Here is a 72,089-nt window from a genome sequence, read left to right as displayed (position 1 = left end):
TTGGCGGGTAACTGTATGGCTTCCTTTTGTGACTGAACGCTGTTCTCAGATTATTGAATATTGTGCTTTTGCCATAAAGCTTTTTAAAATCTGACACAGCGGTTGCATTAAGAACAAGTGTATCTTTAATTCTATGTAAAACATGTATCTTTCATCAAAGTTTATGATGAGCATTTATGTTATTTGACGTGGCTCTCTGCAATTTCTCTGGATATTTTGGAGGCATTTCTGAACATGGTGACAATGTAAATTGAGGTTTTTGCATATAAATATGAGCTTTATCGAACAAAACATATATGTATTGTGTAACATGAAGTCCTATGAGTGTCATCTGATGAAGATCATCAAAGGTTAGTGATTAATTTTATCTCTATTTCTGCTTTTGTGACTCTTGTCTTTGGCTGGAAAAATGACTCTGTGTTTTTCTGTGATTTTGCACTGACCTAACATAATCGTTTGTGGTGCTTTCGCTGTAAAGCCTATTTGAAATCGGACACTTTGGTGGGATTAACAACAAGATTACCTTTAAAATGGCATAAGATACATGTATGTTTGAGGAATTTTAATTATGAGATTTCTGTTGTTTGAATTTGGCGCCCTGCACTTCCACTGGCTGTTGTCATATCATCCCGTTAACGGGATTGCAGCCATAAGAAGTTCTAAAAGGGGCGTAGAGGAACAAATATGAAGGAGAAATGTTCTAAAACCAACTCAGGGTCAGGAATATAGGAGCTAATGGCTAAATCAGAGTAGAACATGTAATGTAAAAACCCCTTTTAAAATGTATCTTCTTAATTAAACGAGGATTAGTATTTTTCTGTTTCGTATCTCTAATACATACTATGCAAATACTCCACTAGACAAATATTTATGGGGGTTATTTGTAAGAATTAAATCAATCAACAAGGTGTCAACAGGGTTTTCCACATTTAGCCGTGTGGGTTTTGAGAACAATTGAGTCAGATTAAAATCAATGCATATACTCTTAAATTGATCTGAGGCCGTGGATAGCCAATCCAGATTCAAATCCCCTTAAAATGACCAACTCTGAGGGGAAAAAAGGTGTTAAACACTCAGATATTGCACCAATAGCATCCACCATGGCAGCTGTGGGGCGGTAAAACCTAGCAACAAATAAACGTGCATGCTGGTTTATGGACACATCTACAACCAGGACCTCAAATTTCTTGGGAACAGAAATATTTAAAGATTGGGACGGCATGCAATTATATTTTACATACTGTATATGGCCACTCCTCCCCTTTTCTGTAATCTGTCACATCTAAACACATTCTAATCATCGACTTCAATTTCTTTATCAGATACAGAACCAGTTAACCATGTTTCAGAGAGAACCAGAATGTCAGGACACGAGTCCTGCACCCAATATAAATTGTGTTCATTGAATTCATACTTGGCACATATAGGTGCATTAGCCCAAGCCTCCTATGATATTTAAAGTCAGAGAGGGTATTCAGCTCAGTCCCATAAGAGCTAACAGGCATAGGGTCATCTGCAGCTATTTGTTGAGTGAGCTGAGACTTTGCCTTGGGTCCCTTGCCAACCACATGAGAGCAGAGTAGACTGAGCATTTGACAGACCTCCCTCAACTGGGAGAGCAGTGTGGCAGAGTTCAGTCCGCCCTGATGAAGCTCCCACCAAAGGAATGGGGCTGCTGGAGGGGATCGAAGTGGCTGCCAGTGCTCCATTCGGGATGTGCACAGGAGGTCTTGGTGTGGCTCCTGTTGCAGGGTTGGAGCTGCCATGGTGGGCAGCAGTGTTCCAGGCCTGTCCTGGGTAACCAAAACTAGACTGGGATGGAGGTTGTGGGGGGAATTGAGGAGGGTGGTGTGGAAAGCAGTGTGGCTGACAAAGCTCCAAACTCTCAGCATATGAGGGCTGATGATGAGAAAGATGTGGTGCACTACCCTCAACAGTATTTTGCCAGACTCTAGGGTAGTGGTTGGTGCTGTGTAGAGCTGGGCTGTACTGTGATTGGCCGGGTCTGGTTGAGCTGTGCTGTGATGGGCTGGGTCTGGTTGAGCTGTGATGGGTCGGGTCTGGTCTGGTTGAGCTGTGCTGTGATGGGTCGGGTCTGGTTGAGCTGTGCTGTGCTGTGATGGTTCGGGTCTGGTTGAGCTGTGCTGTGCTGGGTCGGGTCTGGTAGAGCTGTGCTGAGGAGGGCCTGGTCTGGAAGCATGGAAGGGAGGTTGTAGGGAGAATTGAAGAGAGTGGTGTGGAGGGCAGTGTGGCCGGCGATGCTCTGAACTCTGCACTCTTTGACTGCGTACGGCTTGGGCATAGCTCATTGTATCTGCATGCTGTTCCTGGTAGAGAAGTGGTGGAGGGTGGTGTGGGGGGCAGTGTTGCTGGCTGTTCTCCAGTCTCTGTGAGGCGCCACCAGATGCAGGTCTAAAGGAGCGTCTGATTTGTCTCAGGGTTCTGTTGCTACTGTGGGGCGAGGTGGACTGGCCACCCAGAGCAACATCCTTTAACGTCCTGGCAAAAGTGGGGACTGCCTCTTTGTACAGCTGTACATTGTCGTAAAAACAGGCTGAGGATGGGATGATGGGCCAGGTATGCGTTAAGCCATACTCCAGGTGTCACGTGTGAGAGAGTCATGCTCATGGCTGTGTCTGCTGCAGGCGAGGGAGGGAGAGGGACACTGGAGACTACATATTGGGGCACAGAGGGAGTGGAGACTGTTGTATGTAGTGACAGTGGAGAGGTTTTAAGTTCAGCAACAAATTGTTCCAGACTGGCCTCTGAACATTGAACCATCACAGTGTCGTTATTATAAATATAAATGTTACATTTGGGTGTGAAATCAATGTACAGCTGCCTAAAATGTCAGAAAACAAACGTTTTCTGACATTTTAAATTCATTGTTGGTCTTGTGGAGAGCTGTGTGCTAAGCATTAGGATCATCCGTGTAGAACACATTTCCTTGTTTGCTTTTAGGATGAAGTCAGCCCTCAGAGTCTCTGGGGAATCTCTTTGCAATTGATTTTTGAATTGATTTTTCCTGACTCACTTGTAACATTTTCAGGATACGTGACGGCAAGGTCTCTGAAACAATGCTTAGAGAATGCATCCATCTTCATCTCCATGGTGACCTCTAAACCATGCACTCCGCTCTAGAATGATGTTCATGTGTCTCTTGATGAAAGCACTTAGATAAATGCACCTATAGATAAATGCACTTTTTAAACAATGCACTTTTATAAATAATACAAATAAAAGGTATTAAATGTGTTAATGAAACAAAACATTACCATAAATTAAGATACTCTCAATGTTAAGAATGTTTCTACCTCCTTTCCACGTGCTCTTCTGCTTGTTTGTTCATCTAAATACTTGTTTCACTAGCAAGGCCTAAACTATCCTCCATAAATCCCTCCTCTTTCTCCCTCTGTTGGTTTATCTATGTCCTAATTGTTATTGTTGTCCTTGTTGGGTTTATAGTTTCCCTATCACATTCCTTCCTTGTGCTGCCTGATGATTTAGCAGATGAGTCTTGCAAGAATGTAAAGGTGGGCGCTGGGAGTCGGGAAGCAAGTTCAGGGAGTGAGTGTTTAAATAAAATAAACAGAACATCACACAAAAAACGAATATAGGGAAGGTAATCAGGGAAGTGATGGTGTTCAGGTGAGTCTGATGATGCGCAGGTGCGCGTAACGATGGTGACAGGTGCGCGCTATAATGAGCAGCCTGGTGACCTAGAGGCCGGAGAGAGAGCACATGTGACAGTAACCCGTCCCCAACGCGCAGCTCCAGCCGCAGGACGCCGACCAAAATGAGGATACCAGGGATCAGGAGTGGACCGGTCACCCCTGCTGATGCGCGGGAACCAGTCTCCGGCTTGGGCGCGGGAACCTGACAGACCAGCTGACGGGCATGAGTGCCTGACCAGCCGGTGGAAGCAGGGGAGCCTGGCGAGCAGGTGAAGGCATGAAAGCCTGACGAGCTGGCTGTAGCAGGAGAGCCTGGCGATCCGGCTGAGGCATGAGAGCCTGTAGCGGCTCCCGGACTCGACGTCATTACCACCAAAAAATAAATAATAAAACATTTTTTTTTTTAACACTACCTGATGCTTCCCTTAGGTGAGGTTAATCTTCTCCCAATTTATATATTAGTTTTAATTCAATTTTATGACAACCTGCTGTACTATCAACAAAATGTGACAAATGTAATTTTAGCGACCAACTCTTTTGTTTGCTATAGCTCCAATATATTTTTTCGAGTGATATGCACTGCAAATTGATATGTTTTGACTAAGGTTTATTTTACTAGGCAAATCAGTTAAGAACAAATTCTTATTTACAATGACGGCCTACCCCAGCCAAACCTGGACAATTGTACGCAGCCCTATGGGACGCCCAATCACGGCCGGATGTGATTCAGCCTGGATTTGAACCAGGGACACCTCTTACACTGAGATGCAGTGCCTTAGACTGCTGTGCCACTCGAGGTGTTCAGTTAAAAATACATTTCGGATTTCCCAGGGTAGATATTCTGATCCTGTTAGCAACTTTCACTCAGGGCAAATACTACTGAAACCAAGCCATAATAAATTACTTCATCCACAGAATGAATTGACTGAATAACCCAACCACAGACTCTGTGGCTCCACCAATCCTGAGACAACCCTCCTTCAGAAATATATGTATATTTTTTCACATTTCCAAATGTCTGTGCTGGCAAACAAAGTGTTCTCATTTAATGTCATGTCCGCCCTGAAGGTAGGTGTGTGTGTGTTTTGGTGTTTTATGTGACAGAGAGAATGTTTACATGAACACATGAATAGCGTTATGTAGATGACACATGATCAGACAAATGGCACTGACTGGTGAAAATGAAGATGGAACTTGAATTGGAAGGTCATAATGTCCATTTGTCATTTCTAAATTTCATTTCTCAATGCAGGAGGAGCAAAATGGCATTGTCCTCTACCAATTGTGTCATTTCCAGATTAAGTTTGAATCAAATTGTAAAGTTTGAGACCTGGTCAAGACCCCAATCGGTTACATAACCCATGTGAGTTACCATAGATTTAGGAGAAAAATGTATATCTCTGATCATTATACAGAAGGAGTCTCATTCTTAATCTCTCTCTCCTGGACTGAGAGGTCATGCTGAGGTTCAAGACTTGGTGTCTACCTCCTACGATTGTCTCCACTGAAGGCATTGTGAAGGCAAATCTCTGTCCCTTGTTAAGCCTCCACTATACATTTGTATCTCATATGGTGGTCCTTTGACATTCATTTCTGCCCATGGTTAAAAGGATACAATGTTAAGGCATTGCTGAATGGGTGTGTCATTTATGCAGGCTTCAATAGAGTCCAGATGGTTTTTGTAAGGATAACAGTGCTAATTGTATGTTTTAATTGGCAAGGCTGTCAGCGTTAGTGGTGTATAGGTGAGGACGGAGTCAAGCGCAGGAAACAGAACTGAGTAAAATAAACTTACTTTACTCTGGAAGAATAAACAGTACAATAATCCACGTAGGGATAACAAACACTAACACAAAACAGGAACAATACCGCACAAAACATAATGAGAACGAGAGGGTTAAATAGGGAAATAATAATAACGTAATGGGAACCAGGTGTGTACAATCAAGACATAACAAATGGAAACAAATGTGGATCGGTGGCAGCTAGAAAGCCGGTGACAATGACTGCCGAACGGCGCCCGAACAAGGAGAGGCACCAACTTCGGCGGAAGTCGTGACAGTACCCCCCCCCCCCCCCCCTTGACGCGCGGCTCCAGCAGCGCGCCGACACCGGCCATGGGGACGACCCGGAGGACGAGGCGCAGGGCGATCTGGGTGGAGATGATGAAATTCCTGTAGTAAGGAAGGGTCCAGTATGTCCTCCACCGGCACCCAGCATCTCTCCTCCGGACCGTACCCCTCCCACTCCACGAGGTACTGAAGGCCCCTCGCCCGACGCCTAGAGTTCATGATGGCCCGCACAGTATACGCCGGGGCCCCCTCGATGTCCAGAGGGGGTGGAGGCCTTCTGTCGCCTGATGGCCCGTTGCAGGCGTACATGCGCTGCGTCCCAGGTTTCCTCCGAGCGCCGAAACCAATCATCCACCGCAGGTGCCTCCATCTGGCTCTGATGCCATGGTGCCAGAACCGGCTGATAACCTAGTACACACTGAAACGGAGACAAGTTAGTGGAGGAGAGAGTTTTGGGCCATCTCTGCCCAGGGGATGTAAACCGACCACTCCCCCGGGCAATAAGACCGCAGAAACCTACACACATCCTGGTTAACTCTCTCCACCTGCCCATTACTTTCGGGGTGAAACCCTGAGGTAAGACTGACCGAGACCCCAGACGCTCCATGAACGCCCTCCAGACCCTTGATGTGAACTGGGGACCCCGATCAGACACTATATCCTCAGGCACCCCGTAGTGCCGGAAGACGTGAGTAAACAGGGCCTCCGCAGTCTGTAGGGCCGTAGGGAGACCGGGCAAAGGAATGAGACGGCAGGACTTAGAAAACCAATCCACAACAACCAGAATCGTGGTGTTCCCTTGTGACGGAGGAAGATCCGTCACGAAATCCACCGATAGGTGGGACCACGGCTGTTGTGGAACGGGTAGGGGTTGTAATTTCCCTTGGGGTAGGTGTCTAGGTGCCTTGCACTGAGTGCACACCGAGCAGGAGGAAACATACACCCTCACGTCCTTAGCTAAAGTGGGCCACCGGTACTTCCCACTAAGACAGCGCAGTGTCCGACCGATGCCAGGATGACCAGAGATTTGCCCAACAAATCAATCGATCACGAACATCAGACGGAACGTACTTACGTCCAACTGGACACTGGGTGGGAGTAGGCTCCGCATGTAACGCCCGCTCGATGTCCACGTCAACCTCCCATACCACCGGTGCCACCAGGCAAGAAGCCGGAAGTATGGGAGTAGGATCCGTGGACCGCTTCTCTGTGTCATACAGCCGAGACAGTGCGTCTGCCTTAGCGTTCTGGGAATCTGGTATGTATGATAGAGTGAACACAAAACAGGTGAAAAACATGGCCCACCTTGCCTGGCGAGGATTCATTCTCCTCGCCGCCCGGATGTACTCCAGATTGCGGTGGTCAATCAAAATGAGAAAAGGGTGTTGAGCCCCCTCAAGCCAATGCCTCCACGCTTTCAGAGCCCTGACAACAGCCAACAGCTACCGGTCCCCCACATCATAGTTTCGCTCTGCTGGGCTATGCTTCTTCGAAAAGAACACACGGGGGCTGAGTTTTGGTGGCGTACCCGAGCGCTGAGACAGCACAGCTCCTATCCCAGCCTCAGACGCGTCCACCTCAACTATGAACGCTAAAGAGGGATCAGGATGAGCCAACACAGGAGCCGAGGTAAACAGAGCCTTCAGTTGACAAAAAGCTCTGTTCGCCCCAGCTGACCACTGCAGTCGCACCGGTCCCCCCTTCAGCAAAGAGGAAATGGGAGCCGCTACCTGCCCAAAACCCCAGATAAACCTCCGGTAGTAGTTGGCAAACCCTAAGAACCGCTGCACCTCCTTTACCGTAGTTGGAGTCGGCCAATTACGCATGGCTGAAATGCGGTCACTCACCATCTCCACCCCTGACAGGCGGTACCCTAGGAAGGAGACGGACTGTTGGAAGAACATACATTTCTCAGCCTTAACGTACAGGTCATGCTCCAACAGTCGACCAAGCACCTTGCGCACCAGAGACACATGCTCGGCGCGTGTAGCGGAGTATATTAGAATGTCATCTATATACACCACTACACCCTGCAGGTCCCTGAAAATGTAATCTACAAACGATTGGAAGACAGATGGAGCATTCATCAACCCGTATGGCATGACGAGGTTCTCATAGTGCCCAGATGTTGTACTAAATGCCGTCTTCCACTCATCCCCCTACCGGATACGCACCAGGTTGTAAGCACTCCTGAGATCCAATTTTTGTGAAAAAGCGCGCCCCATGCAATGACTCGGTCACACTGGCTATGAGAGGCAGAGGGTAACTATACTTCACTGTGATCTGATTTAAACCCCTATAGTCAATGCACGGGCGTAAACCATCATCCTTCTTCTTCACAAAAAAGAAACTCGAGGAGGCAGGTGAAGGCCGAATGTATCCCTGTCCCAGAGATTCAGTGACATATGTTTCCATAGCCGCAGTCTCCTCCTGTGACAGAGGATACACGTGACTCCTGGGAAGTGCTGCGTCTACCTGGAGATTTATCGCACAATTCCCCCGTCGATGGGGTGGTAGTTGAGTAGCCTTCTTTTTACAGAAGGCGAGAGCCAAATCGGCATATTCAGGGGGAATGTGCATGGTGGAGACCTGGTTTGGCCTTTCCACCGTAGTTGCACCTATGGAAACACCTATAAACCTCCCTGAACACTGATGTGACCATCCCTTGAGAGCCCTCTGTTGCCACGAAATAGTGGGGTCATGATGGGCCAACCAGGAAAACCCCAACACCACAGGAAACACAGGAGAATCAATCAGGAATAGACTAATCCTTTCCTCATGACCCCCCTGCGTTATCATACATAGTGGAGCCGTGACCTCCCTAATCAGACCCGACCCTAAAGGACGACTATCTAAGGCATGTACAGGGAAGGGCACATCAACAGGAACAATAGGGATCCCTAATCTAAGTGCAAATGAACGGTCAATAAAGTTCCCAGCTGCACCTGAATCTACTAGCGCCTTATGCTGGGAATGCGGGGAAAACTCAGGAAATTCTATAGATATAAACATGTGCGCAACAGGAGGCTCTGGATGAGTTGGGTGCATACTCACCTGGGATGATCCACCAATGCCTGCTGTCTCGACTTCCTGGGAAACCTCTCCAGCACCGACTAGCAGTGTGTCCTCTGCGGCCACAGGTAGTGCAGGAGTCAGCCCCCCCTCCGGTCACCCTTAGAGCAGCATCTCCGAGCTCCATAGGTGTATCTACGGAGGTGCTGTGGGATGGAATGGACGGACCCCGATCCGGACGTCCGCGGGTGGCCAACGGGTTATCCAGCCGGATGGATAAATCCACCAGCTGGTCGAGAGTAAGGGTCGTATCCCTGCAGGCCAGCTCCCGATGAACGTCCTCACGTAGACTACATCTGTAATGGTCGATCAGTGCCCTCTCATTCCACCCCGCGCTGGCAGCCAGGGTCCTGAAGTCCAGTGAGAATTCCTGTGCGCTCCTCATCCCCTGTCTGAGATGGAAAAAGCGTTCCCCCGCCGCTCTCCCCCCAGGTGGATGATCGAAGACCGCTCGAAAGCGGCGGGTGAAATCCTCATAGCGGACCGACGCTGCATCAATACTTCCCCATTCAGCTTTGGCCCACTCAAGCGCCTTCCCAGACAGACAGGAGATGAGGGCGGACACGCTCTCGTATCCAGAGGCAGCCCGGGTGGACGGTTGCCAGGTAGAGTTCCAACTGGAGCAGGAACCCCTGGCACCCGGCAGCCGTCCCATCATATGCGCCCGGGAGCGAGAGACGAATCCCACTGGGTCCAGATGACGGAGGGGTGGACAGCGGTGTGGGTTGTGGTGTAGGTTGGAGTGAAGTTGATGAGGTTGTAGGAAAAACCCCTCTTTCCCATCGCTCCATGTTGAGCAGCACGCGATCCATGGCTGTGCCAAGATGTTGAAGCATCGTCGCGTGCTGCTGGACTTGTTCCTCCACTGGTACTGGAGGACTGGGTGTACCTGCTGACTCCATCCATCCATAGGTGCGTGATTCTGTCAGCGTTAGTGGTGTATAGGTTAGGGCGGAGTCAAGCGCAGGAAACTGAGTAAAATAAACGTACTTTACTCTGGAAAAATAAACAGTACAATAATCCACGTAGGGATAACAAACAAGACTAACAAAAATCAGGAACAATCACGCACAAAACATAATGAGAACCAGAGGGTTAAATAGGGAAATAATAATAACGTAATGGGAACCAGGTGTGTACAATCAAGACATAACAAATGGAAACAGAAATGTGGATCGGTGGCAGCTAGAAAGCCGGTGACGACGACCCCCGAACACCACCCGAACAAGGAGAGGCAACAACTTCGGCGGAAGTCGTGACAAAGGCATTTATTTAATGTCCATGTATTTAGCTGAGCAGAATAAATGCAAACATGTTCACCCTGTTAGTTCTGTCTCACCCCATGTCCGTAATTATTCTGCCACTGTATGCCTACTGATAAAATTGTATTTCCTGATTTTTATTTGTATTTTCTATTTATTTATTTTGTTTTGGGAGAGAGAGAGAGAGCGTGATGAAAATGAATAACACAAGAGTAATTGGCCCACCACTGTGCTGTTTCTCTTATGGGTGTTGAGACAGAATGCTGTGCAGGGAATATTAAAAGCACGGCAGAATCGTTTTCCCACAAGTTAATGTAATTACAATTAGTCTTGGATGAACTCAAACTGAGGCCAAGTAAGTGCCTACAGTAACAATTCGACAAATATTGAAGGACAACAATTGCTTGCCAATCCATCTAGAAACGTTATATCATAGACAAACTGTGTGACTCATTGGAGAAGGTCTTGGCAATGTCTACACAGATTAGTAGCCTTTCTCAAGTCAAAAGGCCACGACAATGTGCACATCTACTTGGTTACTTGTTGAATTTGATTCCAGTTAACCCCCTCTTCCCATTCAGTTTTAGCAAGTCATTTGATTCAAACACTGTTGTGTTCAAACAAACAACAGTATAAGAAAGGTTGAAATACAGCAACACATATCTATACAGATAAATGCAGGTGGGTAAGTCAGAATCAAAGCCCCAGGAGAAGCCTCTGGTGGTAGTCCTCAGCAGGCAGTGATTACCCTTTGCTACTGCTAAACTGGAGGCAGCCTCTCACAACTGAACTTTCCTAACATAGCACTTAAAACTTCAGACATTATAAACTGATTACGTTTGGGTAAAACTCAATCTCCATTGCCAGGCAAATGCAGACATCCTCTTCTCCTACCGCCACTCAGTGGTGGGAAATACAATTTCCTCTTATCAGCTCCAGGTGGATAATTGTTAAATTATTCATAGTGGGGTGAAGGCTGGGTGCTAAGAGATTACTGTGTCTAATTGTTCCGCGGGTTACTGTTAAAACGCAGGAAGAAGTTTGAGTGTGCACAGCAGTGGAGGCTTCTGAGGGGAGAACGGCTCATAATAATGGATGGAACGGACCAAATGGAATGAATGGAAACCATGGAAACCATGTGTTTGAAATTGTTGATACCTTTCCACCTATTCTGCTCCAGTCATTACCGTATGCCCATCCTCCCCAATTAAGGTGCCACCAACCTCCTGTAGTGCACAAGTACCCAGAATGGAACTAACAGGAAACAGAGACATGATGATGTTCATAAACCAAATAAAAGAAAATCTCATAAAACCATTCTCAATCTTCTATCTCAAAGTATGCAATATGGTGACTCATCAAGACCTGAGGGCTGTGGTATTTTGAGATGCCAGGAAATAAAAATTTAATAAGAGGAAAAAGTAATACATCACTTCTGTTTTTGCTATCCTGAGGATCTTGGAAGCAATTTGTAATTTCATTTTCATTCACCTCGTTCATTCCACTGTCAGCATCTTGTCTTGTCACAGACATTGTATCTCCCATGACATTGGCCCACATCATGGTTGCTGTCAATCATGTTCCCTCCTCACTAATTGATGCACTCACTTTCTTTCAATCACTCACAATCTTACACAAATACACATGCTCAGTTATACTTGCCGAAGCACTTAATGCCACATCAAGTCATTTAATTAACCACTCAGCAGCATTACTTACTTTCTGCAACAATTATAGTAAATACAAACTGAAACTACAATGAAAACTAATCATGGAAAAATTATGTAGTAAACTGAAATAAAACAATTAACAAAACTATACTGAAAATGTTATCTTTGACTCCCAAAATAAAATAAAAACTAATGAATAATGTTCAGTTTGGGGTTTTCAAGCTTCTGAATCTGGCAGGATTGACATCATAATTTAAAGGTAGACTCAGCGAGATGACGTTGCCACGAGCAGCACCGCAGATATTAGGTGCGTTTGAGTGGTAAGGCTAAAGCAACTGACTGTGGAGGAAAGTCGAAGTAGTGAAGTCGGGGGAGGTGCATCTGCGACAGCCAAAAGTCACACACTAATGTGGTTTTCCAACAGCAAAGCTCAGATCAACAGGGCAGTGTTGCAATTGTTTATTAAATGTTTTCTTTATAATGTCGAAATAAGCATGTAACTAACACCCATATCAAACAAAAACTGAAATCATAATTTAATATTATGTGTGCACATTGAACAATCATTAGTGAGATAGACCCTCAAATATCACATTTGTATGTATATATCCACTGTATACAAATCCTGTTTCAGTCATTTCTTTGGTCACGTTCACATGGGTCAAACAAAAACACCCTAATGATTGGTTGACAATAGAGCATCCTACAATACAGGCGATGGCTGCAGGATGAATTTGGTAAAGGCCAACTACAAAAACTTGCAGTAGACTGCAGGCAAAAGTTCATGACCTTCGATCACATCATTTTTGAGAGGAGCACAATGCAAGACTTTGCTCTCACACAGTGACACAGAGTATCTGTGCATGTGCACGGGTGCGCTTCACACTCCCACAACGTAGTAGCTATGGGACCAAAACAGCTGAGAAGTTTAGCCTCGCACTTCAACTCTCCTGGTTGTTTGTGCATCTACGTCATCTTGCGGAGTCTACCTTTAAACTTAACCTAACCTATTACCTGACCCATCACCATATGCACAGTGGCAAGAAGTGAATTCCCCAAAAACTATACAACAAATACAGTGCATTCAGAAAGTATTCAGACCCCTTGACTTTTTCCACATTTTGTTACGTAACAGCCTTATTCTAAAATTAATTAAATAGTATTTTTTCCTCATCAAATCTACACATAATACCCCGTAATGACAAAGCAAAAACTAGTTTTACAGGCAGCGATTACAGCATCGAGTCTTCTTGGATATGACGCTACAAGCTTGGCACATCTGTATTTGGGGAGTTTCTCCCATTCTTCTTTGCAGATCCTCTCAAGGTCTGTCAGATTGGATGGGGAGCATCGCTTTGGGTTCAGGTCCGGGCTCTGGCTGGGCCACTCAAGGACATTCAGAGACATGTCCCGAAGCCACTCCTGCGTTGTCTTCGCTGTGTGCTTAGGGTCGTTGTCCTGTTGGAAGGTGAACCTTCGCCCCAGAGTGCAGGTTTTAATTAAGGTTCTCACTGTACTTTGCTCCGTTCATCTTTCCCTCGATCCTGACTAGTCTCCCAGACCCTGCCTCTGAAAAACTTCCCCACAGCCTGATGCTGCCACCATCCTTCAATCTTGGTTTCATCAGACCAGAGAATCTTGTTTCTCATGGTCTGAGAGTCTTTAGGTGCCTTTTGGCAAACTCCAACTGGGCTGTCATGTGCCGTTTACTGAAGAGTAGCTTCCGTCTGGCCACTCTACCATAAAGGCCTGATTGGTGGAGTGCCGCAAAGACGGTTGTCCTCCTGGAAGGTTCTCCCATCTCCACAGAGGAACTCTGGAGCTCGGTCTGAGTGACCATCAGGTTCTTTGTCATCTCCCTGACCAAGGCCCTTCTCCCACGATTGCTCAGCTTGGCTTGGCAGCCAGCTCTAGGAAGAGTCTTTGGTGGTTCCAAACTTCTTCCATTTAAGAAGGATAGAGGCCACTGTGTTCTTAGGGACCTTCAATGCTACAGAAAATGTTTGGTACCCTTCCCCAGATCTGTGCCTCGACACAATCCTGTCTCAGAGCTCTATGGGCAATTCCTACGGCTTGGTTTTTGCTCTGAAATGCACTGTCAGCTTTGGGACCTTATATAGACATGTGTGTGCCTTTCCAAATCACGTCTAATCAATTAAATAAAGGGGTTTGAAAACTTTCTGAATGCATTGTACATGGCTCCTAGCCTCCCACGCATAGTCGACTTTCTGTCCCTAACAATAAAACTGAAACTAAAGCTAAGTAATATTTTTTAATTGATATAGAAATGTTTTTTTTTTTTTTTAAATTGAAGTAAATAAAAACGAGTCAAGTTTATCTGAAAACTAACAAACTAAACTGAATTTCAAATAAAAAACGAATATATAAACACAAGACTATAATAACCATGGTCTGCAACACACATCAACATAAAAAAAGCTTCAATCAACCATCATTCCATGCAGCCAGCTTAGTACTGAACCAGCCTTACGGTACACCCACACACTATGCAGGGCAGCAAAATGACGGCATCTAATAGCTTAGCTGTGAAATCAATTTTACCCCTCTTCTAACACTCACCACAGACTAAAACTGATTCCATCAGAAAAACAACAATATTATAAAGGGAGTAAATTATATGAACTGGCAAGACATAAATCCATCAACTGAATGGCATTGTTTTTTTATTTCTTAACTACAATAGCCAGGTTAGCGTTTCAAAGAAATTGTGTCGATTCTAATTGGATTCTGCATCTCATTAGAGTGGACTTGCAGACTAGTAGCCACTCATATGGCTTCTTGCGTCTCTACATGTGAGCTGACTGCTAATGTTATTGAATTGAAGCATCTACTGTACTATAGCATCAGGCAAAGCTAGGAGCCTGGGACTGAACCCCTCCCTCTGCAACTGGATCCTGGACTTTTTGTATTATTATTTTTTTTAAACTCTGCATCGTTTGGAAAGGTTTGTAAGCAAGCATTTCACTGTATAGTCTAAGCCAGTTGTATTTGCTGCATGTGACAAATAACATTTGATTTGATTTAGTTTAGTTTGCTATTATCAGAGATGGTTCATAAACCATATAGTAATACAACCAAATATAACTATTTATGCTATTATATTTGGTTTGTCTCCTAATCAATCAAAATATCCAGGTCTGATTTTAATTAGCATAAGAGGCCATGATTACTTATCATACTGTACATCATTTTCCGTGTTGTACGTTTTTGTAGGTGCAAAAAATATTTATTTCCATTTCTCAGGCAGGAAAGTTAAGGTGTCTGTATAGCATTTCAAACCAAATAATTGGTTTGGAGCTCACCAATGCATGTAGAGGTTTTCATAACAGCTACCATTTTAACAAGCTACAATGATAGCTGATAGTGAGTGAATACTTATTGTTTTATTCATATAATCACATATTAGAGTTAGGAAAAAACATGTAGGGCTAGTCACCCAAGTTATTACAAAAGTCATTCAGTTTTGTTTGCCATATTGCTTATTATACCACTAGTTGTATAAAGAGGAGCCAGGGGTAGCATGCCTACCAGTCTATTTACTGTGCCCTTACCAATATGGCCGCTCGAGACTGTCTGTGAACCGTAGAAGGCTGTACGTTGGTTACCAATTCTTGCGCGCGCAGCCACGAATACGGGGAAACAAGGACGCAGACAGAGGGCTTGGTGAAGTTCTGTAGATAGAAAACAAGTGAACAAAACACTGTAGCTATTTGAAAAGTCTATCACTACCGCGAAATGAGCATTTATTGGGGAAAATAGTATTACGTTGATGTCACTTATTATTTTGCGTCCAGCAGTAATACAGGTGAGAGGTAATGTTTATTTAGCTAGCAAGCTATGCCAGCTCATCAGGGGTGTATACCGCCGATTCGGTTACAAAACGTTTCTTAAACGGAAGCAAACGAAACGGGGAGGGGCCAACCTGAATTTTGTCGAATAGAAACAACCGTTTTGCTCTGTTTGCCTATTAATTGATAAACGGTTTCCGCGATGAATACACCCCCGTTGAATGTAACGTTAGCTAGCTAACGTGACTGTCAATAACACGGCCCAGTTTCCCAAAAACATTTTAAAGGCTAAATTCATCGTTATCATCTTAGTAGTAGCATCGTTAAATCTCCGAGCTGTTTCACAAAACCATCGTTATTAACGTTGTACTAGAAAATGCTCGTAATCTAGCGCCTGTCTCAGGCCATTCGTAGAACAGCTACATGCGTTAGATGTTATGTTTCACTATATTGGGATACATCCGAGGTGAGAATTTACAGATTTACAACAGCGTACACCTGTGTCACGGCTGGGTGCGACCCCATGGCCGCGACACAAGTTCTCTTTAATTTTCTCGGCGGACGTCCGTATGTTTTGAGGTAGCAACTTTCAGAATTTCGCTTGGTAAGTCACTGATAAGTGTAATATCTTGCGTTGAAGTATACTCACTGGCCACATGGCCAGCCCCTCTTGAGTGCTCGACTCGCTGCTCGCGTTTGATCTGTCGTGCTTGTGTTTCGTTAGTGTTACACTACGACTCCATGTGAATTAATATATTGGTGGAACTTGCTGCCACAAACTAATTTACCTTACACAACTTGCCGACTGGTTTGTTCTATATGTGTGTTGTGAATTGCTTTAACATGCTGCGCAGGTTCTCTGCTAATTATCCTGCAGGGTTTTTACTTGTTCTTTCCCTTGCAGTGTGTGATTGTCGTGGTGGGCTTTCCACTACATTGGGACATTAACTTTGGAGTTCCTTAACGGGCGTAACTCTATATGGTGCTGTTTTTACTGCATAGATATTAAACCGGCTAGGTAGTATTGCAGTTGTCATAAAACGAATAAAAAAATCTATTACCTGGTTGCTGTTTTTTTTTGTCTGCCTGTTTTTCCCACAGGGGTCTGCCCCTGTGTATGCAGAGGTACTGGATAATTTATTATTTCTCCAAGCGGGTCACGCCATAGCTCTCCCAGGGTGTCGGACCCCTGCTTCGTTGCCCTGTTGGCTTGGCTGAGCTTATGGCTTCCCTTTGTGACCGGTGTGATGGTGCCATCCCCCCTGGGGATCCGCATACCTTATGTATGCACTGCCTGGGTATGAGCCACACGGAGAGAGTGGTGGAGCTCCCTACTGGATGCCTGTTTTGTGTGGTGTTCTCAGAACGCCTGCACAATTGGAGGCCATGCGCGAGTGGGTCGGCCGGGCTCAGGCTGGGGACGAGCTTCATCCATCAGGAGTGGTGCGGTAGCGAGCTGTTAGTCCCTCTACTGGGCCCAGTACCCCTCCCAGGAAGCATGGCAGGAGCCACTGCAGGCAGAGCCCATCTGTTGCCAGTCCTGGACGGGGCATGAGTCGGACCGCTGGGACCACCTTGAATGGAGAGTGCATGCCCTGCGTCAGGAGGTTGATAGCTTCGATGGCGATGACAACTGTTCCATGTTGACCAGTAATAGGCTGTTCCTGGGGGACGGTGCTGGCACTGTTAGGCCATCAGAAGCCGCCAACGAGGCTTCATCGCCCCCAGTGGCTCGAGGCTATGAGGAGCCTACTCACTTGGGTAACCACTGCACTGGACATCAACTGGTGGATGGCGATGACTCCATCTGTCCCCATCTCTGCTGAGTTCTGCGAGACCTTGCAGGAGAGCTGGGCCTCTGCCAGGGCGGAACCCGCGACTGAAGGCGGGACCCCCCCAGAGTCTTTGATGCGGACTTGAAAGCCACATATGGGTCCCTCTGCTCTCTTGGCCGCCTTACCAACTGCTGCTGCAGATTCTGTTTTCCCGGCTGCAGGAGGGCACATAAGGAAGAGATTGAGGTGTCTTGCCTGCTTTCCCTGCTCCAGAGGGATGTGGCCCGTGCCAACGGACGGTGCAGGTGGTTACCTCCCTGCGCCATCTCTGGCTGGCCCAATCGCATCTGCCAGCTGCTCTCCAGAGCACATTTGCCACTCACCCCATCACCCCAGGGCTGATGACATTCTAGAGCAGACTGATAAGGTTCGTAGGGACCGGGAGACCCTGAGACGGTTCATGCCGCCGCCTCAGGCCCTGGGTCCAAGGCAGACGGACCGTCGCCACCCACCTGCACCCGAACGACGGTGGGGCCCCTCTCCTGCCCAATCGCCTCGTGCTAAGGGACAAAAGCGGGGAGGGGCACAGTGTGCGGTGAAGCAACAGCCTGTTTTTCCCACACAGGTCTTCCCTGTTTTTTGCAGAGGTACTGGGTATAGTAACCCTCACCGGGTTCCTATTCCTCCAAGCAGGTCACGACATAAGCTCTCCCAGGGCGTCTGACCCCTGCTTCATGGCCTTGTTGGTTTGGCTGAGCTTATGGCTTCCCTTTGACAGGTGTGATGGTGTTAACCGTCACTACCATAGGGATGTGCCTGGGAGACGCAGGCGCTCAGGGCGCCAGAGGAGAGGCAGGACCCCTGACACACCCTTCCTCGGCCGCTTCTCTCAGTCTCAAAGGGTAAAGTGGGATGAGGTTGTGGAGTCCCCCTGGGTGTTGTCCACAATGCTCGAGGGGTACCAACTCCAATTCAGGTACCGGACCCCGTCCTTCAGGGGCCTCCGTGTCACCACGGTGGCCGACCCCCTGAAAACCCTGCGGCTGGAGATCTCCTCACTCCTGGACAAGTGAGAACAACAGACCAGCTCTTTGTCTGCTATGGTGAGAGAGTCCTGGGGGCTGGGCTATCAAAGCAAAGGCTCTCACTGGATCATGGACACGATTACAACAGCGTACTGCCTGGCTGGCATGCCAGTGCTGGTATCTGTGGTGGCACATTCAACACGAGGTGTGGCTGCGTCCTTGGCTCTACTGAGAGGAGTGCTCCTCGCTGAGATCTGTGTTGCGGCCAGCTGGGCTTCCTCTTGCACCTTTGCTAGGTACTATCGGGCATCGCCTCCCTTTCGGGGGACTGTGGTGGGACCCCCCCCCCCCCCCTCCGATAGCCCCTGCGGCTCGGTCCCACTCTGGGACTTTGCCGCTGGCTGGCTTGGTCTCTCTAGCACTGACTAATCTGGTACGGGTATACCAATATATATTGGAGTGATCCAATATAGTGAAACATAACGAAGGTTACATATGTAACCATGGTTACACTCCAAACCTCTACGGTGCTACAGCGCCTCAAATTATGTAGAGAACGTGTGTTGCGGCCATAGGGTCTATATATAGGGGTGGACCCCAGCCGTGATACTGGTGTACACGGGAGTAAATATTAATATATTGGAGTGATCCATATAGCTCACATAACCGTGGTTACATATGTAACCTTCAATTTGTGCCCTCCCGCGTCACTTAATACACAGAAGATCTCCGCCAAACATAAAATCACATGGTTTCTCCGCCTTTCTGTGACCACCGATAACTTCAGAACAAAGTTGACTACAAATACAAAGCTTTCATATTAGTTCTCTATTTTATTTCTCTGTATTGTTGGGAAGAGCACGTAATTAAGTATTTCACTGTTAGTCCACACCAGTTTTTTACGAAGCATGTGACAAATACATTTGATTTGAAACGGGGAGGGACCTACCTGAATTTGTCCCAATAAACTCGTTTTCGTTGCAAAACGTTTTCTGTTTGGAGTAATAAGCCGTTTCTGATGCAAAATGTTTTGCAACAGAGTCGGCGTAATGAATACACCTCTGTTTTGCAGTGCCTTTGCCTCCAAGTTGTGTGCCTGTAGCGACTAGCTAGTTACTCTGTCTGTACAGTACTTAGCTAGCTATAGCTACTTATGTAAGTTATAACTAGCTATGCATATATCGCTTTCTGGACTCTGTTATATAGTCTATATGAGTTTGCATGTTAATTGAATGCCATTCAAGTTGTCGCCTGCTCCATCCTGACACAGCCCCTGTCTTGTAATGATGCCTGCACGCAGCACTGTTGCTGGTGGTGGGGTATCCAGTAACAAAGTTAAGTACTCAAGACTAGCTGGCGATGAGGATGGCTACATTGACTTGCAGGTGAGACACAGACAACCGGATGTTGCATTACATGCATATCTCTAACTCCCAACTACCTATAGTTGAGCCTTTTTGGGTAATCTCTGTCATATCACATATCATTGTAACCTGTGGTTGTCTTGGTTATTATGAATCCAATCTTTTTACCTTTTATACCAAACAGTTCAAGAAAAGCCCTCCCAAAGTTCCCTACAAGGCTATTGCCCTGGCTACATTCCTCTTCCTGATTGGCTCCTTACTGATTGTAATCGGTGCGCTTCTTCTTGCAGGATCAATAGAAGTTTCGGTGAGTAGCTCACAGACATACATACGCTACATAGCCAAAAGTATGTGGGCACCTGCTCGTCAAACATCTCATTACAAAATCATGGCCGTTAATATGGACTTGGTCCCCCCTTTGTTGTTGCTATAACAGCCTCCATTCTTCTGGTAAGTCTTTCCACTAGATGTTGGAACATTGCTGCGGGGTCTTGCTTCCATTCAGCCACGGGCATTAGTGAGATCGGGCACTGATGTTGGGCGATTGGGCCTGGCTCGCAGTCGGTATGCCAATTCATCCCAAAGGTGTTCGATGGGGTTTAGGTCGGGGCTCTGCAGGCAAGTCAAGTTCTTCAAGTCCGTTTCTGTATGGACCTTGCTTTGTCCATGTGGGCATTGTCATGCTGAAACAGGAAAGGGTATGGCTGAATTAGCTGAATCCACTCATTTGAAGTGGTGTCCACATAATTTTGGCCATGTAGTGTATATGACGTCATTGCAGTAGCTTGACTACATAAAACAACGGTGCCCTTTGGTGGGCTGATATCCTGGCTTGAAAGAAACAATCAGCAGCAACATCACCTACAGTACTACAGTATTATGTGATGACTTTGAAATTGTCCGGCTCCTCTATAAAAACAAAGTAATCTATCGCTGGCCCAGATTCACACACTGAGGCAAAAAAAGGTTGATCAAAGTGGAATGAAGGCAGGATCTTCATTGAATAGCAATGAAGAGTGGGCATTCATTTCCTGATTCCGCTTTGTTCAAGTTTATTTGCCCGCTAGTCTGTGAATCTGTGAGTGACAGTAGGCTGTTTGAGATTGCGCAGATTGAACATGTGCCAGCCTGAATGGCATGATGCGCTGTTCCAAGTTGTCAAGTGAGGGTCTGTAAGGTCATTGAAATTAATTTCAGAATTGTTCATGTAATTCATGAAAACACTTAAATATGATCAATCAATAAAAAAACGACATATCAGCCATTACATCTTTTAATTTAGTCAGTTAAGAACAAAGTCTTATTTACAATGACGGCCTACCCCATCCAAACCCTCCCCTAACCCTGACGACGCTGGGCCAATTGTGCGCTGCCCTATGGGACTCCTGATCACGGCCGGTTGTGATACAGCCCGGTATCGAACTAGGGCCTGTAGTGACGCCTCTAGTACTGCAATGCAGTGCCTTAGACCGCTGCGCCACTCGGGAGCCCTTATTGGAATGACCCTTCAGTGCCTGTCTGTGGTGCTGCTATTGCCCGTGGAGACAGAGCGCGACATTTCAGCAGCAAGTATAGACAGACAGACTAACTAGATCACCAATTCAAAACATAACTTGTAGCAGTTATCTCACTAGTTAACTATAGCTAACTAAGCATTCATTTCATTGTTGCCTTTCCACCAGCACTGTAGAGTCTAAATAAAAGCTGGGATTCCCCTTTATTACACAGTAGCCATGTAATTACGACAACGTAAAACATATTCTAAGAATAGCCTAATTGACAAATAACTTGCTGTGCATAAACATGTATAGTTAGATACATTGCTTTGAAGTAGCATACCGTATCCATTTGATCCCTGATTTGTTGAATGAGGGAATCATTTTATAAAGACAAGTATTTGTTTGTAATGTTGAAAAAGCCAAGCCTGCACACCCAGGAGCTCTCCAGATGGAGGGTTGACCACATGCTGACAACGTGTGACTAACAGTGCAGATCTATGTGGGGTGCTAAGTGCCTTGATCAAGGTTAAAACGGCAGGAGGTGGTAGGTCTACATGGGATCACACAGCAGCTTTCCATTCAAAATGCTTACTTGTTCATGTAGGCTATAGTCATGAAAATGTTTTTAAAAGTCATGAAAAATGTGAATAATCAGAGGTCTCTATAGTATAATGTCATTTGTGAATTTTGGTGGACATAGTCTAATGGACCGACTTGGAAAAAGACAGCTCCTGCACTTCTTCCATCCCAAGTCATGCACTGTACAATACTATAATGTTATTGTAAATGACAATGGCAGGCTATTCATTGCTTTCCTCTTCAGTAACATCCTAAATGGGATCAATGTATCAGGTCTCCTAGGTTCCTCCACCACCTGGCTGATTGAGCTTGAAGTGTACTCCTTTCCTGGGTGTCTGCATTTCACATTCCACACCCATGTAGATCAGTGACCATTCATTTCCAGATATTTCAAGAGTTCTCATCTCAACAGTGTGTGCGCATAACATCAAAACAACCCCCTAAATTAAAACCGATTTACATCTTTGCATGCCATGAAACATGGACACTGACCACCTACAGTACTACATTTCTAGCACACTCCCTCTAGTGTGACATCACTTGGAGAATAAATGCTGTGTGTGTTGACTGGCCATGTGGGGGTCAGTATGCCTACTAGTACTTCCTCTTACAGCCCTGCCTTGTCAGAGGGTTGTGGTGTTGTATGATACATATGTGCCAAATTGTAATTTGATGGATAGAGTGCCTGTATCTGTGTATGTGCGCGCCTCTCTGTGAAAGATACTGAAACACAGGCTAATTTGTTAATCAGGCACTGATTGTGATACATAGACTAAATAGGATATTATTTTTCAGCACCCGGACCGTACAGTTCCAGTCCTCATAATTGGAATCCTTGTGTTCCTTCCTGGATTCTACCATTTACGAATCGCCTACTACGCCTCCAAGGGTTACCGCGGATACTCCTATGACGACATTCCAGACTTTGACGACTGAGCCACCCTTTTGCCCCTCTTAGCTGCATGAGAGACTGTTTCATTTACCTCGAGTATCTCCCAGACTGAGAAACAGCATCACCAAGTGGCTTAACTTTACTCTCTTTGTTTTATTGCATATCACATGTGTGCAATGCGACTCTGGCTTTCAACTTAACAGTATTTATTACTGATAGAGCATTATAGATTATGCAAGAGTATTTAAGATATGCAAGGCCTGTTATATATTTATGTCATGACTATCTGTAATGCTCTCTAAAGATGTGTGATTGGTTGTAAAAGAGACTATCCAGTTTACGTTACATATTTCTGATAATAATAAAATAAACGATCCAATGGCATGGCTTTGTACAAATATGTAATTTTTTTGTATCTTTATTTTTTCTATTAAAATAGGAAAAATGATACTTACATTTCTTGATCAACATGGTACTTGTTACTTCTCTGCAGGATACATAGAGCGTCTTGCTAGATTGCACTAATGCACCTCATTTAGTCTTGTTTGAATGTCCTTTTGTTTTCAAGATTTTAAGCTGCAAGTAGCTCGTAAGCGTAGACACTGAGTGTACATAACATTATAAACACCTTAACGTTTCATGACATAGAATGACCAGGTAGGTGAAAGCTATGATCCATTTATTGATGTCACGTGTTAAATCCACTTCAATCAGTGTAGATGAAGGGGAGACAGGTTAAAGAATGACTTAAGCCTTGAGACAATTGGGGCATGGATTGTGTTTGTGCCATTCAGAGGGTGAATGGGTAAGACAAAATATTTATGTGCCTTTGAGCGGGGTGTACCGGTAGGTGCCAGGGTAACCGGTTTGTTAGAACTGCAACGCTTCTGGGTTTTTCACTCAACAATTTCCCGTGTCCGCCACCCAAATGACATCCAGCCAACTTGACGCAACTGTGCAACTCAAAATGAAGAAGGTGTTTTGTACAGTCAGTGTAGGTCTTTGCTGTTATCTTTGCAATAACAGGGTTTTACTGATACTATCATTTGTCGAAGTGCCCCCTCTTGTGGTCTCAATTCAAACATGTTTTTTATGACCTGCCCCTGTTCTGGAATAATAGCTTGAAGAAATATTCCCATATCATCTATTGTAATATTTTTGGGCCAAATCTTTGTAATAGAATGGGAAATATTATTTACAATCATCGGTAATGGGATATAATGCATTTGCACCAGGCTTCATTACTGTCAGGAAACTGGAATAGCCTGCAGTTGTTTTTCCAATGGAAATATCATTTTCATAAAATAAAAGCATACATTTTGTGTGGATATTAAATTATTCTACTAGTGTAGACTATTTTACATTTTCATTCAGTCTAATTTCAAATATCTTTAATTGTTTATTTATTTGATAAGTTAGTTTTAGTCCATGCAGGAAAGCAACAGGCTGTATCACAACCGGCGGTGATTGGGAAAGCCATAGGGCGGCGCACAATTGGCACAGCGTCGTCCGGGTTTGGTCGGGGTAGGCCGTCATTGTGTAAATAAGAATTTGTTCTGAACTGACTTGCCTAGTTAAATAAAATAAACATTCAGTTCAAAGAAGGCCTACAAAATACAATTTTAAACCACACACAAACGTGCTAAAAAGGTAAATAGATTGGAAAGTAGAAAGCACAATTGGTTCAAACCTTTTTCCAAAATTGTGCGTGCGTGCGAGCGCTTGCCTGCGTGTGTGAGGGAGAGCGGGAGGGGGAGGTGATTGGTCAACCAAGCGGCTCAATGAAGAGAGAAGAGGTGAGAGAGTAGAAACCTTCGCCACGGAGCATCAAATGTGCAGGGAAAGTTATTCGCTGCTTTTTAGGGGGCTTTCTAACATTGGGAGTATCGTGAATCTTCGTATACATGTTGGATATTACAGAGGAAATATGATGGATATACAACGCGTCTAGCAATTGTGTTTGAGAATTCAGCGCAGAATGCGCCATCATTGACTTGCTTTAAATTGCATATACTATTCGATATTTCAGTAAGGATCAGCAAACCTGTTGAAACTTAAAACAACATATTTGCCACCTGAGAATAACACGGTGAAACACCTGTAACTTTTGCACTGAGGACTAGAGGAATTACTGAAAGAATACTTCAGACTGACGCACTAAATGGAAATACAACCTGCCTTTATTTGCATTAGTGTAAAACAGGTAAATTGTATTTTGCTAAATCAATTTGTTCCCCGACAATTTCAAGATATATATATTTTTTTATCTCTTCTGTATGGCTTTTTAAATATTTATTACTAGAACCTTCTAGGATTTAACCTGTTCAAGGACTCAAATGTGGGTCTTGACCTATCTGAATTTATTTTACAAGCCAGTTCTTTTTGAGCATCTTTTTTTTAGACTAACCTCGACACTTGTACCTGCTCTGATGTCGCAGACATGACAAACAGGGAACTGGGATACTTGTTTAAGAGATCACTGGGTTCATTGTACTCTGAGCCAGTGTTTGCAGTTGACTACCATGCCACCCTCATATTTATTATTTATGCTCAGGTTTAAAGTCCTCCTGAATCACTGGAGTCACGTGGAGTGAGGTGACTTTACTCTTGCCTAAATAATTTAGGACACACAAGAAAAGTAATTGTATAATAGCCAATTGTAAAATATGTGCTAGCATTGCTGTGAATAGGGGTTGTGGGGGTTATGTTAGTTTACTGTAGATTTAAACCACATACTCCAATCATATACCATTTGATGCTTTTAAATTGAGATTGTTATCACTATTGAGTGAAAAGGGGTAAAAATAGGCTATAAGTGTGAACTGCATCGGTCGTGATGGGATTCCAGCCCACTAGCAAGAGATCTAGTGGTAACTCTCCTCCAAACAGATATGTGAGAATGTAATCATTTCCCTGATGATTTCTAGGTTCAGGGAAAACCGTCCCTTTTATTATGCTATTACTCAGAAGATGCCCTTATACCTTGAGGCTTAGAGAATGAGAAGCCTAATTTGTTCTGAATAGAGCACAATATCTCACCTGTGGGGTTCTGAGTGCTTTGTTATGACTAGGAACAACCAGTCCTCATTACCTCAGTCCTCAAACCACGGCTGGCAGGATCAACCTGCATTAACAGGTGTGTAATACACCTGCTTATCCAGTCACCTCTGTGTGATCATCAAAGACACCTTTAGAATCTATTATTTTGCTTGTAGAACATTTCTACATCTCTGCAACAAACACACACACATTCACAGAGCTTCTAAAAATACTTTCAATCACGGCATCACTCAGAGGTGTGGGATCTTTGTGACCTCTCTTAATATTACGGCCAATGCCTCACCCCCAAAACCCACATGTGATAGGCCTAACCCGTCTCTTCCATTTCACATGAATAGAATAAGAGTGAGAAAATCTCTCTCACACCTATAGTGCCAATGGATGAGTTGGAATCTTTCCTTCTTAAATGCACATCTGGCTAAAGCCTCCATTTTAACAGCATCCAGAGCTTCCTCTCTAGCCAGTGTCCAGGCAGGGTTATGGCTGGGTTATAGAGCTAGGTGAATGGGTAAGTATTCTCTAGTGGCTACAAATCAATCGCTGCCCATTTCCCTGATTAAATGTAGTAATGCACATAGTATTTCACCAGTAACATTCTCACTGCCCTCCCTGCTTTCCTATATGCTGATAAATCAAAGATAGGCATTGCCCGTTGACTAGGGCTGTTGTTTTTGCTCTACAAACATTGCAGGAGCGTTGTGTTAATGTCGTCAGTGTGTTTGTAAGGCAACACTGCTTATTGGAGGCAGGAAGTGTACTGAGGGAATTGCCCAGAGACCAGGCCTAGGTTGCCACGGTTAAAGAAGCTTCACAGCTCTGTCTGGCTCTGTCTCTGTCTCTGTCTCTCTCTCTCTCTCTCTCTGTCTCATTCTCTTAGTTATGGTTCAACAATGAGTAAACACCTTTATTGATTAGGCCTAACACTTAACCAAATGAATAAATCAACAGCCTTTTCCCAATGTTTCCGGACCTTTCCCTAGTCTACAACTCCCCCCCCCCCCCCCCCCCCCTCTCTCTCGACTATCCCAGTATTGACTATTGCTCTGGCTCTGTTTTTCCTCACCCTCTTTTATTGCTTTATTGCAGTGCTTTTCCTTTGAAGAGAGAAGCAATCTTTGCTTGCTTTAACAAATCATGGTCGTAAAACTGTACATTCACTATGTATGGCTATTGCACCACCCAAATCACCTCCATTGTCACAGTCCGATTGTACACTCAGGGCTTACTTTGCATTTAGATTAGGATTCAGATTAGGACATCTTAGAATGAGACAGACCTACAGCACAGATGGATTATGTCATTGGTCTCTTTATGAATGCTTAGTTGTCTCTTCTGTTTGGCTGGCCTCTAGAACAGATTATTCTATCTACCTGACCTCCATGCTGGAGAGAGACGGGCATTTAAAAAGCACTGGGAGTAGGGTTTCTTGGAGTAGGGTCTCTTGGGTATTAGTCCTTGTTCATTGTGAGCCAAATGCTAGGACAGTAGGTTTGCTGCTTATCCACAGTCAGCCCTGTGTGTACACACCAAGCCCTTCTTACTAACCAGTCAAACCTTTCATCCTTTCTCTGTTTTGGAGGAAAGATAATAGGCAGGTTGCTTAGTAATGCAATTGAAATAGAGTAACAACAGACGAACACACTCAAAATGGTTATTACTGTAGTACTAGAGACTTCCTCATGATACTCAATTTACAAGACAATCTTATTTAATTGCGGTTGTCATCTGGACTTTGTGCAAGAGAGTCCTATAAAGTTTTATGGTGAGTGTCAATTTATACGTAGCCTATGACCTATTTGCAATTGTGTTACCAGGGTGAGTCTTGCTGCACGTATTCAGTTGGTCATTCAGGGAGCGGTCACTGTTGACCTTTTGCTCTCTCTCTAATACCGACAGTGAAGACCCATAGAAAATTACTTTCTATACATACTCAACTGTACTTATGCACGATTTACTATTGATACTTTTTACATTTCAATGCATTCAATATTTTTCATTGAAGTTAAAATGCATTTTGAATTGCTATGAAATCCTCTTCAGCTTGATTGCAGCTCTCTTTGGTGGACTTGTTGATTTGTGGGTGTATGCGTAGGATGACACGTGTCCGTGGGATTTGGTGAGTGCCGCTGCTCCCTCTAAGAATAGCCTTTGCTCTTGCGGTCTGCAGTGGCTCTAATTAACTTAGCGTAATAAGCTGGCATTAGTGGTGTGTGGTAAAGCGTGCTGCGGATGAAGTGTTGAGTGGAGTATTAGCCCGTTAAATCGCTCCCTCACACGAGCACGCCACACACGTCTTATGTGGTCAAGGTCTCCAGCAAAGTAATCCATGTATCTCTAGCTTTATGGAGGCATACTGTAGGGCATGGGTAGGCCTCTAGATACAGCCCTGGGCCAATTTTTTTCAGAGTGGATGGTCGTCGGGGCAGAACATAATTATAATAATTTATACACTGCAAATTGACCACAACTAAGCCCAAAAATAGATTGTATTTGAAAATAACAATAACTTCATACCTTGATCACATTGAGACACGATCATAGATGAATCTTTTTTTATTAGAGGGGATACTTGGGAACAAATATCCTAAATGAAACAATTTCTTTGCACAATTCCAGGTGATTTGACCAAAAACTGGGGGGCCCCCCAAAAATTGTTTGCAGTCCGGTTTTGGCACACAGGCCGCCTGTTGCCGACCCTTGGTGTAGGGTTACTGTATAGGTTAAAATAGGAGAGGTAAGCTCTGACTTTTCCCCTCCTAACTGGAAACCTTCATCATGGATTTATGGTGGATCATAAACACATGCACAATATCGTCTTTGACCTGCTTGAAGTAGTCTACTGCCAGCTTTATGCCACCAATGACTGATGCACCACATGCAGTACAGTACTGCTGGCTGCTGTATGTCTGCTGCAGCCCAGATTATTTCTGTCCTTGACTGCTGACAGCCAACAAGTTCACTAAGCTCTCTGAGAAAACCACACTGATTCTTACTGGAGCTGGTCAGGTGCTCTGCTTATGTGACATTTAATGGGTATTGAAGTTATGAGAACCATGTAGGGCTGGGAGGGTTGTCTGTTGGATATCCGTTTGTGAAATGATATGGGGTGAATTCCAATCTTGAGAAAGGTACTTGAAGAAATCTAAACACATCTTCCATATGTCTATAAGCTAGACACAACTGTCAGTTCTCTCTTTCCCGCTAGTTTGGAGAGAGGTGACAGGTGTCTGTTTTGTTTGCAAGATGCAATGTGTGACAAGTGTGTATTTTTGTCAACAGATCAAGTATGCTGGAGGCTGTTTGACTGGCAGCTATGGGACCAAAAAGAGACTATTTTTTGGATGTTACCATGGTGACGGCACTGTGCCTTCTGTGTGAGTAGAGTACTTAATGCTTTCCCTCTGTAATGAACTCTCTGTCATTCGCTTCCTCCACAGCCACATCCATACCTGTCCCTACATTCAGCCATTTCCCTCAGCAGGATTATAATAATGCTTATAATGTCTTTTTTGTTGTTGACCCTCATAGGGGTCACTCACGGTCAGAAGCCAGAGGTGCGTGCCAAGGTAGGGAGTGTGGTGGAGATGGCGTGTAGACTGCCACTCCCTTACGCGGGTGCGTCTGTGCCCCTGCACGTGGTGGAATGGGTGCGCCAGGGATTCGACATCCCAGTCCTGATCAAGTTTGGAGTGTATGCTCCTCGGGTGCATCCCAACTACGAGGGTAAGTCCGTATTCAGCCCATCAGAAGCTCAACTGGGATCTAATCTTGCAGTGAGAGTGTTTCATTTCAGCCCCCTGTCAGGTCTGTCTCAGCACTTTGTTGCCCAAGGCTGAGGTTTCCAGACCCCAAACAGTCTTTTCCAGAGGCCTTGTCCATTAACACTGTCAAGCCCCTTTTCCTACAGTAAAAGTCCACCCAGACTTCATCCTACCTATATCCTTCCTTAACAGCTATCTTCACTCAAAAAACAACAGTAACTCATCCCTTTGTCAGCTTCAGTCCTCCTAACTGCACCACACCCCAATGGGCTGTGTGAGCTGGGGGCTTTGTGTTCGTTGGTCCTCTCAGATTGCATCATGGTCTATTGTCCCCATTCCGCCCTAGGGTCAGAGAACAAAGGCAGTCTATGGGGGAAAGGGATCTTCAATAGAGCAGAAATACCTTTTGTGACGGCTTCTGTCCTTTAAAGTCTCAGACAAAGGGCTTGACGTGGACAGAGGGAGAGCATGTCTGTGTGTTTTAGGACGATCCTAACTAGAGGAAGATCTGTCTTCCAACGGTCCGGTGGGAGTGAGATTTGACCTGTCTCTGATCATTGGAATTTGTGCACGGGTGCAGTGCATTCATATGTGTGTATTGGCTAGAGCTCAGAAATCACACTATACACCTGTTCAGCCAATTCGTATTAGAATGTTAGAGAGCCAGATGACACACCCATGCCAACCAGACAGGGAAATACGATAACCATACATGCCTCATTGACACTGCTGTAGAGCAGACCTGCTATAAAGCCATTCAGAGTCATATGACTTGGTGATGAGAGATAACGGATGCCTCAATCTTCAGTGCTGCTCTTGCCAAAGAAAAAGCAAGAAAGTCAATCACTCAAATGTATCTATAAAGCCCTTTTAACATCAGCAGATGTCAGCAAGCAATGGAGATGTAGAAGCACGGTGGCTAGGAAAAACTCCCTATAAAGGCAGGAACCTAAGAAGAAACGTAGAGAGGAGACTAATGTCCTCTGGGTAGGTCAGCCCTCTCCCCTCTATTACGGAGGAGGAAGAGCTGAATGGGTATTTTCAGTGTCTGTTGTGTATATAGAGCAGAGGAGAGGGAGAGAAGTGATCCGGAGAAGAGAGCAGGTTGTTAGTTCTGTATACACAGAAATGCTGATTCAGACCCCAGGAGAGAGAATAGTCAATGCTTTGGGAAATACAGCTGTATAAATGCTGTGTAACATAATGATATCCTGTACTCTACATTACTACCAGAGTGTCTACAAAGCAAATCATGAATACATAAAGAATATCCCCACTGTACTGGCCTGTATATTTTCCACCATCTACGGACCAGCATTGGATCATATTACGATTATTAGGCTACTGACTGTTATATTGAATGACTAATATTTCATTAAGGCCTGCCTACGGCTCCATAGCAGTTTCCTAGTCTCTGAGTTGGTAGCCTTTAGCCAAACTGTGATGATTAAAATGTCAAATGATCACAGCGTCTCTTAACAGGAGAACAACATTCAGACATTAGGAACTGAAGGGTTTCAGGAGGTAACTCTATCTGCTTTCTTCTCTGACCGAAACTAGAATACCAGTGCCTGGGAATCCTTTGCCAAAGGGTGACGACATGTCTCAAGGAAGGGATAGGGACAATAGATTCTGAATTTCATATCCGTGGGCACTTGGAAAGTCCCATCAGCAACAAAACATATTCAGATATTTACACAAATGCAAAGCTGTGATAGTAGATTGAAGGCAGCCTGTGTGCACGTTTAGCATAATTTAGTGATCCTGATCTAATCTGTTTGTTGCCATTCATCTACAAATTAAAACATAACATTATATTGGGTTGTAGTGTATTGAAATAAGTGCATTATTTGAGCAGAGCCATTGTCATGCGTCTGTGCTGTTAGTGTAGATGCTTTTCCGTTGGGCTGTCACCTGAGAGCTGAGGCCATTGAAGGATCAAACCTGGCTGGGCTTTGTCTCGTGATGTATTCAGAGCAATGGGGTGTGGTCAAATTTTTTGAGTTGCGGGACTGGACACCCAATGGAAACATATTATTATTAGTTACATCGGACTCAGATGTCCCACACTTCTATCTGTACTAATGGGTGTTGGAGAGAGCGTTGTCCTGGATTAAACATACAGAGACTGACAGGGCGGTCAACAGAAATACCTTTTTGATCATTAGAGTGCCAAAGGAGAGGAGGGACCGGCAAGTGGAGAACGAGAGAAAGAGGGGGAGGAGTGGTAGCCTCGCGAGCTGCTTGATCCCGCGAGCTTACGTGAATGGTTCGCTGCAGCGTTAATAAGTCTGGTATATACGAGGCTAGAGGAGTGGTGGAGGGGAGTGACATTTGGTGGTTGCAGAGAATGCCATGATGTGGGAGAATGGCTGCCAAAGAGGAGGCTCACTGGGCCAGTCTTGTGATTGTATTTAAATCAACAATGCCTTCACTGAAACCCCACGCTAAGCCCCACTAAAATCATTACAGAGTTGATTTGTTTGCATATGCAATACCGTGCCTGTGTTAGTGCATACGTGCGTGTCTCTCTCCCTGTCTCTCTCTCCTCTTGCTTTCTCAATTTACATATTATTCAAATCTAGAGATGCATTTTTTTCATGTGAACCTTTTCAAATCACAACAGCGGTAGGGGATCCAATCCCTAGTGGGTGTGTGTGAATGGGTATTTTGCTCTGACCGTGACACATGTGGATTTAGCCCCCATTCCATTTGGAAAAGTAAACAGCATGTGCTGTCATAGTCGGTTCCTCATCTGTTATCACAGCCACCACCCCTTTAACTGCAGTAGCTTCCTGATCCCCACTGTGGGCATAGAAACGGTCCCTCCCTGTCACTGGAGACAAGGACTGGCGTTAATGATTAGCTCAACACACCTCAATGACTCAATGTCACAAACACATTAGCACTACAGAGTGAGGCATGCTCATGTTCTTGTATGTTTATGCAGCAGCTGTATGTGTCTGGATATTCTCCTCAATGCTTCACTGTCTGTGAAGACCAGGCTTATCACGCTGCTAAACTGCACTGTTTCAGTTATTTAGTTATGACAACTTAAGAGAAATGAAGTGAGGGAGATGAGAGAGGGAGAGACACGCCACAGGGAAGGAGGGAGGGGTGAGTCAGCAAACACCATTGCCACAGGGTGCAGTCACCTGGCAACCAGGAGATAACATTTCAAAGCTCTCGATGACGATCCCAGTGCGTGTGTGCTTGATGTTTGGAAGTGAAGGCTTTATCTGTAGGCAATTGAAGTATCATAGAACATTCCTATCAGTTGTAAAACACATTCTTTGTATTGAACCTCCCTGAAATTCCTCATTATTTCCAATGGTTTGATTGGTTCTGACCCTGTCTCGTGCCCTCTCACCCCTGTGTCCTCCCCTGTGTCTCCAGGCCGTGTGTCTCTGGTGAGGAATACTGTCTTGAGGGTGAAGGGGCTCCTCATAGAGGACCAGGGCCTGTATGAGTGTCGCATCCTCCTGCTGGACAAAACCACAGATGAGACCCGCAATGGCACCTGGACCCTGCTGTATGTCACTGGTGAGAGGAGGGGCTTGTGATGGGGAGGGGCTTTATTTTAAGGCCATACAGTCCTACTATCCTCATCGTACCCTATCATGTCATATATACACACTCCCTCTGTCTCTCTGTGACCTCTCTCACCAAAACATGACTGCTCAGACAAACGCACCCATATAGGACACTTTCCTGCTAGGAAGACTTTTGGTGGGGTGAGAGAGGAGCAGGAGAGGCGCAGAGGCATTAGGACAGATTAGCCAGGCACATGGCCTGGTCAACGGCAGGGTCACGTCTCAGGCTCATTGTCTAATAAGGTTAAGATGCCTTGGCAGGAGGGCCTGGAGCACACAGCCAGGCAGAACACCTCTCTCTGTCTCCTAAACAAACACATGCTTTACTCATGGTGAGCTGTACAGTAAATGACTGGCCTCTAAGGGATGTTTGCTTACCCCAGGTCAATCGCCTTCAGCCAATATGACTTTAAACTATGTCAAACCTGCTGATTCTGCTTTGTTTTTTGTGAGATCTTCACCTTTACAACCTGTTTAACTCTCTCTGTGGAAAAGGGATAGAGGATGTTGTGTTGACTGTCTTTGCTGTTGTTCTGTAGCTCCTCCTATTTTCAGCAAGACCCCTCCCCCTGTCATGGAGGCTCTAGTGGGGAATCCTCTCTCTCTGGCCTGCGTTGCCCGCGGTAACCCACCACCCACCATAACCTGGGCTAAAGATGGTACTCTCATTGGAGGAGACAAGGTTGAGGTGAGGAATCAAAAAAACAAAAATCACCCCTACCCCTCCAACATTGCAATCTATCTCTCTCTCAATGCAAACTTTATTGTCCCTGCAGGGAAATTCATTGCTCTCTCCCCCTCTCTCAGGTTCTGAGTGGGACGCTGTCTCTCAGAGCAGTGGACAGGGAGGCAGGAGGACAGTATGAATGTCTCGCCTCCAACGCGGAGGGCAATGTGACTCATGTGACAAAAATTAAAGTCAAAGGTCAGTCGCTATTTTTCTGGTTGTTTGTTTAGGAGTTCCCCGTCTACAGTTTCCCCCAGGGTCATACTGGAAGAATAGAAAAATTCAGCGGAATACTCTGTCCTTATTTTCTTCCAATGGTAATCTCCCAACACCTTGTCTAGTAGGCTTCTACCCCCAAGCAATAAGATTACTGGACATCTAATCAAATGGCTACCCAGACTATTTGCCAGTACCCAGACCACCCGGCCTCCCGGGTGGCGCAGTGGTCTAGGGCACTGCATCGCAGTGCTAGCTGCGCCACCAGAGTCTCTGGGTTCGCGCCCAGGCTGGGCTGGGTTCGCGCCCAGGCTCTGTCGCAGCCGGCCGCAACCGGGAGGTCCGTGGGGCGACGCACAATTGGCATAGCGTCGTCCGGGTTAGGGAGGGTTTGGCCGGTAGGGATATCCTTGTCTCAGTATGTAAAAATGTAATAAAATGTATGCACTCTACTGTAAGTCGCTCTGGATAAGAGCGTCTGCTAAATGACTAAAATGTAAAAATGTAAATTTGCATTGCCCCACCCCGTCTCTCTTTTACACTGCTGCTACTCTCTGTTATTATCTATGCATAAGTCACTTTAAACTCTACCTACATGTACATATTACCTCAATTACCTGCCCCCGCCCATTGACTCTGTACCGGTACCCCCTGTATATAGCCTCGTTATTGTTATTTTACTGCCACTCTTTAATTATCCTCTGAGTGTCGAGAGTTGTTATCGCCATCTGGTGGTGGATGTGTGATGTTCAGTTACAGGTGACCAAAGGGTTTATATGGTGTGTCCTTACTGTGGATATTTTTCCTCATAAATTTCACTTATGTAATAAAATATTTTCCATTTATTTTTAAGTCACACTATGTTATGCCGCATGACGTCAATATGTCCAGGATATGCCGTTTAGATTCTGGTGTGTTTTTGGCAGTGACACCTGTTTGGATTATAATAAGGCTTTGATTTCTGGCTGTAGTCACTTTTTCAAATCCTTATGTAAGCCTATAAAACAGGCCTTCAAACAAATCCTCTAAGTATTTATCTCAATCAGCCATAATCTCCCAACATGAATGTCACTGTCATGCTGTGCAGTGTTGCTCTTACCAGATAACTGATTGGAGTTTAGATATCTTGCTAATCTGCCATGTCCTGCTGAGTTTTATTATAGAATAGATCAGGGATTTCTTTCCATCTCAAACAGGTCCTCCAGTCATTGTTATCCCCCCGAAGGACACCTCCCTCAACATGACCCAGGATGCCCAGCTGCAGTGCCAGGCGGTGGCTGATCCTCCCAACATGACCTATGTGTGGCAGAGAGAGGGAGAGAATGTCTACCACATAGAGTGGGTTTGGTGTATTTTGACCCGGTTTCTTTATGTTGGATTTGTGTATTTACATGGGATTTTGCGAATGATGTAATGTTTCTAATGAGGCGTTTGCCCCATTTGAATGTCCTTTACGGGTTGTGTGTCTGAATGTGTTTTAAGTTGAGTCTTTTTTCTGGTGATAGGGCTCTGAAGTCCCGTGTGAAGATCATGGTGGACGGCACCCTTCTCATCACCCGCATTACCCCAGACGATTCTGGGAACTATACCTGCATGCCCACCAACGGACTGTTGACTCCGCCTACTGCATCTGCCAATCTCACTGTGACACGTAAGTGTCTATGTGTTGATGTGTTCCTCTCCAATCTTCAGTCCCCACATAATGACACAAATTCTATCTGTCCATAAATCCCATCCAACCTTCAGTTTGTTTCCTCTCAGACCCTGCCCAGGCTCTCCTGATGCCACCGCAGACATATCTCCCCACCGGCCTGGGAGGTCTGGTCTCCTGCCCTGTGAGAGCTCAGCCACCCCTGCTCCGCGTCGACTGGACCAAGGATGGACAGCCACTGGATCTGGCAATGGTGGAGATCAGCCTCATATCTCCCCTCATAGAGATAGCCATTAACTGTGTGATGCTGCTGATTTGACCATTTCCATTAGGAATCAATATGCCCTGTATGCCTACTGCTCAACAGAGAATATGTTTCCATTTAACAGAGATATATACAGTGCATTCTGAAAGTATTCAGACCCCTTGATTTCTTCTCCACATTTTGTTACGTTACAGCCTTATTCTAAAATTGATTAAATCGTTTTTTCCCCCTCATCAATCTACACACAATACCCCATAATGACTAAGCGAAAACAGTTGAATTTCTTTTTGTTGCAAATTTATATTAAAAAACCTGGAAATATCACATTTACTTAAGTATTCAGACCCTTTACTCAGTACTTTGTTGAGGCACCTTTGGCAGTGATTACAGCCTCAAGTATTTTTGGGTATGACGCTACAAGCTTGGCACACCTATATTTGGGGAGTTTCTCCCATTCTTCTCTGCAGATCCTGTCAGGTTGGATTGGGAGCGTCGCTGCACACCTATTTTCAGGTCTCTCCAGAGATGTTCGATCGGGTTCAAGTCCTGGCTCTGGCTGGGCCACTCAAGGACATTCAGAGACTTGTCCCAAAGCCAATCCTGCGTTGTCTTGGCTGTGTGTTTTGGGTCATTGCCTTGTTGGAAGGTGAACCTTCACCCCAGTCTGAGGTCCTGAGCGCTCTGGAGCAGGTTTTCATCAAGGATCTCTCTGTACTTAGCTCTGTTAATTTTTGCCTTGACCCTGACTAGTTTCCCAGTCCCTGCCGCTGAAAAACATCCCCACAGCATGATGCTGCCACCACCATGCTTCACAGTAGGGATTGTGTCAGTTTTCCTCCAGACGTGACGCTTGGCATTCAGGCCATAGAGTTCAATCTTGGTTTCATCAGACCAGAGAATCTTGTTTCTCATGGTCTGAGAGTCCTTTAGGTGCCTTTTGGCAAACTCCAAGGGGGCTGTCCTGTGCCTTTTACTGAGGAGTGGCTTCTGTCTGGCCATAAAGGCCTGATTGGTGGAGTGCTGCAGAGATGGTTGTCCTTCTGGAAGGTTCTCCCTTCTCCATAGAGGAACTCTGGAGTTCTATCAGAGTGACCATCCGGTTCTTGGTCACCTCCCTGAACAAGATCTGTGCCTCGACACAATCCTGTGTCGGAGCTCTACAGACTATTCCTTCGACCTCATGGCTTGGTTCTTGCTCTGACATGCACTGTCAACTGTGGGACCTTATGTGTGTGCTTTTCCAAATCTTGTCCAATCAGTTGTATTTACCACAGGTGGACTCTAATCAAGTTGTAGAAACATCTCAAGGATGATCAATGGAATCAGGATGCACCTGAGTTCAATTTTGAGTCTCATAGCAAAGGGTCTGAATACTTATGTAAATAAGATATTTCAGTTTTTTTTTGCAAACATTTCTAGAAACTGTGTGTAGATTGATTAGGATTTTTTTTCAATTTGATACATTTTAGAATAATGCTGTAACGTAACAAAATGTGGAAAAAGTCAAGCGGCCTGAATACTTTCCGAAGGCGCTGTATATCATTTTTTGGGCTTGGCACACTTAGCTTTATCCTCAGCTAAGATATTAGTTGCTATTCATTGTTTACATAATTATTCACATTAAGCTGAATTAAAAAACTGTTGAAGTTCTCTGACCCCTCGCTCTGTTTTATCTAATCAGTACCCAGGATGGACGTTGACGTCTGAAGGCTCGGTGTTCATGGCTACTGCCAATGATGATGCAACAGGCGTATACACGTGTACCCCCTACAACAGCTACGGGACCATGGGCCAATCAGGGCCCACGACAGTCATCCTACAGGTCAGGGTACACCCAATGTTCTCTAGCAGTTTATTGTACAGGAAATACATTACCAGGTATTTACTTAGAAATGACGTGGTAAAATGGTAATAGCATAATAATAACTTCTGCAATATTGGTTTGTTTCTTTAAAAAGTTATTGCTCCCAATTTGGAAGCAAGTAGTTGGTTACTAATTTTGTGCAATTTAACTAGACTAGAATATCCCATTTTTACCACTTAGTTTCCTTGTAAATTGCAGGTAAATTCCTATGAAAACAGCACTGTAAAATAAAATGCTACCCAATTAAAAGTCTCTCTCATACTGAAGAGAGAGCTCTTATCTGAGATAGCCAATGAGCATTTTGATGACCTTCTTACACTCCTCTACTTGTCAGCCTGTTACATGAATTGAGTTTAATGTGGTCTGATTACAATAGCTCCTCTATATCAACGTTAATTATGGATCTAATCCTTTAGTAAATAGAATAATCTTGGCTAAAGCTGAAGGTAATCAACTGTTTCACTCACTTTCTCTAATTGCGATAAACTCCTTGTCTAAATGACACGGCTGGTTGTTTCGTTATGACCCACAGGACCCCCCGTCACTCAGCGTGTGTCCCCGTAAGGAGTATAGACAGGAGGTTGGGAGAGTGCTTGTTATTCCCTGCCAGACCACTGGAGATCCAGCCCCTAGTATAACCTGGAGCAAGGTGAGAACACTCCAACAGACCCCACAGCAAATGACTGTACTCTACTGACTTCTTCAGTCAACAAGCCAGCACACAGGGCTGTCAACATGTGAATACGATAGTATGAACTGTGGACAAACCCTGAGGCAGAAATAGATATTATTTAACACACACCTGCAAGCAAGCACCCCTCTCTCGACAAACAGAGACAAACAAACACTTCGCTGATTGCAGATTGCCCTTCATCAGCAATCAGCCCAGCTTGTGTGTCTGATCTCTCTATCCTCCCTGTCTGTAGGTTGGACCTGCCCTTCACTCTCAGGACTCTGTAGTCTGATCTCTCTATCCTCCCTGTCTGTAGGTTGGACCTGCCCTTCACTCTCAGTACTCTGATCTCTCTGTCCTCCCTGTCTGTAGGTTGGACCTGCCACACGCTCTCAGTACTCTGATCTCTCTGTCCTCCCTGTCTGTAGGTTGGACCTGCCCTTCACTCTCAGTACTCTGATCTCTCTGTCCTCCCTGTCTGTAGGTTGGACCTGCCCTTCACTCTCAGTACTCTGATCTCTCTGTCCTCCCTGTCTGTAGGTTGGACCTGCCCTTCACTCTCAGTACTCTGATCTCTCTGTCCTCCCTGTCTGTAGGTTGGACCTGCCCTTCACTCTCAGTACTCTGATCTCTCTATCCTCCCTGTCTGTAGGTTGGACCTGCCACACGCTCTCAGTACTCTGATCTCTCTGTCTGTAGGTTGGACCTGCCACACGCTCTCAGTACTCTGATCTCTCTGTCCTCCCTGTCTGTAGGTTGGACCTGCCCTTCACTCTCAGTACTCTGATCTCTCTGTCCTCCCTGTCTGTAGGTTGGACCTGCCCTTCACTCTCAGTACTCTGATCTCTCTGTCCTCCCTGTCTGTAGGTTGGACCTGCCCTTCACTCTCAGTACTCTGATCTCTCTGTCCTCCCTGTCTGTAGGTTGGACCTGCCCTTCACTCTCAGTACTCTGATCTCTCTATCCTCCCTGTCTGTAGGTTGGACCTGCCACACGCTCTCAGTACTCTGATCTCTCTGTCCTCCCTGTCTGTAGGTTGGACCTGCCCTTCACTCTCAGTACTCTGATCTCTCTGTCCTCCCTGTCTGTAGGTTGGACCTGCCCTTCACTCTCAGTACTCTGATCTCTCTGTCCTCCCTGTCTGTAGGTTGGACCTGCCACACGCTCTCAGTACTCTGTAGCAGCTAACGGCTCCCTGCTGCTGCTTCCTCTCAGTAAAGACCACCAGGGGGAGTGGGTGTGCAGTGTTACAAACCGCGTGGCCACTGTCAAAGCCAGCACTCTCATCTCAGTGCTGGGTGAGTGGAACAGACTGACTGACTTACTCATCTTTATTAATGTAGCTACTATGTAAAGTGTTCATTACCAATGTTCTCTCTGTTTTTCAGCACTGAGCAAATTTCAGGTCTGCTGAGCGCAAACTTGAATGTTGTGAAAATTCTGTGGAACTTCCAGCGCGCGTTTACTGCTTTAAGTTACAGTTTTATCAGTGGCCAAGTAGGCTACTGTGGCTATTTGGTCATAATGTAGGACTACCAGAGTGGCCTACTATCAAAAACAATGGAGAAAATGCATCCCATAACATTGTAACATGGAAATAGCTGTTCTATCATGCAGCCAATGTGTGGTGTTCAATGTAGGTTTACATTTCATGAGACTTTTGGAAAAAAACCTACAGGGCTTGACATTACCCTGTTTGTCCGTTTAGACCTAGGAGGTGACTAAAAATGTTGTTGTATTGTTTGATGAAAGAAACCACTTTACAAAATAATATGCATTATTATTTCCATACAATTATTACAGAGAACCAGACAAATTATGCTACCCTCTGCCTATTGACTACTTCGCTTATTCAAGCCTGTCTCAAAATACAACACTGTCCCTTTAAGACAAAAAAAGCTCTTTACCTGACTCGCTTTTCAAAGATGGCTAGCAATGTACACGTTTTGTGCTCTTGTAGGGAACAATCACTCCCCTATTGCTGACTACAAATGATCTATAACTGGGCTAATAACTCACTAACTAGTAAAGGATATGAACAAAATGTGGCTACATGCAGCTCTCACTTTGATCTCAAAACAAGCGCATCTACTCACGACCACTCGTGCTGTAAACACAGTCCAGTTCTAAGTAAATGGCACATCCATATATGGCAATGGTCTATTTGCATATAGGTCTACTACGGGCTGAGTCGTGCATGTTAGTGCAATAGTATCATACTCCGATGCAAAATCTCTTGCATAGTTTGTTTTGTTTCGGTATGTTGCATTGAAAGTGACTAACATTGCATTGATTCGATCACAATTGCCACAGTAAAGGGAAACGTTGATAGTGTTAACAGGGAAACTCTAGAACAGTGGTCACCAACCTTTTCTGAGTCAAAATGCAAGCCGGGGATCTACCCATCAGATGTTTTTTTTGCATGACTTAAAAAATGACTTATAAAACATTAACCTATTAAAAAGAGTACTGTAGAAATTAGGTTTGTGCGGTAAGCTATAAACCCAATACATTATCACTGCATATTGGCTTTGCTGGAATTGCCCTGCCAATACATTGTTGTTCTGGCCATTAAAAAAATAAATAAAAAAAAACACATCAAAATTTGAGGTAGGCTATATGATCATAAATCTAATTTTATTAGTCACATGTGCCAAATACAACAGATGTAGACCTTACAGTGAAATGCTTACTTACAAGTCCCTAACAATGCAGTTAAAAAAATGCAAATAAGAAATAAAAGTAACAAGTAGTTAAAGAGCAGCAGTAAAATAACAATAGCGAGACTATATACAGGGGGTACCGGTACAGAGTCAATGTGCGGGGGCACCGGTTAGTCGAGGTAATTGAGGTAATATGTACATGTAGGTAGAGTTATTAAAGTGACTATGCATAGATAATAACAGAGAGCAGCAGCAGCGTAAAAGATGGGGGGGGCAATGCAAATAGTCTGGGTAGCCATTTGATTAGATATTCAGGAGTCTTATGACTTGGCGCTCCGGTACCGCTTTCCGTGCGGTAGCAGAGAGAACAGTCTATGACTAGGGTGGTTGGAGTCTTTGACAATTTCTAGGGCCTTCCTCTGACACTGCCTGGTATAGAGGTCCTGGATGGCAGGAAGCTTGGCCCCAGTGATGTACTGGGCTGTACGCACTACCCTCTGTAGTGCCTTGCGGTCGGAGGTTGAGCAGTTGCCATACCAGGCAGTGACGCAACCAGTCAGGATGCTCTCGATGGTGCAGCTGTAGAACCTTTCGAGGATCTGAGTATCCATGCCAAATCTTTTCAGTCTCCTGAGGGGGAATAGGTTTTGTCGTGCCCTCTTCACAACGGTCTTGGTGTGCTTGGACCATGTTAGTTTGTTGGTGATGTGGACACCAAGGAACTTGAAGCTCTCAACCTGCTCCACTACAGCCACGTCGATGAGAATGGGGGCGGGCTCGGTTCTCTTTTTCCTGTAGTCCACATTCAACTCCTTTGTCTTGATCACGTTGAGGGAGAGGTTGTTGTCCTGACTATTGTGGTCTGCTTAAAACATGTTGGTATTACAGACTCGGACAGGGAGAGGTTGAAAATGTCAGTGAAGACACTTGCCAGTTGGTCAGCGCATGCTCGCAGTACACGTCCTGGTAATACATCTGGCCCCGCGGCTTGTGAATGTTGACCTGTTTAAAGGTCTTACTCACATCGGCTGCAGAGAGCGTGATCACACAGTTGTCCTGAACAGCTGGTGCTCTCATGCATGTTTCAGTGTTATTTGCCTCGAAGCGACCATAGAAGTAGGTTAGCTCGTCTGGTAGGCTCGTGTCACTGGGCAGCTCTCGGCTTTGCTTCCCTTTGTAGTCTGTAATGGTTTGCAAGCCCTGCCACATCCGACGAGCATCGGAGCCGGTGAAGTACAATTCGATCTTAGTCCTGTATTGACACTTTGCCTGTTTGATGGTTCGTCGGAGGGCATAGCGGGATTTCTTATAAGCTTCCGGTTTGGAGTCCCGCTCCTTGAATGCGGTAGCTCTAGCCTTTAGCTCAGTGCGGATGTTGCCTGTAATACATGGTTTCTGGTTGGGGTATTTACGTATGGTCGCTGTGGGGACAACGTCATCGATGCACTTATTGATGATGCCAATGACTGATGTGGTGTACTCCTCAATGCCATAGGAAGAATCCCGGAACATTTTCCAGTCTGTCCTAGCAAAACAGTCCTGTAGCTTAGCATCTGCTTCATCTGACCACTTTTTTACACACCGATTAATAGATCCATTATTGCATTACTTGTGAGGCACAGCTGAGTGAGCATACATTTAAATAAATAGCTTTTTATTTATATTTTACTGGGCTGATGGTGCCTGCATCCGATGGTCAGTCTCAGCAGAGGGAGAGAGCAGCAGACTGAGGGTCCATCTCTCAACATCCCTCCGTTCTCCCTTTCCTCCACTGACACTGACCAAAAAGGGACACCGTCTTCCAGCTGATGGCAAAACCACATTATTTCTGCCTCATGCACAAATTCATGCTGTTACTCATATGAACAGGGAAAGGGAAATATTATTGATATTAAAAAAGACCCAAGCCGGTAATAATAACAACAATGCAGGCCTATAGATACACTTTCCTACTCATTCATTACTGCTGCACTGCTTGTTGTAGCGCTGAGTGGAAATAGGAAGAACGTGCATTTTATGGCTTATAAAACTGTTGAATACAAAGTGTTGACAGTGCTGAGTAAGAACTTAAACATGAACTCACTCATAAAAACAGCAGCTCTTTGCTGTATTCATTGACAGTTTCTCTCTAGTCATGGTTTTAAGTCTCACAGTATCAATTTTGCTGTAGTTTATTTATTTTTCTTTTATGCTTGCTACGTTTCCGCAGACACGGTAATCTGAGCCATCCGATTGGACAGCAGTAGGCCTATTAGGTGCACTTGATTTACTCTCCGGGCCCGCTGGGTAGACAGAGTTTGTACCTTCAGATAAATGAAAAGGTTAAAAATGGCAACAATTCACCTACCTGGCATGCAGGGCAGCTGAATCGGGTGCACCTATCGCCAACAGCATGAGACGAATAAAAAAAAAATAGGAACGCAAGGCGTTATATATTAATTTTTTACAGAAATGTTTGGCGATCGACTCGGAATGCCTTGGAGATTGACTACTGCTCTAAGAAAGTTGAGTGAAGTTCAATCTCGCGTTTCTCTCCGTGGGTTGATATTTATTCTGCATGGCAGTCCCCGGGGAGCTACGCAGTAGTCTAGGCTACTGCGAACATTGTCCATGAAGTTATGTAACCCCATCAGTATGTTACGAATCAATGTAAAATAATGACGCAACGCTCATCTTATCACTATTCTTCCCCATCTTACTTCTCTTTCCCTCTTCTCGCTCTTCTCCTCCTCTGTCTGTCAGGCACCAGTCCCCATGCTGCCACCCTGGTGTCTGTCACTCCAGGGGCGAAGCAGGCCAATGTCTCCTGGGAACCAGGCTTTGATGGGGGATACACCCAGAAATTCACAGTCTGGTGAGTCATCTACTCTTCTAGTCTATGTTCTGTCTCCCTCTCCATGGCCTTGTGCTGTGTAACCATATTAGCAACATATTAATATATTGCATTGAACGTCAGTGGAGGACAGCGCATCATCAGCGGCAGCAGAGGTAAACGGTCACAAACGGAGAAACATACTAAATGTATTGACACAGACGGGAACAGAAACCCACCAGTAATTACTGATGCCAGATGGAGCAGTTTGAAAGACAAACCGCTTGACAAACCAGTGTCCTTTACCATGCTTTTTCAAGCTGTTTCTTTTACTAACATTGCCCCATCTCTTGAAAATAATGCTATTGTATAGAATCTCTATGTTATCATATAGATTGTGCATAGAATATGCGCACACACACACTCTCTCTATCAATTCAATTTTCAATTCAAGGCGATTTATTGGCATGGGAAACATATGTTAACATTGCCAAAGCAAGTGAAGTAGATAATATACAAAAGTGAAATAAACAATAAAAATGAACAGTAAACATTCCACTCACAGAAGTTCCAAAAGAATAAAGACATTTCAAATGTCATTATCTGTATATATACAGTGTTGTAATGATGTGCAAATGGTTAAAGTACAAAAGGGAAAATAAATAAACATATATATAGGTTGTATTTACAATGGTGTTTGTTCTTCACTGGTTGCCCTTTTCTTGTGACAACAGGTCACAAATCTTACTGCTGTGATGGCACACTGTGGTATTTCACCCAGTAGATATGGGAGTTTATCAAAATCGGGTTTGTTTTCTTTCTATCTCTGTCTCTCTCCTTTCTCTCCATTCACTCTCTGCAGGTTGAAGCAGATGTCTGTGGGTGACAGTGGGGAGAAACAGGAGTGGCTCTCTGTGCCCGTGCCCTCCTCCTCTGGCTCCAGTCTGCAGGTGACGGGGCTGGTCCCTGCCACAGAGTACCAGTTCAGTGTCCTGCCACACAACAAAGTGGGCACTGGGCCTTTCAGCGAAATCGCCACCATCCGAACTCTGAGTCAGTACCCGTTGTGTTGAAGTGTCTTCTGTTTACAATGTCTCTTTAGAGCCTGAATTACATTGTCTACTCTAAGGCTGCATGCTTGAATATTATTCTCCAAATTATAGTTCCTAAGTGGTCTATTTTTTTCCGAAGTGTGTTCTGTCTTACGCTTTCAGATCCACTCCCAAGGAGAGCGAAACTAGAGCCACCCACATCGCTGTCAGCCAATCAGAGCTTGGCAGGTATAGTCCTGCAGTGGTCCCCCTTGTCTCAGTTCCTGCCCATCACTGGATTTGTCCTCCAATCGCGCACTGAGCAAGGGGAGTGGTTCAATCTGGACGAAGACATCGGTGCCAATAGGAGTGTGATGATCGTTCCAGGTCTGCGCAAGGTAACCACCAGTTCCTGTTCGTCACTCCCTCAGAGACCAGTCAGCAGACATCAGTCTTAAAGACTCTTATCTCAGTTAGACACCACAGTGGTATTTAAATTAGGAAGCCTCTCTCAGGCTTATCATATGACAGCGATCATCTTTCTTCCTTCTTTCAATCTATGTCCTTTCTCCTCTCTCTGTCTGCCTCCTCTGTCCCTCTCTCCTTCTCTTCCCTACATCTGAATTCAGATGAGCCTGATTAGCATTGCAGGCGCGATCCTATGTTGACAAAGTCTGGTTTCATCCCCACGTCCCTCCGTCCTCCCCTGTGTGTGTGTAGGACTGTGTGTATGAGCTGCGGCTGCTGTCCCGGCGAGGGGAGTTGCTGAGCGAGCCCAGTCCATCAGTCAACGTCTCCACCATGGGTTAGTGTTTCAGGCTGGGGAGCCAGGCAGAACCAGACTCTGTAACATTACCACAGGCACCACAGGCCCATTACAGAATTAGAACAGCCCTCTGGAGAATACTGGTCTTTTAAGAGTCTGAATTATGAAATATTGCAGCTAATAACTTATTTAGAATTTGACCATATCTGGCTTTTTTAACATGATATTAATATTTCACCATGGGACTTATTGAAGACGTATATATCAGCGATAGTGTTTTTATCATGCTTTTATCATGCTGTGTGTTGGACAAGCTGCCCTAGTGTATTTACTGTACGGAATGCATTGTTAACATTTGGTTGTGGTAGAGTTCTGTGTTATGGATGCTGATGTTGCGGTCATGTCACAGGGATGGATATGTACCCTGCCACTTCCCGCTTCCTGGAGTTTGTTCCCGAGCCACTATTGGCTGGAGTGATGGGCGGCGTGGGCTTCCTGTGTTTGGCCCTCATCCTGGTCCTAGGGACAGTGTGTATCTTCAGTCACAAGAGAGACCAGCGACGCAGGAAGATGAAAGATGGTGAAACATTATCACTTACTGATCACATGCACTATGAACACCATTATACAGCATGTAGATGGCTTCCAATACACTTTCCTAAATCATAGTTCAGTGCATAGACACATCGCCATGCTTGTCAACCCCATTCCCCTTTCATTGTAAAATAAGTTAATTTAGTTTACATTGCTAGCTAATTAGGGTCATTCCTCATTAATGTGGCTGATTAATGTGAGTGTAATTAACTTTGAGGCACGGCCCATTGCTGTGCCTCCGGCCATTTTTGTCTGCTTTGATTGGGCTCATATAATTGGGCTTGATTTTGTTTTTGAATTTATTTCCTTTCCATGGTGACTGTGTCATTGTGAATCATCATCCACCCTTCAGATCTCCCTTCTGTCATCTATAAAAGCCCCCCCTCAACGTAAGTACCCTTCCTCCATAATATCATTAATTGTTCTCCCTCTCGCCATTTTGTTTTACTTACTTTAGGCAGATTTTTTTTTCTGACTTTTAGGAGATTTTAATTTTACCATACCCAGGATCGCCTTTGTTTTAATATCTTTTTTTTTTCAAGACTGATATCTTCAAGACAGCTTAAGAAGTCTTCATGACTCGCTATAGACACATTTTCATTTTTTCGAAGACATGGCTTAAGATGACTCAAGATTTCTTAACAAAACATCTCAAGACATGGTGATGGCTCAGTAAAATGTCTCTCGCTCTCTCTCTCGCGCTCTCTTCCTTCCTTTAAACACCTTCTCTCTCTCTCTCGTAGCAGGTCGCTTGCTAGCAGTCCAGACAGTGTGCTGAAGCAGAAGCTCCTCCCTCCCCACTGCCACCCCCACTATCCCGGCTCCCAGTCCTCCTGCTCCTCCTCCCAGTCGGACCACTCCTCCTTTGGCAGACCCAGCCACAGTGAATACAAGGACCAGCGCCAGCAGCTGCTCTCCTGCCCCCCACCTCCTCCTCACTATGCCGTCCACCACCATCACCACCTCCCCAGGATAGGCTCTTCCCCCTATTCCCCTCTAGAGTTTATCTCTAGAGGTCCAGACGGTCGCTTCATTGTGCAGCCCTACGACCAGTCCTCCGTCCCCTCCTCCCACACCATGAGATCCCTGAGGAAAAACTTCCCACAATCCACTGGGGTCCAGAGGTCAGTGTCCCTTCGCTCTGAGAAGAGCGTGGGGAGGGAGCCACCTTTCGTCCTCTCAGTGGACCTACCCCCCTGTGGTGGAATTGACCCCAACCCCACAACCAGGGTACGGGCCATGGCCAAACACCTCTCCCTCCACGGACGCTTCTACCTGGATGAGGAGCAGGACAGTTGTGCTGAACATCCAGACAAGAGTAGTCTCTACTCAGACAGTAACTCAGACATGTCCCCCCAGCCAAGCATGGAGGAGAGCAATCCAGGATACCCATCCCTAAAGCGGGCCGTCCAGCCAGCCACCGCCAGCGCCCTGGTCCTACAGATGGAGCATGAGAAGGAGACCGGCAACCTGAGCAGGTGTCTGAAGCTGGCCCGGGAGAGAGAGAAGCTGGAGAGAGAGCTACGGAAGTACACACTTGATAGTAACGCTACTTTAGGCGGGAAGAGAGAGGGACCAGGCAGCGACGAGGAGAGGTGGAGAGAGTCTGAAGAGTGCGATCCAATATGGAAACCTCAGGACAACACTTCACCACACAGTCACACCCATCATCTCAGTCACCCCAATCATCTCAGTCATCCCCAGGTCAACAGGGGGTGCTCAAGCATGGCCAAAGTCCCTTCACCCCCGTCCTATATTCACTGGGAGGCCAGCCCTTTCACTTCAGCCACCAGCCTTGTCCCAGCACATCAGACCCCCTCTGAGAGGACAGCGGCCCTCCACTGTGACCCTCCACTCACCCAGTGTCCCTCTCTGTCACCTGTCACACAACACCCCTTCAGGTCAGAGAGAGCAGAGTGTCACTCTAAGAGGAGGGTGAGCCACCAGCCACTAGACAGGCAGGAAGGGATGGAGACTGCAAAGGTCAAGACACACACAGGGCTTTGTGATGAAACTCACATGTCAACAGAGTTGAAGAGAGGTGACTTGGAGTCACATGAATGGAACAGCAAGAGCAATCAATTTAATGTCAGCATTTCACACAAGTCTAAGCCAGATGTCTCTGTCAACAAAGTGCCTGGTTCAGGGAGAGTGGAGTTAGCAAGGTCACAGCCATGTGAAGAGTCATCTCTACACACAGCGGTTGACCTCTCAGAATGTGTAGAAATGAGTGTGGATGAACCAGAGGATGAAGGCTCAGTGGATCCTCCTACAAATCCTATAAGGCACCAGAGACATGCCCATCAGGTAAACAATGAGTCCCCATTGGCTGAGAAAGACCACAGAGGACCACAGACCATGAAAGACCACAGAGCCCATCCATTGGCCCACAGGAAGAGCCCAGTGCCTAGGGAGGAACGGGAGAAGTGGCACAGAAGGTCATCTCGGAGCAGAAGCCCAGCTACCATTCAGCCTCCTAGGCCGGCGCTCAGGAAGGCTATCAGTCTAGGAGGCTTTCAGAACAGGAACAGCGGCAACCACCAGCGCAGCCAGAGTCTAGACTCCAGGAGACAATCCCTGGGTAACTTCCTGACGCCTGACGCCTGGGTCGACTCTCTCAGCCAGGAGAACTGCTCCTCTCCCTTCTCCTTCCGCCCAGACTCTGTCTTCTTTGAACCCGAAAACACCTTAACTCCTGAGACCCCCACCCACACAGAGGCCCCCCTTGCTTCTCCGCCTCCCGCTCCCCCGCCACCTCCCCCCCAGGACCCCCGACCTCCCAGCAGGGCCCCACAGCAGCTCTGTGAAGCATATGGGGGTGATATGCACATCCAAAGCGTAAGAAAACCGGTGCTGGAGAGACAGACGCAGCTCCCCCCAACCCCTCCTTCAGTGCCTTCCAGCCCAAGTCATCCCCCCCACGACCCCAGGAAGAAGGCTTCCATCTTCCCAGACGCCTACAGGTGGCCCATCACCTACCAGGAGGCCCTGAGGTCAGTGCAGCGCATTGAGGCCAGGAAGAATGCATCTCTCCCCAGGGACCACAGAGAGCACCCCAGACCCCCAGACTGTAGAGGCAGAACCACAGCTCCCTCCCTGCTCAGGGGTTACAGCTGGCCTGCACCTCACCACACCCCTCAGCCACCCCAGGAGGAGGAGAAGAAGCAGGAGGAGGTAGTAGTGGAGGAGGAAAAGGAGGAGCGGTATGGGGGACATGAGGTGGAGATTGGGAGGTATCATCGGGGAGTGCCAGACTCGGGGGGGAGCTACAGTAGCTATGCCAGCCAGAGCAGTGGCAGGGGGAGTCTGGAGCCTCCAAACGGGCGCTTGTCCATCTGCCTGTCCCCAACCCTCACCAGCTCTCCTGAGTCCACCGAGGAGATGCAGGGAAACACAGTGGAGTCACACCTACAGGACATGGAGGCATTGAAAATGTGAGTCTGTCCCTTGAGCTAGTATGTACTTCAGTCTCCCTTTATTTAGTGTCTCTAATGCTCTCTTTCTACATTGTCCCTTTGACATTGAGCAACATGCAACATAATGAATAGCTGATGAGAGAAAATCTTCAACTTTAGCCATTACAAACTTTCCGCTTGTGCGTGTGTTTCTTCAGGAGAAAGGCCTCAGTGGATGAGAATTATGAGTGGGATTCAGCTGATGTGTCCATTCAGCTGGGAGATCAAGACCTTGAAGGCAGAGGTATGAGAGCTATAATGTTCTTTTAAGACTGGCATGCCGCTGTCTGAGCGAAATATGTTCAGAACTGAGTTTAATAACACTAGCTCTGTTGCTTAAGAACAGGCATGTCAAAATAATTTTGCCCTCGGGGCCACATTCTGTCTTCACCGAGGCTTCATGGCAAATTGGGTATATTGCCTTGTCAAGATCTGCAAAAAAATATGGGACTTTTTGATGGTTCCGGACTGTCGACACTCTTAGGAGAATAAAACGGTGCTATCTAGATCTTAAAAGGGTTCTTCTGCTGTCCCCATAGTAGAACCCTTTGAATAACCCTTTTTGGTTCCAGGTAGATCCCTTTTGGGTTCCATGTAGAACCCTTTCCACAGACTGTTCTATCTGGAACCAAAAAGGGTTATCCTATGGGGACAGCCGAAGAAGCCGAACCCTTTTTTCTAAGAGTGTAGCTTTCGTTTTGGGGATTGTTAGCGGGCTGAACACGGTGAAGACACTTAGGTCTTTTTTAAAACAATGTCCTTCAGAAATTCTTCAGTTTGATTGATTGACACCCCTGCTTTAGATTATGTAAGGATATTTCTAATCCCTATCCAATCTTCTCCTGCTTTAGGTCTGTTCTCCTCAGTTAGTCTACTGAAGTCTACTCCCAGCCTGCACCATTCCAGGGAGGGCCTCAAAGAGTCGGTCCACTTCCAGGGTCATCGCCATGTGACCAGCCGCCACTCAGAACCCGAACCAGAGACTGTGATGTTCTGACAGCCCCATCCATCGCGAAGGTCAGCTCAGAGCTCTTATCTCTGTTATTGTGTGTCTGCACAAGAGCATTGATCTGTGTGATTGGCTGCGTTTACCCATGTCTATCCCACCTTATGTATTTAGCTTTACTCTGTGGCTCTTATTGTGTTGGTGTTCATCTTTTTCTTATCTCTTTGTGTGCATCTGTCAGTCTTCTTCTCCTGTTGCTTTCTACTAATATCTCAGTGAATGTTTGTTTTATTTATACAGACTTCAAACAAGGAGATGAAAATAGTGTGCCTTCATCGGCAAATCAGCATGGATGTACAGTTGTCAAAACTCTCATCCATGGGATAACACTGACTGACTGGACTGGTGGACGCTCAGGGCTGAGTAAAGTATTGGCTGGTGTTGTTCAGAGCTGTACCCACCAAAGAGGACTCTTACCACTGATTCACACAACTTAGTGGTTACATTGATTTCTCTCTGCTACTTCTATGGGATACTTGTACTATGAAACTTGTTGCCAAGTAAGTGAAAAGGCAGGTACAATCTCTGGTCTCGCTTGCCCGTCATCATGGCACTGTATACAGAAATACATAATTCATACTCTTGGACTCACGGAAGAACAGTTGGAGGCCCTTTTTATTGCTTTGAGAAAAAGCAATCCACCACTGGGCTGTCACTTTGTCCACTGCTACAACACTTTCAACTTATGACAGAACTATGACGTATGATTGATTTTTCTGTGAGATGGAGAGAGAGTTTGAGAGGGCAGTATGACAGGTCCTTAAAATTAAGGAGGACTGATGGAGAATGTGCCGAAGTAGGCTGCATCATGCCTTTTTTCACGTCGTTTTGTTCCTGGTCTAGTGTGACCGCTTCTGCAGTACAACTATGAGCTCTGAGTAGACGATCAATAATATTACCCAGGAGGTTAACTCACTCGGGTTAATCAGATGTAGCTCTATGAAGAAGGATTGCTTTCTTTTCTACCCATATTCTCAATGTGTAGCTAATCGAATCTCTCATTACTCTCTATTTTTAACCTCATTGATGTTGTGCAATGTTTGATCTGTCTAATGATTTTTTTTGTACCCAGAGTGCAGTAGTTTTTTTGTTTGTGACTGAGGAGGGTGAGCGTTTGGCTGGTAATGATCACCTGTTGCTGGGATAAGTGAAGGCCGTTTTTTCACGAACCATGTGTAAAATGTGTGTTATTATCAGTGCGCATTATCCGGTGAGATGTTTTTGCTGTGTCTAATTTGGAGATGGAAACCTAAATGGTATTTTTTCAATAAGTCAATCTCTGAGTCATCCTAGTCAGGGAGGGAGATGGGAATTTACAGCTTGTCTGAAGAGTTAATTATGCCCTAGAATGCCTTCCAGCACAACGTCTGGTGATAGAGGAGAGAAAGGAGGGGTACCGCGGGTGTGAATGCCTTTTGAGCTGTACACACTCTGTTATCAGCTTACAACACCAGATCACCCCACTTACCCTCCATTTTAATTCCATCAAACATTTGTACACAGAAATGACTCCCAGAGAAATGTCAGTTTGTCCACTTTGGGTTTTATATATGTGGTATGGTTCTCAATAGCAATACACTGCCAATATACATGTAATATTTTCTCAACAGTTTGTTCCGAATCCTCAGACTGAATGCAAATGCAGTTAGATGAATGACTAGCCTAATCATTACTGCTACTGTGCTTTTGTAAACATGCATTGTGATTGTATAAGGATAAAGGTGAACTATTTTCAAGGTTTTTGTGTACGTTGTACTTAAATATATCCTTTTTTATACAGAAAATGATTCATTGTTTTGTAGAGTAAGACTAGTGTATTTCTTTGTATGGTCTTTGTTTGCTGATGATGCGCCGTACAAGCTATCCTTATATAAACACATTTTCCATAGAACTGAAAAATAAATACTGGTTCTATGCATGTTTTATTCAGTAAGTCAAAGCCATTAGCTGTCTCTTTTTATAATCCAAATGAGCATTTACTAACACATCGGCATGAACAACGAACCTGACGTTGATGTGTTTACCTGAAATAATGAATTAGTAGCAACATCTTCGACCCTGTCTATCCCTCTTCTATTTCCTTGATATCACTTCTCACTTTTTCATGCAGTTGTGTTTTTTCTCCCGCAGAAGTATTCCCGTGGTCTCATTAACAGTCAGGAAGAGGACATCATTATGAAGCCATTAACAGTGTCATGATGCAGCAGATAACACTTCAATGGGAGAATCTCATTTGCTTACTCCTCTTGTCCTCTCCTTGTCTCCTCAAAAACCAATGGAGGAGAAGAGGGGATTTTGAGAATGAGTTTTGAGAAGGAGGCGAGGAGAGAGGAAGCGAGGAGTATGCAATTGAGATTCTCCCCATATGTTAGGCCCATTTGTCTGAAGGACCTTCAGTACCTTTTCCACTAGAGCATGTTGTTACTCAGCATATTGAACACCTTGTTTATGCACCGACTCATAGAAAAATAACGAACAATCAAAGGTATCAACGTTTGAAGTTTATCAGTAGGTGTGACATTTGAGGCCGGATGTTTTATAGAATTCTTTTAAAGAGCCATGCTTTAGACATGAAATTGAACAGAAGAAAAGGCCATGTAAATGATGAAGCAAACAGAGTATTCTTTTCAAAACCAAACTTTTCAGAGAATGTTATTGTCATAGATTCAAGACCGACTCATTCCAGTCTCTTCAAAAATACCCATAATGTTTCAGGTAAAACAGTTAAAAATACATGATTTAAGATATAGATCAAGGATTGTGGGTTGACCATGGTTAGTTAAGTATGCTGTTGCCCTGGTGATGGATTGATGTTATGAATACATACGGTCGATTATAAAGCTGCCGCAGTTGAAAAATTAAATGACACACATTTCCACTTCAACTTGCCCGGGTTATATGCTGTTCCTTGTGAAGAAGACACTTAGCTTGAAAAAGGACTAGACATACTGTGATGGATGTCAGATGATACTAAATTAGGTTTCTCATAGCCTATTTCTTCCCTCTCTCACTCACTTCACACAGCCTATTACAATTGACTGGGGCCTTGAGCCCAGAGAGAAGCACATTGACTTGTGCATTGTTCCTTCATTAGCTGGTCCTCAGTCAGGCTCACAGAACGACGCCATGCTGCATTAGTGAAAGGTGATGAGCATGGTTAAAGAGAGGACCCTGAGTGAACCCCCAGGAGCCAGGGGCAGGCAGACAGGCACACGTGCACACTCCGCAAGGACAAAAGCACACACGTGTACACGTGCACACACACTGACACGTACGCATGCCTGCAATCTCTCCCTCTCTTTTGTATAAACTCTTCTGCCCTATAGAGAGAGTGCTGTTTAAACCTTCAACCCAAAGTGTACTTCCTCTGTGAGTTCCTCTGTGAGTTCCTCTGTGAGTTCCTCTGTGAGTTCCATGTCAGTCATGGAGTTGTTTGCCATCCGTCCCTTTCAAGTTCAAGTTTCAAGTTTTGTTAGTCGTGTGTACGGGATAGTCATGGTATACACCGTCCAAACAAATGCTTGCTTGCAGGTTCCTTCTCGACAATGCAGCAACAATAAGAACTAATAAAATATCAGTAGAATAGAATAAACATTTTAGCATATGTATAATACAGGCACAATTTATAGTCCAATATTTACATGTGTATTGGGGAAGTGGGGATTGGGGGCATGTGTTATTGTGCAGTATTTAACAATCATAATAAGAGTCTGGTAGCAGCAGTTGTGATGTGTGTGTGCATGTGTGTTAAGGTGCGGAGAATCAGAGCAGGTGATCAGTTCAAGTGTTCAGCAGTCTGATGGCTTGTAGATAGAAACTGTCTGGTATCAGATCTCAACTGTTGGTATCAGATCTCATGCTCCAATATCATCTGCCCGATGATAAGTCTGTTGAACAGCTCGTGGCTGGGGTGCGCGGGGTCCTTGATGATGCTGCCGGACTTACTCAGGCACCGTTTCGAGTAGATGTCCTGGATGGGTGGGAACACGATCCCAGTGACGTACTGGGCCATCTTCACCACCCGCTGGAGGCCCTTGCGGACGTGGACGGAGCAATTTCCGTACCAGGTTGTGATGCAACCGCTCAGGACGCTCTTGATGGTGCAGCGGTAGTATTTGGAGAGGAATTTCTTCAGCCGCCCAGGACGTAGATACGCTGTTGCACCCTCTTGACAAGAGTGGTGGTGTTGTTGGTCCTTGTCAAGTCCTCTGTGATGTGGATGCCGAGGAACTTAAAACTACTGAATCTATACTGCAGTCCCAGGTCCTGTCCCCATGGTTCTCTGCAGCCCGGGATCCTGGAACCCTCTGAATGATTTCCCTTCACTGGCCCTGTCTGGGAAGAGCACATCCCTCATTGGCAGATTGTAATTGGTTCAGAAAAAGGCATCCCTGCTTCTTTCACTGTGACTTACTCAGTATCCCTCCAGGTCCCTCTCTCTCGCTCTCTCTCTCTCTCGCTTTGTCTTTCCTCTCTCTCGCTCTCTTTCTGTCCCTTTCCCTTCATGCACCCAATCTATTTTAGTCTCTTTTTCTCCCTCAGTCCTTCTTTCACGTCCTTCCTTCTCCTTCTGTCTCTGTCTCTCTCTCCCTGTCCTTCTGTGTCACTGTCTCTCTCTCCCTGTCCCTCTGTGTCACTGTCTCTCTTTCCCTGCAGCATGCCTGGCTGCGCGGAACATTTCCTCGCGGTTGAAAGCTTGTCAAGCAGCACCTCTCTGTCATCGCCTGATCTGCTCACATCTCACATCTCACAGCCACTAGTGAAGTGTCTCTGCCATTAAAGGTCAGCTTGTTGCCATCTGCCACCCACCACCATTCCAGTCTGTTACCTCCTGATTGGACAGGGGGAGGACAGAGAGTGGTACCTCCTGCTTGGACAGGGGAAGGACAGAGAATTGGTCAAAGTGGGTGAAGTGCCCCAGGATGTTTTTTCCTATGGATGTTAAGGGTCTTTCCTACTGACCCTTAACATCCATAGGAAGTATCAGAGAGGCTATTATCTATAACTATATACTATCTCTCTCTTCCTCCAGCCTCTCCTTCTCAAGAATCCCCCCTGCTGTGTCGTTATCCTTCCTCTTTCACCACGACACAACTGCCTCTCTCCCCTCATGTCAACCAGATTTTTAAACCAATAACAATTTCTCTCCTGCCCCCAACCCCCCACCCTATCACTCCATTATTACTCTGCTGCATTTCCAATTTTCTCCCATTCCCAGGCATCTCCCCCAAAGCTCCTCTGTTGCTAGCTTGCGTCAAATTGCTGCAGAGTTGAGACAGGCAGGGGTTTTGTTGGGCTCGTCCCAATGCTCCTACACCTAAGAGACTCTTGCTGGGGCCGCCAAGTGCCAATAAACTTCAGAGAAACCTTCCCTGTGCCAGCCAATTATCCTCGGCCATTGTTGCCTCCGTATGCAGAAGTTGTGCTGCAGTTTGAGTGTGATGGGGTACAGCCATAGGAGGGAGACGGAAAGTGTTGTTATTGATAAGAAGCTTGCCCTTGAGATATGAAAGACTGTGCAGTACCTTTTGCAATGTTGATTGTTGTCCATAGGTCAGATGTTATGTAGTAGGTGAGTTGAATGACCTGGTAGCATTCGTGGTTACACAATCTTACCATCACAATAGCTAACGACACATAGATACGGTAGGGGGTCTACCTTATGCCTTGTCTTTTTTCATCATTTCTTGCTTGGCTGCAGGAATTACAATATGCTATTAGTAAGGCAATCAAGCAGGTTCCTGTGGCTGTCATCAGAATGCATCGAACTCTCCATTATTAATGAAAACCTCAATGTATATTAATGGTCATGCATGTTAATGGTATGGATTTTACAGTGCCTGAATTCAAAATGGATTAAATACATTTTTCTCTCACCCAAGTGAAAACAAGTTTAGACATTTTTGCACATTTATGGAAAATGAAATGCATAAATATCTAATTTACGTACTGTAATTATTCACACCATAAGTCAATACTTTGTAGAATCACCTTTGTCAGTGATTACAGCTGTGAGTCTTTTGGGGTAATTCTCTTAAGAGTTTTCCACACCTGGATTGTACAGCACTTGCCCATTTATTATTTTCAAAAGTATTCTAGATCTGTCAAATTGGTTGTTGATTATTGCTAGACAACCATTTTCAGGTCTTGACGTAGATTTAAATCAAAACTGTAACTCGGCAGGAGGACATTCACTGGCTTCTTGGTAAGCAACTGCGGTGTAGATTTGGCCTTGTGTTTTGGGTTATTGTCCTGCTGAAAGGTGAATTCATCTCTCAGTGTCTGGTGGAAAGCCGACTGAACCTAAGATTTTGCCTTTGCTTAGCTCCATTCCATAAATGTTTATCCTGAAAAACTCACCAGTCCTTAACAATTAACAGCATACCGATGACATGATTCAGCCAACGCTATGCTTGAAAGTATGGAGAGTGGATTTGTCACAAACATACCACTTTGTAGTCAGGACAAAAAGTGAATTGCTTTGCCACACTTTTTGCAGTTTTACTTTAGTGCCAAACAGAATGGATGTTTTGGAATATTTTTTTTCTGTACAGGCATCCTTCTTTTCACTCTGTCAATTAGGTTAGTATTGTGGAGTAACTACAATGTTGTTTTGTATATATAGTATATTTTACATCGATCCAGACAGTTTTTAAATGGATACTTCGAGATTTTGGCATTGAGGCCATTTATCTACTTCCCCAGAGTCAGATGTTCTCCTGGATACCATTTTTGTCTCTGCGTGCAGTTTGAAGGAAGTTGCTAACTAGCATTAGCCCAATGACTGGAAGTCTATGCGTATCCACCAGATACCCATAGATACCCATGTACTTCCAGTCAGTGTGCTAATGCTAGTTAGCATTGGCTCGCAAAACTACCTCAGTCTTCCTTCATACTGGACACTGAGACATAAAACTTGTATCCACGAGTCCATTTGAATCTGGAGAAGTAGATAAAAGGTATCATTGCCAAAATCCGAAGTATCCCTTTTCTAAACTGTCTGGCTCGATCAGCCAAGGCCAATGTAAAATACACTATATACACAAAGTATGTGGACACCGCTTCAAATTAGTGTATTCAGCTATTTCAGCCACACCCGTTGCTGACAGGTGTATAAAATCGAGCACACAGCTATTCAAACTCCATAGGCAAACATTGGCAGTAGTTGAAGAGCTCAGTGGCTCAATGTGGCACCGTCATAGGATGCCACCTTTCCAACAAGACAGTTTGTAAAATTTCTGCCTAAGTGCTGTTATTGTGAAGTAGAAACGTCTAGGAGCAACAACGGCTCAGCCGCAAAGTGGTAGGCCACACAGGCTCACAGAACGGGACTGCCGAGTGCTGAAGCGCGTAGCTTAAAAATCGTCTGTCCTTGGTTGCAACACTCACTACAGAGTTCCAAACTGCCTCTGGAAGCAACGTCAGCACAAGAACTGTTCGTCGGGAGCTTCGGGAAATGGGTTTCCATGGCCGAGCAGCCGCACACAAGCCTGAGATCACCATGCGCAATGCCAAGTGTCGGCTGGAGTGGTGTAAAACTTGCCGACTCTGGAGCAGTGGAAATGCATTATCTGGAGTGATGAATCACGCTTCACCATCTGGCAGCCCGAAGGATGAATCTGGGTTTGGCGGATGCCAGGAGAACGCTACCTGCCCCAATGCATAGTGCCAACTGTAAAGTTTGGTGGAGGAGGAATAATGGTCTGGGGCTGTTTTTCATGGTACGGGCTTGGCCCCTTAGTTCCAGTGAAGGGAAAACTTAACGCTACAACATACAATGACATTCTAGATGCTTCTGTGCTTCCAACGCTGTGGCAACAGTTTGGGGAAGGCCCTTTCCTGTTTCAGCATGACGATACCCCCGTGCACAAAGCGAGGTCCATACAGAAAAGGTTTGTTGAGATCGGTGTGGAAGAACTTGACTGGCCTGCACAGAGCCCTGAACTCAACCCCATCGAACACCTTTGGGATGAATTGGAGCGCCAACTGCGAGCCTGCCCTAATCGCCCAACATCAGTGCCCAACCTCACTAATGCTCTTGTGGCTGAATGGAAGCAGGTCCCTGCAGCAATGTTCCAACATATAGTGGAAAGCCTTCCCAGAAGTGTGGAGGCTGTTATAGCATAATAATGCACATGATTTTGGAAAGAGATGTTAGACGAGCAGGTGTCCACATACTTTTGGTCATGTAGTGTAGATTTAAAAATCAACCATCCCTTTGAAACATAAAAATCGTATTTTTGTTAGAAAATAATTACCTGTATGTGTTTGAGGTTTTGGTTACGTATTATCGACTGGCCGGATTACAGTCCACACAATAACAGGTTGGCCTTAGTCTGGTCTTTGACAAAGAAATATATATACTTTCATTGACGTAGACAGGAAGGAAAAAGCGAGTGATGTGGTCTGTTCACAGTGGGGTTTTCCGCTTCCTTCCGTTCCACTCTATTGCTTTCTCTCTTTCGCTCTCTTTCTCTGTGAACTCACACATCCACACACACACACAAACAAATTCTCAATAGGCATGGTTTCTCATATTTTTCAGTTACTCTGTCACCATTGTCCCTGTTATCCCTGTTATCCCCATTGTGCTCCTAATTAGAAAGAGATTGTCACCCCCAGCCTCGTATAGTTTTACCAATATTATGTTCCCCACCATGCCCTGGCACCTGCCTGTGCATTCTATTATAATGGTTAGAATTTACAAAGTGAACAGGCATCCCTCCCCGTTTCACAGCTTTCATGTCAGAGCTCACTCAGTTATAATTGAGGCAGGCATGGTCTGAAATGCAGAGTGCAGTCTGATCTGGAAATCTGTTGCAGTTGTGTTATGAGTGTGAATATTAGAATGGCTTTGTCTTTCCTGGTTTCACATGTTGCCTTACAGCTACAGCCAGAAATGGTGCCTGCATACATATGAATTAATAAATAAATACTGGCATTTCTTAACCAGGGGGAGGTTGGGAAGGGAATCAAAATGCCGTCATGATTTGGCTTAACTGACAGCTTAATGCTTCTATTTATCGAAAGGTATTCAAAGTGTATCACGAGCCAGAACACAAAAAAAATAAACTGCAAATGCATCCAACCATTTTGTAGTCACAAGCTTGATGTAGTCATTGCTTGCAAGGAATACGGGACCAAATACTGAACTTTTGACTACTTTACTACCCTATAAGTGAATTTGTCCAAATACTTGTGGCTTTCCATGGGGGGGGGACTAGATACAAAAAGTGATTTCATTTCTAAAAGGTTAAACAGATATGTATGAAAATCACCATCTTTGGGGGTATTTTCATCTCTAATCCAAAATGCTCGATTATAGAGCCAAAGATTTTTTTTTTGCTTCACTGTCCAAATACATATGGAAGGGAGTGTACATTTAGGATGCCTCGATCCCTACACCCTCCTTTTCAGATCCGTACACCTGGCTATTGCGCCCGGCCCGCCACAGGAGTCGCTAGAGCGCGATGGGACAGGAACAACACTGGGACAATTTTGCGCCGCCCCGTGGGTCCCCTGGTCGCGGCCAGCTGCGACAGAGCCTGGACTCGAACCAGGATCTCTAGTGACACAGCTAGCAGTGTGATGCAGTGCCTTAGACCACTGTGCCACTCGGGAGGCCCCGGCATGGTTTAGTCAGTTTGTGTCCTGATTTCACCTTCCTCCCTAACGTGGCCTCCTGCTGTATTCCAGCTGCTTGACATTCCCAGGAGCACCCCGAGCTGTCACCTGTAGTCAGACCTCATCCACCCTGACAGAACAAAATGGAGGGAGGGGGCCGGGGGATGTAATGACTAGGGGGCTTGACAGCTGGGACTCAGAAGGGGGGCGTCTAGTGACATTGAAACGCCATCCTTCTGCGAGTAGATGAGACGGGAATGGATGCCCTGACAGACAGACAGAGAGACAGAACGACCGACGTGTGTACTAGAAGGGTTTGTGCTGCCTGTTAAATCAGGTTGCACGGTGCACCTGAGTGTTTGTCTCAACATCACTACATTGGCAGAGTGACAGGGATACATCATTGATGTTTATTACCACCCTGTTGTCTCACTGCTGCTGCTGGAACATTGTTACTTTGTGTTAGTTGTCACTGTCTGGGTTTATTCAAGCCACATTATATGGTGAGTTCTGGGATAAACAGTATATCTAAGAGGATATCAACTTTTGGGTTATTCATCCAGACCATTAAAACCCCCCATGTGGTGACAATCGTGCATCTCCCACATGGTTCCGATCAACATAAGGCTAGAGGTTTGTTAGGTATTATTTTGCTTTCTTTGTGTTTGGTTTCTATTACAGCAGGTTGTTTCAGAACTGGAATAGTGAGGAAAGCAATCAGCTGATTACTTTCTTTTCCTGCTGTTTTGTCTGGCATTCGTCTATTCTATTCCTTACTCAGTATTGCTCAGTGTGTTGCCTGAACGTCTGAGACAGTTCTGTTGACATAAGCAAAAGAGTGGTTCCTTGGTAATATTTTTAAAGTATGTTTCACCATGTTAGGGGAAAATCACGTGCTGTAGTTTAAACACTTTTATATTCTAGTGTGTTTCCCATGGGGGCTTTGAATTTATTGCATAATTAGTTGTGTAAAATAAACCTACAAATTTACCTCAAGCTTCTTTTCCTTTTCACTCCATAGTTAAGTTTACATTTGGTAATGAATTAAACAGCTCTATGCTATTAAAATGAGCTTTTGCTGACATCTTTATAAACTGAGGATAAGCTTAATCAGAGGATTGCAGACCAAGCACATTAGCCTACGTCCAACAAAACAAGGTGAAAATAAGTTAATTGTATATCAGGTTTATTTTTCTATTGCTCTACTAACCAACTAGACTTCTCTGGATTTTACATCTGTTTTTGTAACAATTATTTGAACAGGTTGTAAAAAACAAGCAAAAGAAAAGGAAACAGGAGACGGGTCACAATGTTTAAATAACATTGAGATGTAAATCCCGCGAATCAACATACGACTTATGTAACACTGCATGTACAGTAAGCTATTGAAACCAAACCACACTAGCTCCAGTAATCACTGTAACCTTTGCCAATAGAGAAGGAGAATTGTCAACATAGAGTGTATGCATGTATTCCCTCTAGTCCTTTCGGATTTGTGCGGACTGATGAACTGTCTCCACACCTTCTCATCACCTCATACACACACGTACCCACTTCTCATGCTTACTCCCCCATAGTGTTAGTTCATGTCTTCAACATGGCATGGCCCACTCTGACAGCATTACTGCTATCAGTCAAATGCTGTGGGGGTACTGGCGTTACTGCCGTTATGTAACCACCCAGCCATCCTGATGGCCTTCTCATCCTCATCCCATCGTGGTGTAGGGTCCCAGGGAGAGCACAGTTCCTCGTTTCTCATGCCAGCAGACAGGAGGGTAAATATGACAGTCATCATCCGTGGGTGTCAGTTCTGTTTTTCCCTGTTATTTTTTGCATGTCCCTAGCCCAACAGTTTGTTCACATCCCATTGGGAGGCATGCACAGAGCTGAAACTCAATCTGTATGCCAGGAACTTTCTCCCCATCAGATCAAATGCAGAGTGATTTGATTATGCTGCCTATGTCCTTGTCCCTGGAGAGAGGTGAGCTTTTATGTACAGATGAGTCGAGTGCATACAGTTTGCATGCAAAGACGGTAAGTAACCATGGTCACACTAGCCTCCCGGCCCCATTCCCTATGTGTGCCTCTGCCAGCTGGGATTATGTTTGCGTGTACACAGGTTCTGTAGACTAAATTGACAATGCATTTACTAATAGTAGACGTGACATGAATAACAGATGTTTAGAAGTAACATGAATGTCCCTTTTAAAGCTCTCTGCGATATAGAGAATGTTGCATCTATCTTTATGATCTGCGTCCTCATGTCACCTAGCCAAAAAGGAAAATATATGTATTTTATATGTGAGTGTTTCACCTCAGGTCAGTTGATTCTAGGGAGAAGAGATGATTCAGAGAGGCAAAGTCTGTCCATGTGAGGTCTGTCCCTAATGGACTGTAATTAAGCTTCTTGCTTCCTGCCAGACCATTTTAAAAAAATGTGGTATATGATCACACTGGTAATAGATAATTTGTTCCATTACTTGTGAGGCACAGCTGAGTGAGCATACCTCACCATCCCTCCACTGAGAAAAGGGGATACAGTCTTCCAGCTGATAGCAAAACTCAAGTTGCGCTGCATTATTTCTGCCTCATGCGCCAGTTCATGTTGTTACTGCTATGACCAGAGAAAGTGAAATATTCCTCAATATGTAAAAAGCGGCAAACCGCTAATAACAACAACGCAAGCTTATCGGAACACTTTGCGATAGTCATTCATTGCAGCTGCACTGCTCGTTGTATCATGAGTGGCTTATAAAAGCGTTGAACAAATTGTTGACAATGCTGAATAACAACTTAAATGTGAACTTACTCAAAAACAGCAGCTCTTTGCTGTATTTGTTGAGTCTCTGGTCATGGGTTTAAAAGTTTTGAAATCTCACAGTATCAACTTTGCTGTACGCTCAAGGCTTCTTTTTACAGTCTATGGCTCGAAGAAACTGTGCAGACACAAGAATCTGAGCTATCTGATTGGCCAGTGGTAGGCCTATAGGTGCACTTGATTTGCTCTCTGGACCTGCCGGGTAGGTGGAGTTATACCTTCAGACTAGTGGTGCAACGGATCACAAAACTCACAGATCGGATCGCGGTTTTGAGTCGGATAATTTTTCCGGATCTGCAAAAAAAAAAAAAACGGGAGACAAATATAACTTTGCTTTCCATGTATTACTTAAAGAACACTTAAAGCAAGGAACTTTTCAATGTTGAAATAAAATCTTAAAATAAAATATTCAATATTTTTGAACAATAGTGAATGAAAAAATAGCCTGTGTCCACATCAAACAAAAGTAAAAAAAGAAAGAAAGCAAAGCAAAGCAGACCTGAGCTTATAATTTCAAATTCTTTTTCAAAAAGATGAGGATGTCTACATTGTCTGGGGAGAATGTAGAGCCCCTTTGCTATCACTATGTCCCCTGCCGTGGAGAACACCCTCTCGCAAGGAACTGAAGTGCCAGGCTCAGCCAGGTAGCGTCTTGCCATCATGGCAATGTGAGGGTATTTACACTCATTGCTTTCCCACCATGCCAGTGGATCACCATCCACTGGAATGCCACTTGCTGCCTTGTAGGATGCCACCTCCTCTTTTGATGGTGTTGGCAAATGTCTTGCCTGTGTCCTTGCTCGCAAAGGTCTCCCCGAAAAGCTCATTCATGACCGAATTATTTTGTGGAGGAGATGCCTCTGAATCTGCTACTGTCGGCTCTGTGGCTTGACCCTGCATAAAAAAATGACTATTAAACTAATTTATTATTTATTTTCATATTTCATAGAACTATAATTGTGGCAATAACATGTTAATAAAAGCCATTATTATTCCAAATAAAAAATGGATGATTCTAATAGCAATAGCATAGATTAAGATTAGACTGCAGTATATTTATTAAGTAATTCACTCTTATTTTATTTTTTTACCTCTTCAGTGGCCACAATCTCAGTGGTGAGATCACTGTATGTCCTCCGGTGTAGGGCAGGGTCTAGGTGAGACAGGGACTTGAACCTTGGATCCAGTGCAGTAGATCTATGAAGGTAGTCCTGTACATTAGGGGGTTATCTGGGGTTCAGGTCCTCTCTAATGGCAGCCTTGACATCTCTAGTGATGGTGCTGTCTTCCTCACTTGGGGCCATGGATTGTATAATCCTTGTTTTCAGAGGTAGGATCATGGACACAGACGGTGCAGTTTCAGTGCTCAATAGGGTTGTAACCGTTTTGAGGGGTTTGACCTCCTCTGCCACTTTTACGTCATTGTCAGACAAGGTGACGATGTCTTTATGTTTTTTCAGGGTCTTGTCTGTCAGTGCAGAGTATACAGCTGCCTACTGCTCAAGATAGCTCTCCAACATGTCATAAGTGGAGTTCCATCTTGTTGTGACATCGTGTAGGAGCTTGTGGGTCGGTAGCTGTATCATTTCTTGCTTGGTCTTAAGCACATGAGCGGCTGTTGTGCGTCGGTGGAAAAAGGAAACCGCCTTCCTGATCCTCCCAAGGAGGCGGTCCATCTGGTTCACTGAGATTCCCCTTTGGGATGCTAAATAGATCGCATGTTTGGGACTGTGGCCCCAGTCCAGCTTCTATCACTGCATTTACTTGGTTCTTGGCATTATCTGTGGTGATAGAAATATCTCAATTGGGCCTCTCTAGCTTCCACTCTGCTACTGCTCCCAGCAGTACTTGCGCCAGATTTGTGCCTGTATGACTCTCATAGAGGGGGCGTGTCTGTAGCACTGGACTTCGCATATCCCACTCCTCTGTGGTGTAGTGAGCAGTCACAGTCACGTAGCTTTCCATTGCCTTGGTGAGGGCAACAGAAGATGCCTTTTTGTCGACAATTTAGATATTTTCCTGTTCATAAAGATCTGGCACGATCTTCATACTGGAGTGGGCACGAGGGGATTTCCTAGCGTGGCTCAAGCACTTTCACCATATTTTTAACCTGTTTGGCGTGCAAGCCCGACACCGGTACACTTATGACAACAGCCAGCTCAAAGTGCAGGGCGCGAAATTCAAAAGATATTTTTTTTAAATATTTAACTTTCACACATTAACAAGTCCAAGACACCAGATGAAAGGTACACATCTTGTGAATCAAGCCAACATGTCCGATTTTTAAAATGTTTTACAGGGAAGACACAATATGTAAATCTATTAGCTAACCACGTTAGCAAAAGACACCACTATTTTTACTCCATCCGTTTTTTCTACATCAGTAGCTATCACAAATCCGACCAAATAAAGATATAAATAGCCACTAACCAAGAAACAACCTCATCAGATGACAGTCTGATAACATATTTATTGTATAGCATATGTTTTGTTAGAAAAATGTGCATATTTCAGGTATAAATCATAGTTTACATTGCAGCTACAGTCAGAAATTGCACCGAAAGCAGACAGAAAAATTACAGACACCAACGCCAAATAACTAAATACTCATCATAAAACATTTCTGAAAAATACATAGTGTACAGCAATTGAAAGACAGGCATCTTGTGATTCCAGACAATATTTCCGATTTATCAAGTGTTTTACAGCGAAAACACAATATAGCGTTATATTAGCTTAGCACAATAGCAAACATAACAACAGCATTGATTCAAGGCAAAAATAGCTATAACGTATAAACCACCAAAATATATTAATTGTTTCACTAACCTTCTCAGAATTCTTCAGATGACAGTCCTGTAACATCATATTACACAATGCATATAGAGTTTGTTCGAAAATGTGCATATTTAGCGGCACAAATTGTGCTTATACAATGAGAATAGTGTCCATAACGTCAAGCAATCTGTCCGGCGCCATCTTGGAAAGCCACCTACTCTTATCGAAAACTATTCATAAACTTGACTAAAAAAATACAGGTTGGACAGCAATTGAAAGACAAATTAGTTCTTAATGCAATCGCCAAATTACATTTTTAAAATTAACCTTACTGCGCAATACAGGCTGCGATAACACAATGCTACACTGCAAGCAATGGCGTTTCATGCATTTGACATTTTTCAACAGAACAATGAATTATCAGCATAAAGACTGCTTACTATTAGCTGAGCTTCCATCAGAATCTTGGGCAAGGTGTCCTTTCTTCAAAACAATCGTCTTTGGGTTGAAAGATGTCCTCTTGTCCGGTCGAATTAGCCGCTAAACGTTAGCCGCCAACTGGAGTGGTGTCCAACTCGTGAAAGCGCATGGCAAAGAAATCCCAGAAAATCGCAATAAACTGCTATAAACTGCTATAAGTCGGTTTAAATTAACTACCTTATGATGTCTTTAACACCTATAACGAATAAAAACATGACCGGAGATATAGAAATACTAAAACGAAAGCGTTTGCAGGACGCCATTCTGATGTCTTCATGCGTCAAGCGCACTGTTGAAAAGAACGGTACTTCCTGTTCCACGGTCTAATATAAGGTCCCAGATTGCGCAATCGACTCCATTCAAAGTCTCACCGCTTACTGACATCTAGAGGAAGGCGTATGCAGTGCATGTACCCTCATAGCTTGCATGGGGACTTATAAACTGATCTCAGAACAGGGACCTGGATTTCTGAAATCTCACTCCCTGACAGGAAAAGTGCTGCAGAATGAGTTCTGTTTCACTCAGAGAAATAATTCAAACGGTTTTAGAAACTAGAGAGTGTTTTCTATCCAATAGTAATAATAATATGCATATTGTACGAGCAAGAATTGAGTACGAGGCCTTTTTGAAATGGGCACCTTTTATCTGGCTACTCAATACTGCCCCTTGAGCCCAAAGAGGTTTAAACCCTTTGTTTTCCACAACAGAGTATGGCCTCATGTCTGCAGCGATAAACTCATGTCTGCAGCGATGATTCTGCACCAAATGGCTGCTTAAATGCCGCGGTGAGAAGTTGTTGTCTCTTGGCTGAGTTGGCTCCCGTCACTGACACACACCAGGGTGATGACACTTTAAATGAGTGTCCATGCTCGATGTATTTCCATGATCATATGGCTTTCTTCTGGCACAATGCCTACACACCGTAATGGTGTTGTCCACCACCCTTCTTCCGTCATCATATTTGACAGGGAAGCCTAAATGCTCCCATACATGAGACTTAAATGAAGCGGGAGGCTTTTCCAGTTCTTCAGCTCCTCCGCTAGCCATGGCTGTCACTGCTCTTTTTTCTTCTTTGCTTTTTGCAACGCGAGCATCCAGGATTGATTCGTTGGGATTCAACATGCCCCGTTCACGTGAACAGTACACACAACTGCTTTAAAAAAAATTATCAAATCAACTGTCAGGCTTCAGAGTAAGACACAACATGCATCTGTCTTGTCTTTATCTTTTCACTGCAACTCTGCATCGAGATTTAGGGAATTATTACTTTAAAACGTAACAGCGGCAGTAAAACTGTATTTCACACTATGATGGTTAAACTTTGCAATTGATCCGCGGTTCACATGCGTGCCGAACCGTGTGGGGTAATCCGTACAGATCACGGATCAACTACGATCTGTTACAGCACTACTCCAGACACATGTAATGGTTCAAAATGGGAAACCTTTGCATTCCCGGCGCTAGGGTTTGCTGAATCAAGTGCACCTACCGCCAACAGCGCTTTATTGTTGGGTTTCTTACAGAAATGTTTGATGATCGACTAGGTATGCTTTGGAGATTGACCAGTCGATCGCGATCAACGTGTTGGTGACCACTGCAAACAGAACCCCCTGCATGCTCCTCACGCTATCTTTCTTCTGACAGACAGACAGTATTTAATCCACCAAATGAAAAATGTCTCACCAAATCCTACTTACTAGTTAGTCACCATCCCTCTTGAAGTTCAGAAGTTCAATCCATTTTAACTCACATATAGGCATACTGTGTTAGGAGGAGAATTTGTAGATAGGAGAGAGTTTTTTGTATTGGCAGGTATTCTACCATTGGCATAGTCAAAGAGATATATGACTGCATTATTTATGGTGGGCTCCCGTTTTCCCTTATTATGTCAACCTCTTATGACTCCGGTAAATAATGTAGACTCCGTTGTTATATCAAGTTCATAACCCTGCCTAGTGACACACAAAATCACACCAATAATCTCTTTCAAGCTGTGCATATCCTTCTATGTTGTAATACCCACTGTGTGTGTTATATGACTAGGTAATACATTTCAAAGAGAATATTCACAAAACCAAAGACTCCTAATTACTGGTAGAATAGAGGGGGCTGTTTCAAAATACACCAACTAGTCAGAGTAGCCTCTAATGTCTTGTTATCTTGTATCATATTGTTTTTGTTTTTCACTACTCTCCCCATATTCTTTGGCATTAAAACCTCACTTATTTTTAAATGTTTGAAATTATATTTTTACAGTACACTTCAATCTTTCTTCCTTTGTTTAAATAGTTGTTGTGTTGTTAATGTGAAAGGCATTTTAATTGAATTACTGTGCAACATGATATCATAGGAAAATGTAATTCTGAAGTTTTTGCTAAAAAACATCACAACATAATGCATCAACTAATTGATGTTCGTCAATACATAAAAGTAAATGGGGGGTGGGAAACATCAATCAATTGACGTTTATGTCAATACATCAAAGTAAATGGGAAAAGAAGTGCATCAACCAATTGACGTTTATGTCAATACATTGCAGTAAATGGGAAAAGCGTCAACCAAATTAAAATAGGAAAAGAAGAGCGTCGACAATTGATGTTTATGTCAATACATTGCAGTAAATGGGAAAAGATTAGCATCAACCATCCTTCACCTCCTCCACCCTCACCCCCTCTCTCTTCCTCCCTCTCACTCTCTTCTATCTTTCTATCTCCCCCTTCTTTCACCGCCTCCGCCCTCTCTACCTCCCCTCTCGCTCTCTCTCCCTCCTCCCTGTCTCAATACCTCTCTCTCAATTCTATTAATTATTTTCCTTTCACTATACCTCTCTCTCTCTCTCTCTCTCCCTCTCTCCTCTTTCCCACCTCCACAGACTGGATATTGGATGCATAGAAGTTAATACATTGCATTCAATGCAAAATATATATATTGATGTATAGGTTTGCATCAATAGGTTTGATGCAGAAGTCAATACATTGCATTGAAGACAAAAACGTTGGTGATAAAGCTGTAATAGGTAAATTGGTAAAAGACTAGGGCTGTTACGGTGACCGTATAACCGCCACACCGGCGGTCACGAGTCATGATGGCAGTCAAATTCCATGTGACCTTTTAGTCACGGTAATTAGGCTTCACCAAGCTCTGATGCTGCTGATGGTCATTAGTAGCCTACCAAACTTGCTAACTGCCTGGTACTCAGCACTCTATTGTCCCTCTAATCACTCTGACATCAATGCAAAATGTTCGAAAATCAAATCAAACACTTCATGAGAGCTCATGTTGCGCAACATTTCTATAGGCAATGCAATTGCGTGAGAAAACACTGATGGCCCCTATTAAAAAGAGGAGGATCGCATCAGCTTTCTGTAGGCTAGGCCTACTATATTTATTTTTCAACTATCCTAATATTAAGCACATTGCTCCTCTTTAAAACAGCAGTATACCTGGTTGGCATGACAATAAACCACAGGGAAAAGCGTTCTCCATTCGCTATTTAAGTGCATAGATTACATGTATTTTTTCCCCGCTGCCCCTGTTTTGATACAGGTGCATGATAATGGTTCATTCTAAATCAAAACAAATTTCACATATATATTATTTAGTATATGTAAAGACAAGATTAAATCAAGAATAATCTGATGGGTGACACTATTAGCCTATCACTTGTGAATTATATATTATCACAACGATGCCCATTTCTTTTTACTTTTTCAAATCGTAATCACACTCATGTAGCCTAGCCCATAGGCCTATATGTTTTGTTAAGGTTTGTACCACAACTAAAGTGGATAAATAACATCTTAAAATGAAGCACCTGTTTGGGATAGGGGGCAGCATTTTCACTTTTGGATGAAATGCGTGCCCAGAGTAAACTGCCTGCTACTCTGTCCCAGATGCTAATATATGCATATTATTAGTAGTATTGGATAGAAAACCCTCTGAAGTTTCTAAAACTGTTTGAATGATGTCTGTGAGTATAACAGAACTCATATGGCAGGCAAAAACCTGAGAAAAATCCAACCAGGAAGTGGGAAATCTGAGGTTTGTAGTTTTTCAAAGCTTGGTCTAACGAATACACAGTGTCTATGGGGTCAAGTTGCACTTCCTAAGGCTTCCGCTAGATGTCAACCGTCTTTAGAAACTTGTTTCAGGCTTCTGCTATAAAGGAGGGGGGAATGGGAGCTGAATGAGTCAGGTGTCTGGCAGAGTGTCTCAGGCTCGTGATGCGTGGTTCCGACAGAGTTAGCTCTCGTTCCAGTGCTTTTCTACAGACAATGGAATTCTCCAGTTGGAACATTATTGAAGATTTATGTTAAAAACATCCTAAAGATTAATTCCATACATCGTTTGACATGTTTCCACGACCTGTAACGGAACTTTGAGTTTTTGTTTGGACGTAGTGCTCGCACCTCATGAAGATGGATTACTGGGCTGAACACGCTAACAACAAGTGGCTATTTGGACATAAATGATGGACTTTATGGAACAAATCATTCATTTATTGTCGAACTGGGATTCCTGGGAGTGCATTCTGATGAAGATCATCAAAGGTAAGTGAATATTTATAATGTTATTTCTAACTTCTGTTGACTTCAACATGGCGGATATTTCTTTGGCTGGATTGTGCTCTGAGCGCCGTACTCAGATTATGCTTTTTCCGTAAAGTTTTTTGGAAATCTGACACAGCGGTTGCATTAAGGAGAAGTCTATCTTTAATTCTGTGAATAACACTTGTATATTTTATCAATGTTTATTATGAGTATTTCTGGGATTTGATGTGGCTATCTGCAAAATCACCGGATGTTTTGGAATCAAAACATTACTGCACGTAACGCGCCAATGTAAACTGAGATTTTTGGATATAAATATGCACATTATCAAACAAAACATACATGTATTGTGTAACATGATTCATTTTATCTATATTTCTGATTTTTGTGAAATATCTTTGGTTGGAAAAATGGCTGTGTTTTTTTGACTTGGCTCTGACCTAACATAATCATATGTTGTGCTTTCGCTGTACAGCCTTTTTGAAATCGGACACGGTGGGTAGATTAACAAGAAGTTTATCTTTCATTTGCTGTATTGGACTTATATTTTTGAATTATTTTTGAATTTCCCGCGCTGCCTTTTCAGCAGAATGTTGTCGAGGGGTTCCGCTAGCGGGAAACGCCTGCGCTAGAAAGGTTAATCCGCTTTACAACGGGTGTAGAGCCTAACTGACTTACATAAGCAGCGCGTGAATTTCAAGTTTGGGCAAGATCATTTTCACCATAAAAATTCAGCTTTATAATAAAAGCATTGCATGCATAATCTGATTTGTGGTGACGTTTGACAATGGTGTTTTCCTGCTAATGGAATATTCGGGCTTATAGCCTACTGCCGCGTGCGCATTGCTGCGCTTATAATGTGAAGAAATAGCCTAATAGTTTATCAACATTTGAAGTGAAATGTTCTGATCTGTTGTATCAACCTTATTGCTTTTAAAAGTTGTTTTGATGCTAGTGGTTGTATACATTTGGGATCTATCGCATCCCACAACTGTCCCGGACTACAGTA

At 44.5% G+C, this 72,089-nt stretch overlaps 2 protein-coding genes across 3 annotated transcripts; both read left to right on the top strand.

Annotated features, from left to right (window-relative positions):
* Positions 1-15,390: 15,390 nt before the first annotated feature.
* Positions 15,391-23,077, top strand: LOC120025915 (transmembrane protein 230-like). The gene is made up of 4 exons (XM_038970633.1): positions 15,391-15,576; positions 19,630-19,744; positions 19,908-20,030; positions 22,597-23,077. Exons 2-4 carry the CDS (start codon positions 19,643-19,645, stop codon positions 22,735-22,737), a joined length of 366 nt encoding a protein of 121 aa, XP_038826561.1. The 5' UTR covers positions 15,391-15,576; positions 19,630-19,642; the 3' UTR covers positions 22,738-23,077.
* A 1,394-nt stretch (positions 23,078-24,471) lies between these two features.
* igsf9a (immunoglobulin superfamily, member 9a) lies at positions 24,472-52,886 on the top strand. Of its 2 annotated transcripts, none has more exons than XM_038971126.1 (22): positions 24,472-24,896; positions 29,033-29,127; positions 29,282-29,476; positions 32,911-33,057; positions 33,647-33,795; positions 33,915-34,032; positions 35,247-35,388; positions 35,556-35,701; positions 35,812-35,954; positions 37,648-37,788; positions 38,363-38,479; positions 39,651-39,801; positions 43,909-44,020; positions 44,841-45,031; positions 45,193-45,407; positions 45,730-45,814; positions 46,185-46,355; positions 46,722-46,758; positions 47,116-49,803; positions 49,983-50,068; positions 50,676-50,841; positions 51,071-52,886. In XM_038971126.1, exons 2-21 carry the CDS (start codon positions 29,067-29,069, stop codon positions 50,819-50,821), a joined length of 5,241 nt encoding a protein of 1,746 aa, XP_038827054.1. In that variant the 5' UTR covers positions 24,472-24,896; positions 29,033-29,066; the 3' UTR covers positions 50,822-50,841; positions 51,071-52,886. The 2 variants fall into 2 exon arrangements, with proteins under 2 accessions (XP_038827054.1, XP_038827052.1); XM_038971124.1 differs by having other exon boundaries at positions 47,113-49,803.
* The last annotated feature ends 19,203 nt before the right edge of the window (positions 52,887-72,089 follow it).

This window comes from Salvelinus namaycush, chromosome 31 (assembly GCF_016432855.1).
Source record: "Salvelinus namaycush isolate Seneca chromosome 31, SaNama_1.0, whole genome shotgun sequence".
Taxonomy (NCBI): Eukaryota; Metazoa; Chordata; class Actinopteri; order Salmoniformes; family Salmonidae; genus Salvelinus; species Salvelinus namaycush.
Note: the sequence above shows the minus strand (reverse complement) of the source record. Positions and strands in the feature narration are given on the sequence as shown.

Bases quoted from the DNA above. Each gene is read 5' to 3' on its own strand.
- LOC120025915 (XM_038970633.1), top strand. From the start codon at position 19,643: ATGATGCCTGCACGCAGCACTGTTGCTGGTGGTGGGGTATCCAGTAAC. The intron at 19,745-19,907 runs GTGAGACACAGA...TATACCAAACAG, and splicing joins ATGGCTACATTGACTTGCAG to TTCAAGAAAAGCCCTCCCAA. The intron at 20,031-22,596 runs GTGAGTAGCTCA...ATTATTTTTCAG, and splicing joins CAGGATCAATAGAAGTTTCG to CACCCGGACCGTACAGTTCC.
- igsf9a (XM_038971124.1), top strand. From the start codon at position 29,067: ATGGGACCAAAAAGAGACTATTTTTTGGATGTTACCATGGTGACGGCA. The intron at 29,128-29,281 runs GTGAGTAGAGTA...TGACCCTCATAG, and splicing joins GACGGCACTGTGCCTTCTGT to GGGTCACTCACGGTCAGAAG. The intron at 49,804-49,982 runs GTGAGTCTGTCC...GTGTTTCTTCAG, and splicing joins GACATGGAGGCATTGAAAAT to GAGAAAGGCCTCAGTGGATG.